The sequence below is a fragment of the Lampris incognitus genome, chromosome 5 (genome assembly GCF_029633865.1).
Source record: "Lampris incognitus isolate fLamInc1 chromosome 5, fLamInc1.hap2, whole genome shotgun sequence".
Taxonomy (NCBI): domain Eukaryota; kingdom Metazoa; phylum Chordata; class Actinopteri; order Lampriformes; family Lampridae; genus Lampris; species Lampris incognitus.
The window spans coordinates 32,729,299-32,801,054 of NC_079215.1; the positions used below are offsets into that span (position 1 = coordinate 32,729,299).

The 71,756-nt window shown below is 49.3% G+C and overlaps 2 protein-coding genes across 3 annotated transcripts in view; both read right to left on the bottom strand.

The window, feature by feature from the left end:
- LOC130113159 (N-acyl-aromatic-L-amino acid amidohydrolase (carboxylate-forming) B-like) overlaps nt 1–6,733 on the bottom strand; it is a 16,141-nt gene extending 9,408 nt beyond the window's left edge. Inside the window, exons 1-2 of one of the 2 annotated variants that reach the window (XM_056280699.1) lie at nt 6,639–6,733; nt 6,419–6,515 (exon numbers count right to left, since the gene is read on the bottom strand). In XM_056280699.1, coding sequence (XP_056136674.1) covers nt 6,419–6,451 — 33 coding nt within the window. In that variant the 5' untranslated portion in view covers nt 6,452–6,515; nt 6,639–6,733. Of the gene's footprint in view, nt 1–524; nt 779–6,418; nt 6,516–6,638 lie in introns of those variants that run through there. The other variant, XM_056280697.1, reaches the window with a different exon arrangement.
- A 17,302-nt stretch (nt 6,734–24,035) lies between these two features.
- On the bottom strand, nt 24,036–27,872 carry si:ch211-145b13.6 (T-cell ecto-ADP-ribosyltransferase 1). The gene is made up of 4 exons (XM_056280030.1): nt 27,736–27,872; nt 27,345–27,441; nt 26,487–27,190; nt 24,036–25,941 (listed from the first exon to the last, which is right to left on the bottom strand). Exons 2-4 carry the CDS (start codon nt 27,402–27,404, stop codon nt 25,854–25,856), a joined length of 852 nt encoding a protein of 283 aa, XP_056136005.1. The 5' UTR covers nt 27,405–27,441; nt 27,736–27,872; the 3' UTR covers nt 24,036–25,853.
- Nucleotides 27,873–71,756: the final 43,884 nt, after the last annotated feature.

Below are 71,756 nucleotides of genomic sequence, written 5' to 3' on the forward strand. Positions count from 1 at the left end.
CAAAATTGTTTGGGTGATCCCAAACTTTTGAACGGTAGTGTACATGTACAGCATAGCATCAACCACGTCCCGTGTTACTGCTGTAAACCGACTGCCGTAAACCGGCTGTAGTAAAACTTAAAGCTGCAGTGTCCTAGACTACAGTCACACTGTTGTGACTTATACACAACATTTTCTCCCCCCCTCTACAGAAATCACCAGAACAGTGAACATGAATGAACTGTATCACAACTAGGTAAACTGGTTGGACTACCAGTTACCAGCGTAGCCATGTGGATTATTCTGCCACGTGACAGGCCACGCTCTAACTAACCTAAACGTCAGAAGTCCGTAACATAGTCTTTCAGATAGCCTGGTGGAGCCCGAGCTCGAGCTGGCCGGGCCTCATGATCAGCTGCGGGGCCCCCACCCTCAGCTGGGTGTCCCTCTGCGGGTTCTGGCTGTGCTATGGGAAAGTCACAGTCTGCCGCCATGGAACCCCAGTTCTCCGAGGCATTGGGGTGTGTGGTGTTAGGTGGAGTTACCTTGTGAAGTCGGCTGGCATGCCACCGTGACCCATGAGAGAGGCGGAATGTCGCTGCACCTAGCTGACTGGTGACCTGCAGTGGTGCCGACCAGAAGGAGCGCAATTTGTGACCCCAGTGCGGCCGACGGACCCGGACCAAGTCCAGAACTGTGAACTGTGGCGCACGCACTTTACGCCTCCTGTCAAACCGCTGTTTCATCTGACATTGACGGCCAGCGACCCTGCTGCTGTGCTGGACCGGCGTTACCGATGCAGGTGCGGTAGCCAACTGTGCTCGCAGGCGATCCAGAGGAAGTTGGAGCTCCCGGCCTATCATGAGGTGGGCTGGTGAGCTGCCTGTGGTTGAGTGTGGTGTCGCCCGGTAGTGCAGCATGGTGTGAAGTAAAGCAGCTGAGAAAGGTAGACCATCAGCCAGATGTGCCCTGATGCCGTTTTTTAGTGTTTGGTTGAACCTTTCCACACCCCCATTGGCTTCTGGGTGGTAAAAGGCAGTGCGAATGTGGTTGATCCCTTTGTCTGCCAGGAAAGCTGGAAACTCAGCTGAGATAAACTGCGGGCTGTTATACGTAGTGATTCTGTTAGGGATCCCCCATCTGGCGAACAGAGAGGCGAGGAAGGCAGTGACCACCTGGGTCGTGACCGAACCCGCAGCGATCACTTCCGGCCACTTAGAGTGGAGGTCGTATGCCACCACAAGGAAGCGCTGACTATGTGGGACACTGTGGAGCTCCCCACAGATATCCACCTGGATGTGCTCCCAGGCAGTGGCAGGCCAGTGTACTGGTTGTAGTGGGGGTGGGGCCGGCGGGCCGGTCTTCCCACTGACGAGGCAGGCTGTGCAGTCTTTTACCATGGCCTCAATGTCCCTGTCAATGCCCGGCCACCACACAAGGCTCCTGCAACGCTGCTTCACCTTCACAATGCCCAAATGACCTTCGTGGGCCATGGCCAGGAGCCGACAGGGACCACTGTGCAGAGCCTCCGAGCCACGCAGACATCACGCCAACAGGACAGCTCCTCCCTGACCCTCCTGTACGGTACCAGCTCCTCAGGGACCATCAGGGGCCAGCCCTCCCGGATGAAGGTACGCAGTTGGGAGAGGAGGGGGTCCGCCTCCGAGGCAAGCTGGAGGTCCTGGAGAGAAACTGCAGCTTGGAGTGGGGCGTGCAACATCTGAATGAGGTCTGGCTCCGTTAGGTCTGGGCCTGAGTCTCTCGCGGGGCCAGGGCTAGCTCTGGAAAGAAGGTCCGCCACTACGTTATCCCGACCTGGGGTGAACTGAGGGGAGAAGTCGTACTGCTGGAGCCTCTCAGACCAGCGGTGGACCCGCAGCGGTTTGTGTCCTGACCCCGACGAAGCTAGTAGGGACGTAAGGGCCTGGTGGTCAGTCCGCAGCGTGAAGTGCCTCCCATACAGGTACATGTGCCAATGCTCACACGCCCACACACATGCCAATGCCTCCCGCTCCCCCACGGAGTATTTCTGTTCAGCCGCAGTGAGTGAGCGAGAGGCGAATGCAACAGGGCGCTCGGTGTCATGCTGGGACAGCACAGCGTCTACTGCTGTGTTGGAGGCGTCACAGGTCACTATAGTGGGGCTGTTAATGTCAAAATGTACCAGCACTGGGGGAGATGTAAGCTGTTCCTTAAGCTGGCGCACAGCTGCAGAGCAGGCCGGGGTCCATGTCCAGGCCGCATCCTTTTTTAGGAGTTCCCGTAGTGGGGTTGTGGTTGAAGAATACTGAGGCAAGAAGCGCAAGTAATAGGCCGTCATACCCAGGAAGGAAGCAAGCTGGGTCGAGCATGTGGGTTCAGGGAGGCGTTGTATTGCCTCCACATTAGAAAGCAGCGGGCTGACGCCATCAGCAGTCAGGCGGAAACCCACAAACTCGATGGCGGTACTGAGAAGGTGCACTTCTCGCCATTCAGCGTGAGATTGTGGCTGGCGAGGACATTGAGCACCCTAGTGAGGCGCTCATCATGGACGGCTGCAGTCGGGCCGTGCACCACAATGTCATCCAGGTAGATGACTACCCCAGGAATGCCGGCAAATATGATGGACATAATTTTCTGAAAGCAACTGGGGGCAGAGCTGAGGCCGAATGGCATACGCGTGTAGCGGTAAACCCCAGTGTGTGTCACAAAGGCAGTGAGGTCATGGCTGTCTGGGTGTAGTGGGACCTGCAGGTAGCCCTGGCAGAGGTAGAGTTTTGAGAACACGGAGGAGCCGTGAAATTTGGCCGTCAACTCCTCTACTGTCAGTAGTGGGTACTTATCCGGAACCACCGCCTTGTTCACTGACCTGAGATCGATGCATGGACGCAGCCCTCCTGACTTTTTCTTTGCCACCACCAGGTTGGAGATCCAGGGCGATGCGTCCACGCGCTCGATTATGCCTGCGTCTAGCAGCTTCCCGAGTTCAGCAGTTACGTCGTCACGCAGGGCAAGAGGTAGGCGGCGCAGAGGCTGGATGACTGCGCGCACCTCAGGATTCAGGAGGGGCTGGTGGTTAAAAGCAGTTAGGCAGCCCAGGCCGCTGAACAGAGAAGGCCAGCGCTGCTGCCATGACAGGCCCACAGCCAGGATGGTACAGCCAGCATTGTCCATGAGAGAGAACCCTAAGTCACAGAACAAATCCAGACCCATAAGGTTAGCTCCATGATGGGACACCTGGAAAGTGAATGAGGTGAGGGCTTTGGTCCCCTACCGAATTGAAAAGTCTACGGTACCCACCATACCAATCTTGGAACTGGCATAGCCGTACAGGTCCTCCGCATCAGTCCTGATGTGCCGCAGGGGAAAAAACCGTCGGACTGTGGACACGTTCAGTAACGACTTTGAAGCCCCTGTGTCTAGCAGGAGCGGCAAACACACCCCATCCAATTCCACAGTGCACCACTTGAAGGGCCGGGCCTGGGAGCCTACTGAATGGATGGTCGTTGGCGCCGGTGGGCGGGAAACACTTTGCGTTTGAGGGGAAGCAGCAGGGTTGGAACGACAAACCCTCGCAAAGTGGTTTAACTTGCTGCAACGTGAACATGTCTGTCCTTTGGCCGGGAAGGTAGGGCTACGGGTGGGGTGATTTGAAGAGCCGCAATTACTACATGCCGTGCGTGTTGGCGCTCTCTGGCGCCCAGCAAAATTCACCGCTGCGTTGCTCAGCTCGGGTTCGGGTGGAGTCGAGGCGGGCTGTACAGTCTGTGTTGCCAGCATGGATAGTGGGGAACATGCTAATTGAGATGCTAATCCAGCTGCAGACTCCACCTGGAATGCTATTTCCACTGCCTTCGACAGAGTCAAATCATCAGGGGACATGACCAGTTTCTCTGACTTTATGGTTATTGGTGTGTTCTGCCAGCGGGTCCCTTATTAGTTCATCTTCCAGAGCCCCGAATTTACAGAGGCTAGCCAGACCCCTCAAGTCAGCTATGTAGTGATGTACTGATTCACCCGCGCGCTGCTGGCGCTGACGGAAAACAATCCGCCGGAGTATGACGCTCTGTGGAGCGGCAAAATGTCCAGCGAGCTTAGCAACACAAGCCGCGTATGTAGGCGTGGATCCGAGCGTCCTAAAGATCCGCTGACCCTCGTTGCCCAAGCTGTGTATCAGCAGGGCTCTCTGCCGTGAGTCTTCCGCGTCCACCAAACCCGCAGCCGCGATGAATGTCTCGAACGATTCATGCCAGCGAGTCCAAGGAACCGGTGGTTCGCCGGGTAGAGCCAGGAAGGGAGAGAGAGGCGTGAGTGAAAATCCCATCCTCGTCGCCAATGTTGTGTCCAGCAAAACTCGGACCACGACTTTGAATCAAACTGTGTTTATTGCTGCCACAGTAAACGTTATATACACGTACAGCATAGCATCAACCACGTCCCGTGTTATGCCGTAAACCGGCTGTAGTAAAACGTAAAGCTGCAGTGTCTTAGACTACAGTCACACTGTTGTGACTTATACACAACACCTCATGCACACTACAACAATGGCAAACGTTCCTCTGAATCTCACGGCACCGACGAAGCACTGACTTCCACGTCCTCAGTCCATGACCATTTCAAAAACACTCCACTGCTAGTCGTGGGAATTCATGCTAGCTGGTGGTCACTCGCAGCCTCCAAGCAGGATACCTTCTCCGACGCACCCCAGGAAACACGAATTCGTCCCAAAGGATTCTTGTAGACGGTAACACATTCACTCCACGTACAGTACGTGTCTGTCTTTCTCTCTAGATTTCATATTTTTTTCTATTGGACATTTTTTTTGTTCCGCGACCCACACACAGCCGCAAAGCTCCCGCACACCGCTTCTCTGCTTCTTTTTTCCTTTTTTCCCCTTCCCCCTGTGTGTTATAGAGCGTCACTCTGATTGGCTACAATGGAGGAGGCTCGCCTGATACTAGCCCAATCATATACGACTGTACTCAGTTGCATACTCTACATTAGTAACGTAGTAACAGAGTTCTGTATCTTTTTCTACATTACATTGGTTAAACCTTAGCTTTGGATGGTGACCAGGCTGACCTTCCATGCTTGTCTGCTGCAGTTGAACATAAACTAAGGTCCAAATGCATAAACAATTCAAGCACCATTGTATGGGTTTTATTTTTATTCATTTCTATAATCTTTTATATTTAATTTGATTTTATAATATTTTGTAATATTTTTAAATTATTCTTTTTTTTTTTATTGTGTAAGCAACCACAAAGGCAACCTATTTTCTGAAGTCTACATAAACATATGCCGTAAGTTTGTTTTCCAGGGCATAGTCTGAGGTCCTAAAGTGGGGCCATCTCCAGGTCTGGACTATGGGCGTTGGAGTTTCCACCATCAAATCGGTGTTGTCTTTAAAATATCTCCTCCAAACACAGTTGTGCAAGTTTTACCTAGCAGGTTTCCTTTCAACCAAATTCATTACCCCTGTATTTTTGGTTTTTTTTCTTTGTTTTTTGGACAGCATTAATAATTTTTTGGTTCATGACTTATATTTTTTTATACTATTTTTGGTGTGTCGTGGCAGTTATTTAATTCGATTCTGCCGTTAAATGAGGAACGACACAAGAATTTCTTACAGTATTTTCACACTGTAGTGTTCATGAACAGATGCATCCAAGCCTAGATGCTTGAATGCACACCGATCAGTACAGTACAGTCTCTCTTATAGGGCAGTTGTCTGTTCTTGTTGTCTGTCTGTTGTTGTCAGTTGTCTGTTCCTGACATGATGTGTAAACAGTTCAAACACAGTTTTATTATATCGCTCTTTAGTGATGCAGACCAGCTAGCTATCTGTGCTACCAGTCCACTCAATTGTCAACATTACATCTCCCCATACAGTACACACGAGCTAAAGCTAAAGGTTAGCTGTAATCCATCTAGATCCCCACTGGTTTCAGTGAGACGAAAAAGAACAAAAGGGTGGGAAGATTAGCTGTGATGAAAAACAGTGAAGAAATCTTCTTAAATAGGGACATTTTGGAATAAAGGAAAGGAATAGGATTTTTCCAGAATTTTGTTCGGCTTCAACTTGGATTTGATACTGTTCTTAGGAGAAGATTGTCTGATCACTTGACAAATTGGTTCATACATCTACAATAAAAAAAAACCTCTATAACAAAAAAATATGATAGATTTTTTTTTAGCAAAGATAAAAAGTTATGTGTGTGTGTGTGTGTGTGTGGGGGGGGGGGGGTCCCTGCTACAGGGAACGTATAGTTTGCATATAGTTGCATACAATTGAACTTGCAGTGTACAATCTTCCAGTATGCAATTTTCATGCAGTCTACAGTTCTAAAACCGTTTATTTACTAATAAACATTTAAACCAACAACTCTTCAATGAAAGACAGCTGAAATATGAGCTCTAGTCATTTTGAAGGAAGTATATTGAGGGCTAGCTGACTTACCTTCGTTGAGGTAAAAAGTGTCCTGTTCAACATTCACTCAAGATGTTTTATACCAAACTGTCAGCAACCTTTGAACTTTGACCTTCCCAGTCACGGTCTGAAATGTAAAACTTCACTGAGCAATTCAAACATTCACAGATACACATGGTGAAGCTTGTGTGCACTCATATACAAGCATGCATATACAGGTAGATACACACAAATACAAAAGAGAACACACCCACTCGCTGTTCCTGTATGAAAACTGGAATTGTGGCTTCCTTGTGTACTTTTACCCCGTGCTTTCTGTTCTTTAACTTTTGCGGTGCCTCTCCATGTTTTCTTCAGGTCAAATTTCAACGACGGGGCGCATTCACTTCCAAGTTAAGTTCTCACCATTCCCTTTCCCCAGTTTAAGGGAAAGAAAGCCCAAGTCCAATCGTTCCCTTGTTTTCCCTCCCTTCAGCCAAAGGTTAGAAAATATTACTTTTCAAATGAAGTGTATCCCACAATCCTTCACATGTTTGCCACCTGGAGTGATGTCACACAAGCAACAGCCATACAAATGTGAGTGCTTCACATTCATGAGAAGTAGATTAAAGTTTTAAAAAAGCACTGCTGTTTTGTACTGAATTTTATGAAATATATCAGAATGTTGCAGACTTCGCTGGCTGGGGCATGGGTGGTTAAAAAAAGTTTGTTAGCATTTCATTGACTACCTAATTAATTGATAATGGGCATTGGTGGCTTTAAGTGTAAAAGCTCAACAACTTTGGAACAGACACAGGATGAATTTGGTGATTAACTACAACTTTGGACACTGCCAGAACCGCTCTAACACAAACATTTTCCATGCTGCTTCTGCTGTAAACTTCTGCCCTATATCTGTGAAGACTATGGGAGGAAGAGACAGATGGAGCAGTTCCGCTTCCAACAATAACATTCCTCGCTCCCTTCCGCTGACACTCATCCCAGTAAGGCACTTACTTTTATGACAACAAACATCACCAGAGAGTTTACTCAAGGGAGGACAAAAAGGTGAAGGAGAAGTGTTGAACTAGATCTTAACATGGCCATGGTCTGCTGCTTTCCGTCAAAGCAAACAGTGAGGTGGCACATCGGGTCAGTCCACTGACAGAGTAGAGAAAGAAAGACTTTTGTTAGACCGCTGATTTACGTTACAAAGGTCAGAAGTGCCAAAATAAGATAAGCTAGAGCACTATTCCAGTGAAAAAGTAACTGTTTTTAAAGGAATAAGTAACAATTTTTATGTGAAAAAATTACAGCACTACTAGCTCCAAACCTCTCTAAACATGACCTTTTTTCCCTCTTGTTTTTTCCCATGTTCACAAACTAAAACCTCAAATGGCCTCTTTTCTTTCCTGCTGGCATCTCTGTTCATTGCAACCCCTCCTCCCTCCCCCCCCCGCTCTCTCTCTCTCTCTCTCTCTCTCTCTCTCGCTCTCTCACAAACACACACACATGCACATTCCTTTCTTTCATGCAGTGCAATAAAACATCTAATCATATGGGATCAATTCACTGGCTCATATTTCTCCCCCTCTCTCACTTTCTCTCACTCTCTCCCTCTCTCTTGCTCTCTTGCTCTATGCTCTATCTCTATCACTCTCTGTCTCTCTCACATGTACTTTCCTTTCTTTCATGCAGTAAAATAAAACATCTAATCATGTCGGATTAATTCACTGGCTCATATAGTTCTGTCTGTCCATCTGTCCGTCCGTCTGTCTGTGCAGAACATTTCAACACTTCACCCGGACATATACAAAAGACACTCTCTTACTCACATCCCAGAATAAGTCAACCTGACTAATGCCTTACAAAATAACATTTCCCACACGATCCAGAGGCCAATATAAACCGGCACCTTCCCACGGGAGAAGTTCCAGCATTCCAATGATTTTACGTAAGAGCGGGTAGGGAAATAGTTTCACATGACATGAAACCCTACATTTTTGGTGAGACATTCTTGTGTAAGAAGTGGGGTTGTTGTGAAGCATCTAGTGTGTTGGTGCAGTGTTCTGTGCCTGTCACGTCTCACTCTCAGCCTTCACCGCTGGCTAGCAGAAATGCGAACAGGAGAGCCGAGCGCGTGAGTCTCTCCCTGCCAGTATAGTCTATGCACAGGCAGTCTATGTAGTGCCTCCTCTTGGCGACACACGATAACTGGGTACACCTTAGACCCTGGCTGAACTACAAGGGACTCGGAGGAGGTCTCGCCCCTAGACGTGCGGTACGCAGGCCCACCAGTGTGTGGATATTCCCTGATGCCCACGAACCAGCCCCCAGCTATGGGTTAAATAGTGCTACTCCCTGGTGGACACCTCGGGAGAGGAATAGGCTACAGGAGTAAACTCCCACAGAAAATCTACGTCCACAGTGCTGTTGTTTTTTTTTGTTTTTTTTCTTGCCCTTTTGTATCTGTTAAGTGGGAGAGTACTGCTGGCGTCGTGTGTGGCTGCTGCTTCTCCCTCTCGTAGCCCTCCTTCCCGTCCACTCCTGTATGTTTGTGCTATGTTTATCTGTTGTCTTGTTTCACCACCGTTTATTGTAAAGCGACTTTGAGTGTTAGAAAAGCGCTATATGAGTTTATTTTATTATTATTACATTTTCACTGTAAGAAAATTAGGTGCACTCATCAACATAGGCAATGCGCTCAATGGGCTTCAGTACTGAACACATATCATGCCTGTGCAAAATGCAATTGACATGATGTTATGCCGATGACACCCAGCTGATCTTCTCCTTCCCCCCCTTGACACTCAAGTAGAGACACGCATTGCTGCGTGCTTGACTGGCATCTCGGAGTGGATGGCGACACACCACCTGAAGCTCAATCTGGACAAGACAGAGCTGATGTTCCTCCCAGGGAAAGGTTGCCCGCACCGAGACCTGGCCATCACCATTGACAACACCGTGGTGACGCCAACTCGGACTGTGAGGAATCTGGGTGTGATCCTGGACGACCAACTGTCATTTGATTCAAACGTTGCATCGGTTGCTCGCTCCTGCAGATTTTTCCTCTATAACATCAGGAGGATTCACCCATTCCTCACCGATGAGACGGCACAGGTGCTCATCCAGGCTCTGATCATCTCCCGGCTGGACTACAGTAACTCCCTCCTTGCTGGCTCCCCGGTGTCGGCCATCAGACCTCTGGAGCTTGTTCAGAAAGCTGTAGCTCATCTGGTGTTCAACCGCCCTAAGTTCTCTCATACACCTCCCCTTCTCATGTCCCTACACTGGCTCCCAGTAGCTGCTCGCATCCAGTTTAAGACTCTGGTGCTAGCCTACAGGGCAGTGAAAGGAACAGCTCCTTCCTATCTCCAGGCCATGGTCAAGCCCTACACCCCCGCCCGACCACTTCGCTCTGCTGCCTCAGGACGCCTGGTTGCCCCGTCGCTCAGAGGCCCCAGCTGCCGATCGACCCGGTCACGGCTCTTTTCTGTCCTGGCCCCACAGTGGTGGAACGAACTCCCCACTAATGTCAGGAGAGCGGAGTCGCTGCCCATCCTTCGGCACAGGTTGAAAACTCACCTCTTCAAGAACTACTACCCTGTTACTTGTTCTTAGCACTTATTGTATTCACTCATTAAAAAAACAAAAATCTCTTTCTTGTGCTTTTAATTTAGCATTGGTTTTACTCTTAGATGCTTGTTTAGAGAGAAGATGCACTTATGACCTCTGATGACTAGTAGTTCTCCCGATTTCCTACGTTAAATGCACTTATTGTAAGTCGCTTTGGATAAAGCGTCAGCTAAATGACTGTAATGTAATGTAATGTAATGTAATGATTTAGACATGCTGAAATCCAATGCACATAGACACCCACACATCCAAAGGCAAGGAAAATATTCAGGAATTGGCAGCATACTTTTTTTCCTGGCTGATTTTGATTGAAAGTTAAGGACTGCTTGGCATCCTGCTCATCATATTCTTCATAAATTTTATAATTCCATTACAATTCTGTTATCCTCTTTCAGTGTTGTACTCTGCAAATTGTGTAAACATAACATCCATTGCACGTTGTCCGTCTTGAAGAGAGAGCCATCCTCTGTTGCTCTCCCTGGGGTTTCTTCCTATTTTCTCTCCCTGTTAAAATTTTTTGTTTATGGAGCTGTTCCATATCCGATGGAGGGTCTAAGGACAGGATGTTGTGTTGCTGTAAAGCCCCTTGGGGCAAATTTATGATATTGGGCAATACAAATAAAATTGCCTTGACTTGAGTTGACTATGGGTGAGTAAAGCGTTATTTCCTCAAGTCAGTCAATTTGATTTTTATTTTCTGTTGTCAGTTCTAATTTTATCCTCTGAGATGCCTGACAAGGGAGAGAGATGGAATCTAATTTGCCCCCCTGTTACTTGCAGTGCACCCCCCCCTTTGTGAAATGATGCTCAAATCATTCATAAAGATAAAAGTGGGAAAGACAATTTTGATGTAGCTAATGATATTATCACCTCTTACCTAATGGTTTGTGACCGTTTTAGTAAGGGCTATCTGTTCGGAGGAGGCTTCTGTGACATTGACACAGGGAGTCACCCGACAAAAGGTGGCTTGTGGATGACGAGGTGATGCTGAGAGGAAACAGACATTTTGACTTTCTGAAGGTCTTCACTGATGTGAGCACACATAACCTATTAAGGTGTTATTAAAGGGCCATACATGTGTTTTTGCATGTTTTATCCAGTCTATTATAAGTCGTGTATACTTAACATTTCTGCTGACCATTTTCCAAATAATATAGTTTTTAAAAAAAAAAGTTTTTTAATGTGTTTCTTCAACCCTCAAGGTAGCTATTAGTTTCCATTCCTTTTGGTACAATATTAAAATCAGTTTTCAGAGATTTAAAACTTGCTTGAGATAGGTAGTCCATCACAGTGAATCTTTTTTCACCTTTATTCGTTTGTCCGAGGTGTTATTTCCTTTCAAAGATACATTATTGTTGTGGAATAATACAGCTGAAAGCACGGCTTGATAGCAGAAGTTGTCTGGTGTGGTGCATCTATGAAAGCCAAACAAAAGCTACAGCCAGTGGATGAAACAGACAAAGTTACAACAGAATGTATGTTTCCACCAGAAATTAGCCCCTGGAAATAATTAAAGTGTTACCATGTTGTTTTTCATACGTCAATGACAGGGACATACCACAGGTCTTATTGTGCAGCTCAATAAAGTTGCCGCCCCAAGTGCAATCCAATTGGCAGTGGTATCAAAGGAACTGTGCAGATTTCTTCTATGTCTATCTGTACTTTATACTCAACGCTCATGTCATAAATAGGTAGGTCGCCCATACTGGACACACAGATTTGTCTTGCTATCTGGTTCATCGTATTGAAAACTTTACAACCGTTTATTAACAGTAGTTTCAAAATCAACACTCGAATTTGCTATGATAAGACTGCTGTAGCATCATGTTAGCTTTGGCTGAACCTGGGGAGTGTTTTTTGTTGTTGCACTGAATGACAATCATGGATTTGTCCCCCAGTTACTGCATTGAACTGTAGGTGGCAAGCTGCATGCCTAGTATGAAGATAAAGATGGACGACTCTGACAAATGAAACCTATGTACTACATGAACAGTGAGTATAAGATAGGGGTAGACTCCCCCCAAAATCAGAACAGTGCCTTTAAGAGCAGACACTTGTTGGGGATCCCCCATGAAAAATTGTTACTGAGGGCTACATCGTTAGATTCAAGAGCTTTATTGTTAATGTGGAGGACAACGAAACTGCAGCTGCTATGCCACCAGTGCCAGTAAAAATAATATAAAGCAAATAAAACTTAAAAGGAAATTGGCATACTGTTGAAAAGATAACATGAACCACAAATAGATTAAGGCTTTATGGGAGTAATAATTAAAAAAATAACATTGAAAAAAAGAAGTGCAGGACATATATTAAGAAAGGTGTTTAAGTGCTGAAGTGCAAATAAAGTATTGAAAAAATGCATTGCGTAATGAACTCATTGATATATTGCATACATGTGCTATTGTTGCACATACTTTAGTCCTTGGATTACTCATAGGGGGAGGGCATCTGGGGGCGTGGGGGGGGGGTCATGATTGAGAAAGAAACTGTCCCTAAATCTAGATGTATGTGTGAGAATGTTTCCGTATCTCCTGCCCGATGGTAGGCGACTGAAGAGGCGGTTGCCTCCATGCCCTCTGGTCTGCCTTGTCGCAGCTTGCAAACCACACAATAGGTGATGATGCTTTTGGCTGTGCTCCATTAGAAGTTGACTAGCAGCTTTTGGGGCAGATTCATTCTCATAAGTCTTCTGAGATAGTAGACGGGCTGTTGCGCTGTCCCTACTGCGCTGTCCCTAATGAGAACATTCACAGAGTGTCTGTGAATGTTCCCATTCATCCAGGTCATGGTTATCCAAAGGAATTGAATCAAGTGCAACTGGACTTGGTATATATCCGCGAAGACGTTTCGCCTCTCATCCAAGAGGCTTCATTAGCTCGTGCCTTTCTGACTAGACCAAGCTAGTCTGACTGGCGAGTGATGAAACTCAGATATTTATCCTCTTTGGAGTCGTTATCAGAGCTATTGATGTGCATGGCTCTTTGTGATCCGATGTTAAGCAGCGACGGTCATTGCGGGTGTTAGTTTCGACTTCGTTGGTGCTCCATTCAGTGGTGATGAGTCTTTGGAGCCGTTAGTGACCAACTGTTGTTCTTGGAGGCTAAGCTTTTTGAGTCTCCTGGGTAGAGATGAAAGGATGGCATTGTAAGTGGGAGATAGGTGGTGTCGCAGACCTCCTCCTCTGTTGAGGGATGGTTTTTCCAGTTTCGCATAGATGGCTTCCTTCACCCCTCTTTCAAACCATCTATCTTCCCTTTCCAAAATGTGTACGTTGTTGTCCTCGAAGCAGTGTGTCTTCTCCTTTAGGTGTAGATAAACTGCTGAGTCTTGTCCTGAGGAGTTTGGCCTTCTGTGTCGGGCCATCCGTTTGTGTAGTGGTTGTTTGGTTTCTCCTATGTATAGGAGAAAAGCACGAACTGAGGAAGCCTCTTGGATGAGAGGCGAAACGTCTTCACGGATATATACCAAGTCCAGTTGCACTTGATTCAATTCCTTTGGATAATACTATCATAGAGGCATTTGTTGTTGGTCGTCCACCTCCCCTTTGATGAGGAGTGGAGCATGTCCCTGGCTGCTGGACTCCTGAAAGTCCTCAATGTGTCGGTAGGCTCACTTTCGCCAGCAGTCATACCAACATGTACCTTGGCTCTGCCAAACAAAGGAAGCTAAGCAGTTATTGGCTTGGCTAGTACTTGGATGGAAGACCTCCTGGGAAAAGAGTTGCTACCAGAAGTGGTGTTGGTGAGCCAGTAGAAGGCAGTCTTCCCTCTGGTCTTAATAAAAATAACAAATGCAATCAAAATCCCAACGTCCCAGTGCAGTGACGGTGACACTGTGCTGTAGGAGATGCTATCCTTCGGATGAATTGTTAAACCAAGGTCCTGACTCACTGTAGTCATTAAAGATCCCACGGCACTTATTGCAAAGAGTAGGGGGATCCCTGGTGTCCTGGCAAAATTCCCAAGCTGGCTGTCTCCATCTGGCCACCTAATCACCCCCCCCATGTAATTGGCTCAGTGATTCCTCCCTCTCCACCTCAAGCTTATGTGTGGTGAGCATTCTGGCGCAAAATGGCTGCCGTGCATCACGCAGGTGGGTGCTACACATTGGTGGTGGTTGAAGTAAGTTACCCCCTTCAATGTGAAGCACTTTAGGTGTCTAGAAAAGAGCTGTATAAATGTAATGATGATTATTATTATTATTATTGTTACGACTAGTTTGACTTACGGAGTAGAAGAGGGCCTTCTGCACCTGCATAGTGATGAGAGCCATAAGGGGGTTTATTTGGGAGCAATTAAAGTATTTGAAAAGTGTTTAACAGAGAATCTGATGGAAAAGACTACTCGGTCAGAGGGCAAACAACATTTTAAGGTTGGCTTTAGGAGGTATTGTAGAGGAGCTCAAGCAGGAGTCGTGACAACTTTCTCTTTTGGCAACACAACGTGCACCCTTTATTCCTTCACCCATAACAACAACAACACAAAAACCCGCGTAGCTGTAAACCAACGTTCCTACTAGCTCAATAAGGGGAATTATGTATCCCAATAACCACTACACACGTCCCCCCAGAATTCGCCTTAATACGAAAAGTCAGTGTGGTGAGGGGGGCGGATCTCTCTGCCCCAACGGCTCCGCTGAACAGGAGCTGGGGGCTGGTTAACCGCAGGCAAAGCAGCAGAGTCCTCACAGCTGGACCGGGGAAAGGGAGGGGCTGGGGAAGCAGGGGGCGGCTCGCTGGGGGAGGAGGGCAGGGCCAGACCAACAGGGCGGTCTAAGTCCAGGTGAGTAGGCTTGAGGCGGTCCACAGAAACCCGCTCCAGCCTGCTGCCAACCTCCACTACAAAGTGCTTATCTCCAGTGTCCCGTACCCGAAATGGGCCATCGTAGGGTGGCTGCAGGGGACCACGGTGCACATCGTGACAGATGAAAACATACTCCGCCGACCGCAGCTCCGTGGGGACATAGGACTGAGAGCCGCCATGCTGAGAAGTGGGGACCGGTGCAAAAGCCCTGGCTTCCACCTGCAGCGCAGTCCGTTGGCAGCTGGCGGACCAGGGAGCTGTGGCGATGGGAAGGAAATCCCCCGGGACCCGAAGTGGTTGTCCGTAGACCAGTTCGGCGGATGAGGACTGGAGGTCCTCCTTGGGGGCCATCCTGAGCCCAAGCATGACCCAAGGCAGTTTGTCGACCCAGCGGTCATCCTTGAGGGTAGCCCGCAATGCGGCCTTCATCGAGCGATGGAACCTCTTGACCAATCCATTAGCTTGAGGGTGATACGCTGTGGTGTGATTGAGCCTCACCCCTAAACCCACGGCGATCTCCTCCCAGAGCGCTGATGTGAATTGCGGCCCTCTGTCCGAGGAGAGGTCAGATGGGGTGCCAAAGCGGGCGACCCAGGTTCCGATGAACGCTCGGGCAACCTCAGGCGCTGTCGTGGACGAAAGCGGGACGGCCTCTGGGTCGGCGGCCTGGTCAGCCGCCATCTGGCTGTAGTCGAGTCCCAAATGGGCGGCACCAGCGATGGCCTGGGAGAGACAGTTGGCGACCGGGTTGGACTTCCCAGAGACATGCCTCACGTCGGTGGTAAACTCTGAGATGTAGGCCAACTGTCGCTGCTGGCGGGCTGACCACGGCTCTGCCACCTTGGCCATCGCGAACACCAGCAGTTTGTGATCGACGAAAGCCGTGAACTGACGGCCCTCCAGTAGGAAACTAAAGTGCCTAACAGCGAGGAAAAGGCCAAGCAGCTCACGATCAAAGGTGCTGTATTTGCGCTCTCTCAGGTTCAACTGCCGGCTGAAGAAGCCAAGCGGCTGCCATGCGCCGCTCACCCACTGCTCGTAAACCACGCCGACAACATAGTCCGAAGCATCCGTCGTGATGGCGATGGGCGCTCCAGACACAGGGTGTGCCAGCATCGCTGCATCAGCCAGGGCGGCCTTCACATCCTTAAAAGCCTTGTCCCTCTCTGCAGACCAGTCCACGGCGTGTTTGGGGGCTGTGCCCTTCAGAGCCTCATATAGGGGGCAGAGGAGATCGGCAGCCCGGGGGATGAACTGGTGGTAGAAGGACACCATGCCAATGAACTCCCGGAGGGACTGGGCCGAGTGTGGGCATGGAAAGTCTGCGACGGCCTCCACCTTAGATGGAAGGGGGGCCGCCTCGTCCTTGGTGACCCGGTGGCCCAGGAAGTCGATGGTGCTCAGACCAAACTGGTATTTGGCCGGGTTAACTATCAACCCGTGCAGGCTGAGCCTCTCGAAAAGGGCTCTGAGGTGGGACAAATGCTCGGACACGGAGGTGCTAGCGACGAGGATGTCATCCAGGTACACAAAGAGGAAAGGCAGGTCCCGCAACACTGAGTCCATGAGGCGTTGGAAGGACTGCGCGGCGTTTTTAAGCCCAAACGGCATGCGCAGGAACTCGAACAGTCCGAACGGAGTTGTCACAGCCGTTTTGGGGACATCAGCGGGATGGACGGGCACCTGGTGGTATCCACGGACGAGGTCCACCTTGGAAATATCACTTTCCCAGCCAGGTGGGCGGAGAAATCTTGGATGTGAGGGACCGGGTAGCGGTCTGGTGTTGTTGCGTCATTGAGCCGACGGTAGTCACCACATGGACGCCACCCACCGCCAGGCTTAGGCACTATGTGGAGGGGTGAAGCCCACGGGCTGCTGGAGCGACGGATGATGCCGAGGCGCTCCATGTTCTCAAACTCCGCCTTGGCGACAGAGAGCTTGGTCGGGTCGAGGCACCGAGCTCGGGCGTGCACCGGCGGGCTAGTGGTGACAATGTGGTGCTCAACCCCATGTTTGGTCGTAGATGACGAGAATGTGGGCTGAGTGAGGTCAGGGAACTCGGGAGAGAAGATGGAGAAACATGTCCTCATTGGAAAGCATGCTGGACAGCCTGACGGAGCCTGTATCGCTGAGTGCACACGCGTGTGAACCGAAGGTGATGGCGTCAATCAGGAGTCGATTCCTGACGTCCACCAGCAGCCCATGAGCACAAAGGAAATCTGCACCGAGGAGGGGAAATGCCACGTCGGCGGTGACAAAATCCCAGCTGAACCGCTGTCCGTTAAAACACATGTCAATGTGCCTTGTGCCGTATGTACAGATAGAGCTGCCGTTAGCAGCTTCCATGGGAGGGCCGTGAGCGCCCGACAGGGCGTCCACCCTTGATGCAGGTACGACACTCCTCTGCGCCCCAGTGTCGCATAGGAAACGCCGCCCCGAGATGGAGTCTTGCAGGAAAAGTAGCCTGTTGTCCTCCACGCCGACGCCCATGGCCACTAGTGAGCGCCGGCCTTGGCGTTTCCCGACGAGCTGAAATTGCACGGGGAGGTGCACTTTTTCGCCTTGGCCCCGAACTTTGCATGGTAAAAGCACAGGCCGGGCTCCTGTCGCCGACCGGGGGTTGCCGCGGCGACCACCATTGAGTCACCAGGTGGTGGCGTGTGGGGGTGGGCAGGGGTGAGCGCGGACGCGCAGTGCTGCTGTTGGCTGGCCAGGAAGAACTTGTCAGCTTCTTCAGCTAGCTTGCGGCAATCGGTAATGCTGGTGTTAGCCAAAGCGGCCCGCACCTGAGCAGGCAGTTGTCGCAGAAACAGTTGGACAAAGAGGAAATCAGGTGTGTGCGCCGGTCCCAGCAGATTCAGCATTTTGTCCATGAGCTCGGATGGCTTGCTGTCACCCAAGCCTTGCAGAGAAAAGAGACGGTGGGCCCTCTCGGCGTCGGAAACTTCAAAAATCTTCAAGAGGTGATCTTTGAGCCCCTTGTATTTGTCTGCCGCCGAGGGATTTGTAAGGAGACTCACCACTCTAGTTGCCGCGAACACCCGAGCGCCAATACCACGTAGTAGTATTTAGTAGCATCGTCTCTTATTTTGCGGATAGCAAACTGCGCTTCCGCCTGGGCGAACCATGTCGTTGCCGATGACTCCCAGAACTCTGGCAATCTGAGAGAAACCGCGTTGATTTCGTCAGCCATGTTCGTCTGAAAGATTGTCTCTGATAACTACCAAGAGACAAACGTCGGCGTCACCAGTGTAGAGGAGCTCAAGCAGGAGTCGTGACAACTTTCTCTTTCGGCTACACAACGTGCACCATTTATTCCTTCACCCATAACAACAACAACACAAAAACCCGCGCAGCGGAAGTGTATCGCAGTAAACCCGAACCGAGAAAACAGCAGCTGTAAAGCAACGTTCCTACTAGCTCAATAAGGGGTATTATGTATCCCAATAACCACTACAGTATAATATTTTGTCAGTTACACCTACTTAGTGCTGTTGAACAACTTTGAAGCCTTTTCGAGAGGCTTTGTATAATGTGCCCAATGCGGTTTTAAGTGATAGAAATATTGTACAGTATAAAATAACTCAGGTTTTTATTTTGCTGCCACAGGCATTGCTGGGGAAAAACAGATCAAATGATAGATAGTTCCTGTCTCTCTGTCAGTCGGAGCATGAGAGGACTCAATAGCAGACTCCAGGACAAAGTTCACCTTGCAAATTCTTTAGTAAAAACTAAAGATTAAATCCATGACAAAGGGGAGAGCAAAGAACATAAGCTGAAGCCAATGCAAAAACTCAACTAAAGACACAATGCAGGTGGGCTATGTTCAAATCATACAAGCACTATATTTAAGGCAGAGGGCCTTGCTGTGAACACTTTTCAAGATAATCTGGCAATAAACTGAACCCATGCTGGGCCTTAAATACATCCATCCATCCATTATCTGAACCGCTTATCCTGCTCTCAGGGATGCTGGAGCCTATTCCAGCAGTCATTGGGCAGGCGGGGAGACACCCTGGACAGGCCACCAGGCCATCACAGGGCCCCCCCACCACACACACACACACACACACACACACACACACACACACACACATTCATACCTAGGGACAATTTAGTATGGCCAATTCACCTAACTTACATGTCTTTGGACTATGGAAGGAAACCGGAGCACCCCGACCCCACGAAGACACGGGGAGAACATGCAAACTCCACACAGAGGATGACCCGGGATGACCCACCAAGGTTGGACAACCGCGGGGCTCAAACCCAGGACCTTCTTGCTGTGAGGCGACCACGCTAACCACTGCGCCACCATGCCGCCCCCTTAAATACACGGCTATGATATTAATTGGGGACAGGTGTGGGCTGAAATGACGTGAGTGCAGCCTAGGCTGGAATCTGGGTCTCGACTACCTTACACACACACACACACACACACACACACACACACACACACACACACACACACACACACACACGCTTGCTTGCTTGCTGGTAGTCTATCGAATCCACTGATGACATCCTTCCTCGTTAACAGTGTGTTCTTTGATGACTGTAGAGGCCAATTCTTGATCCACAAGTTTTATTGCACGTTGGGCTATAAGAAGTCTCAATTAGTGGGGGCAGGCATGATTGTGTCTCCTTAGTCTTTTCTCTTTTTTTCCACATTCCTCTCAATTTCCAGCTGTTCTATACCTCTGTGGCAGATCTCCCACCAGTTGGAACGGTTGATGGCAATTTGCGCCAGTCTCAAGGGGTCAATACAGCACTTCTTCAGTGATATTTTTAACTGGTCTTTGTATCACTTCTTCTGACCACCAGCAAACCGGTGGCCAAGATGAAGCTGTCCATACAGGACTTGACGTGGCAGGTGTTCTTGAGGCATCCTGATAACATGCCCAAGCCAGTGCAGTTGGTGTTCAGCGACCGTGGCTTCTATGCTCTTGCAGTATGTCGTAGCAAGAATCTCAGCATGAGGAACATGGTCATGCCACATGATCCCCATTATTCGCTGCAGACACCTTATGTGAAATCGCTCCAGCAACCTTAGGTGGCGGCTGCATGTGACCCAGGCTTCACAGCTGTATAGGAGAGTTGTGATGCAGACGGCTTTGTAAATGACAATTTTGGTGTGCAGGTGGATGTGTTTGTTTTGGAAGACCTTACATCAGAGTTTGCTGAAGGCTACAGAGGCTCGTTCAATTCTATTGTGAGTGTCGTGATCAGGGTTGCAGCCCTCAGAATGATGTTGTCCAGGTATTTGAAGGATGGAGCAACTGAGATTAGTTGGCGTTCTATAGCAAAGACAGGCATAACGGGTGGGGGGCTGGACCTCCATTGGAATAACACCTCAGTCTTGGTGGTGTTAATTGATAGACCCAGCCTGCTGTAGGCATTCACAACTGCGGCAAAGATGGTTTGCAGGTCTTCTGGTGTGTGAGCTACAAGAGCGCAATCATCAGCGTACTGCAGCCCAAGGACCTGCACTGCAGACAACTTGGTGGTTGCCTGGAACCTTTGTATGTTGAAGAGGTTTCCATCTAGCCTCAAGTCTATTGTGATCCCACTACTATCTTCTAGATCTTTATGAAAAAGTTTTGTGAAACATAGGAGGTAAATGTTGAAGAGTAACGGTGCCAGCACACACCCCTGCCTCACTCCAGTGCATACATTAAAAGGCGCCGATTCCTGCTCTCCTATGGCCACCCGTCCCACCATCCCATCATGGAACTGTGATAGAATGTTCACAAATTTGCTTGGAAAGCCAAACTTTCCCAGGATTTTCCAAAGTAGCTCTCAATTCACACAGTGGCAAAAGCTTTGGCGAGGTCGACAAAAATCATGAGAAGGTCAAGTCATGTCAATTTTATTTGTATAGTCCAATTGTTTGTGGTACTTTTCTTGTAGCTGTCTTACTGTGAAAATCATATCCACAGTACTCCTGTTCTTCCTGTAACTTCACTGTGACTCTGGCAACAGATGTTCTGTCAAGTGCATCACCATCCTGCATAGCATGACCTTTGCTAGGACCTTGCCTGCAACGGCTTGTAGGACTATGCCATGACTGTTGCTACAGACAGACTTGTCACCCTGTTTTTGTACAGGGTGACAATTTTAGCACCCTTCCATTGTTGAGGGACACTCTTCTGGTCTCAGACCTGCAGGATGTACTGATAGAGCATTCTGGTGCACAAGTATCCTACTTGTTTTATGAGTTCTGCTGAGACACAAGTTGATAGCTGCAGGAGTTGATAGCTGCAAGTACTTCTTGAAAAGTTGGTGAGTGGTCAAGGTCTGGGATGGGCAGATGAATTCGCAGCTCTTCCAGGATGGATTGGTCAGTTGGTGAGTGCTCGTTAAGTAGGGCTTCAAAATGTTCAGCCCACCTTGCCAGGATCCGCTTTTGGTCTTTCAGGGTTGTCAGTCCGTCCACTGATTTTAAGGGTGTGACAGAGCAGTTCCGAGGGCCATATATAGGCTTTGTAGAATTGTAGAAGTCATGCATATAATTTCGGTCAGCATATGATTGCATCTCGTGAGCTTTGTTTATCCACCATGTATTTTGCAGAGTGTGCAAGGTTGTTTGTACCTCCTTATGTGCTGTTTGCCACTGCTGTCGAAAGGTGGTGGTGACAATACTGAACCACAGGCTTGGACCCAAAACACAGACTCAGTCTCAGTTCACAAAAATCAGTCCTTTTAATAAAAATGAGGTCGGTACACAGGTGATCAGATAACAAGGCAACAGTGTCCAAATCGGCAGGCGAAAGGCGAGGTCAAAAAAGGCAAAAACAGGTCAGGAAACTATAGGACTCAAGAAACTCACACAAGGGGAAAAATGCTGGAGCGCTGTCACAAGGAACAAGACGAACTGGCACAGAAGGAAGGGAACACTAAGACTATATACTCTGGAGGAGGGGAGACAATGAGACAAAAGTGCAACACATTAGGGCAGGGCAGGTAATCACACAGGAGGGAGACACATGAGGGCAGGAAGTAAAGGACCTGAAATGAGACAAGAGGTGAGTGTCAAAATAAAACAGGAAGTACAAGACAAAGAACACTGGGAGAAACAAAAGATAACGTAACTATCCGGACGGGTAGTGACAGTACCCCCCCCCCCAATCTACAGCCGGCTCCAGAAGCCCAGGGTCGCCAGGGTGGGCCCGATGGAAGTCCCGGATGAGGGAGGGGTCCAGGATGTTGCTAGCCGAGATCCAGGAACGTTCCTCCGGGCCGTATCCCTCCCAGTCGACCAGGTATTGGGAGCCCTGGCCCGCCAGGATCTTGCGGACAGTGTAAACAGGGCCACCATCAACGAACTGGGGGGGAGGATGGGGCCTGGAGGCAGGGACCAGAGGGCTAAATGGTAATGGAATTTCTCGTGGTTACACCTCAGATCGAAAGTCAGTCCAGACCAGTTCTTCATTTGCATTTGGATATCGGTCGTGGCCCAAAGTGGTTTCTAATAACAGAAGTTCAACAAGAATGCAAGTGCAGAACAAACACATGGTCCCACAATGAAAATATAATTTAGTCAGAAGTTAAAGAGACTTCACTACAAAGCAAAGGATAATGAAGTTAACGAGTAGATAGGAAACCCCATTAGAAATATCCAACCTTCCACCATTAAGGTGCAGCACATACAATTTCCCACTGGCAATATCAAACTTTTCTCTGGGGAAAATGTGGTTGAATCAAAGAATAAACTCTGCATATTGGCAACAAAATGAGAATATACAGATAAGAGTGGTCTATAGATGTCAAGGGAAAAGCCAAAAGACAGTGTCCAGCTTCATTAAAAGGCTTTCATAGATAAGCTTTCATTTTTTTGTGGTAAATATGAGGAGAGTGGGTGTCGCAGTGGTTAGTGCGGTTGCCTTACAGCAAGTAGGTCCTGGGTTCAAACCCCAGGGTAGTCCAACCCTGGTGGGTCTTCCTGGTTGTCCTCTGTGTGGAGTTTGCATGTTCTCCCCGTGTCTGCGTGGGTTTCCTGTGGCGTTTACAGTGTGGGTTATCTTGTATTTCCTCAGCGTTGTAACTAAACTATCGCAAACATTAGACAAATTCAGCCAGCTTCCTCAACATGACTCACAGGAAATGATGACTAACACTTGTGAAAATAAAAGTCTTGTCAAAATAAAAGTCCACCCATCATTATGCCTTAAAGGCAACCCCCCCCCCCAGTCTGGCCTCTGTGAGGTCACCACTCGGCCTGTGAACTAATTGGGTTTCTGAACATCAGTCTTTAGTTAGAAGTAAGACGACTTCTGAGATTGGTCTGAGGAATTTATTTCAACGTCCTTAATCCGAGGTCTTTAATTCCACCTTTCTCACTCTCCCATCTTCTCCAGGGAAGGTCTTTGTAATTATATGTAGCCATTGGTTGGTTCTTGCGGGCAGCTTGATCGTCTTTGAGAAGGACAATGTCTCCTTCTTGCAGGTTTTGGGGAAACTTGGTCCATTTCTTCCAGTTCTGTGGACAAGTACTCTCGACTTCAACAGTTCCAGAATTTGTTGGCCAGAGCCTGTACTTGTCTCTACTGTTTGATGAGGTCTTTCTCTGTAAAGTCTCCTGTTTAGTCTTCGTTGAAGTGATGCAAAGCGTTTGACCGCTTGTTCTCGGTTGTTAAGCAAGCATCATCGCGGCTGTCTGAATGGGAGTGGGGCTACCCAACTATGTGACTCATTTCTGTAGACTTCATCTATCTGATTCAAGAAAATCTAATTTTCAACTGAAGATGCCAGCTTGTTGTCATGTTTGGTGTGATTAAATATGGTTTGTCCGAACATCTCTTCTGCAGCCTTACTGGACTCTGAGATCCTGTCTTGCACCTCCTTGCCATAATGAAGACCTCTGCCTTAAAGTCAACACACCTGCCTTAGACCATGTCACCAGAGCATGTGCACTCCCTCTCGCGTCGACACCAGTGTTCACAGCAACAGTCGTTACCTCAGCACAAAGAGGAGCGCTCATTCATGTGACAACGGTGGGGTCAGCGGAGACAGCAGATGTCTCCATGGTAACTAGCGGACAGCCTGATCCAGACTTCAAAATGACCCCAACAATATTGCTGAATAATTGTCTTGCACGGGGCAGCCCTTATTTGTACTACTCCTCCCTGATGATTTTAACAGTGTGACATCTGTTACACCCAATAGAAGTTTTCTAAATAAACTGCTTGTTCTGTGGTTTTAGTTCCAAAGCAAGAACAACAAAATGTAAGTGATTTAACAGCAAATACCCACACACTGACATATACACACCCTTAGCCCCCCCCCTCGTTAACCTGAGAGGAAAGTGAGAATGGTGACAGTGATGGCGTAGTTTTTATTTGAGTCTATATTATTTTGTGATGCGAAGCCACAACAATGGCAGTCAGTCATAGATTAATGTATCGATAGATCAACCTCAGCCTGATTTAATGGCACAAAACCTGATACTACCGTGTGGTCTTCAGTTGATCTGTTGACATATCCAACAAAGTTTAGGAACTCAATTGAAGCACACAGCTAAGTGAATTTTTTTCCCCACACTGTGGCCACTTTATTGAACAAAGAAAGAAAGCTGTCACTCGTATAAATTGCCATTTTGCGGAGCAACCTGCAGTATTTAAACAATACCCTTCAAAAGACTGAAATAACAAAAATATTACCAGATTACATTTGCGCATTGTCTAAACTGACGTAACATTACCATACATTCCCATAACGCTACACTCCCTTTGCCTTATAACACACACACACACACACACGCAGATACTTTTTTTGCAAACTGATTGTGATTAATCATTTTAACTACTGCCTTTTTCATAAATTGTTTTTCCAATAGCGTACAATATTAGATACAGTAATATGAACTATATGATAACAATTACATTAATTATTGTCCTTTATTATTCATGCTAGCTGTCTGTACTGTCATGTAGTATTATCAGGAAAAGTCAATTGTTTAAATCTTACAGCACCTTAAAACAAACCGCAGGTACCTATTCCAGGTATTGAATGTGAATCAAATTCATTGAAATGGATGTGTATGTATTTCCTGTAGGATAGAAATGAAGGAGGCTGAATTTACAAGTTCTTGCTGTTGTAACAATTGTCATATGGAATAGGCTAGTGCTCTTTAAAAGAGTAAAAACTCTTACATGTTTCCTGCCAATGATACCTGCAATTGTGTCTTGTGCAATTGTAATTGTGCAGTTGTGTTTCATGTTTATAATGTAAACGTGTTTGTACGGGAAAGATGTTGTAAGATATTTGTACAGTCATACACATATGCACACACATTCATACTTTTGTGCAGGCACTGGTTCTGTATACTATTGTTACAGTGAAAATGTGTTTTACCAAAGTATGCCAGTCTGAAAATTGAACAAATGCTTATGATTTGTGTGTGAAAATCTGCTTTTGCTGCTTTCTCTTTTGACTCCATTCTGTCCTAATCCTAATCCATTTAATCACAAAGACTGATGTCAACAATGATGTGCTGCATAGGAAACCCATTTGTAAAATGACTATGAAGTTAATATGAAATATCGTTATAGTGTTTTTTTTTTAGTTTTTTTTTAACTATTGTCTTAAAGATACACTTTGCTGTAAAAAGCTTTGGCCTTAGATGGTCCCGATCCAACCTAACATACTGTATGAAGTCACACAATCAGGATAAAAACAACCTGGCTCTGTACTCCCATTCTTCTATCATACTGTTTTGTTTACAGTGCGGTCATCTACCTGCACTCCATTCATGTACGCTACTATTTACACAGTAATGTGTAGCATGCTGAGGCGTGGTATCAGTATTTGCCTTAGTCCATCAGCAGTGGTTTCCCCAGACCGGGGAAAGAGCAGAGGGGTCGAGGCTTTAGTTACATTTGGTGGTACCATGGCAAGTGCTATTCACATCACAATACAAAGCAAGTCTCGCACACAGTATTTCCATTCCGGGCACATTCTTAATAACTCTTCACTTTTACACGACTGCTCTTTTCATTGTTTTTTTTTATGAGTTGGAGCGAACAGGTAGAGATTCTGATTAATGATGATTAGCTTGTGAACACAGAAAAAGATACCACTATCGTCACCAGGACATTGCTGGCCAGGTTAAGGGTACAAGAGCCAGTTGTTGTTGACCTAGAGAAAAAAATGGAAAGAGAGAGAGAGAGAGAGAGAGAGAGAGAGAGAGAGAGAGAGAGAGAGAGAGAGAAATATATTACTGCAAAGATATTATTGCAATACTGTGATATCCTACAACAGACTTTTTTTGTTCATTATCAAGTAATTACATTGAATTTTAGAGTTGAAACATTTATTGATCAATCAATTAGTTGATCAACAGTAAATTAATTGGTAATCAGTTATTGTTTTAGTCAACTTTCAAGTAAAAATAGCAAATATTTATTGGTTAGCACTTCACAAATACCAAGATTTACTTGCCGTTGTCCTCTTGCCTTTCTACTCATAGCATTATATGATGAATGCTTTAGGATCTTTTTTTTTTTTTTTACTGCTGAGCAAACTAAGTAAACAGTTTTAAGACATATTTGGTTCTCTGGGAATTTCTGACAGGCATTTGTCATTATTTTTGACATTTTTTAGACTAAATGATAAAAAAAAAAATGATAATGAAAGTAATTGTTAGAAGCATCCCTGCTGAATTTAGAAAAACCAAGTCTTACCAAGAAGATAGGTAACAGTTGTGATAGCTGAACATTTTCTTATGTTTTAGGACAATCTCAGTGTAACGGTAACCGTCATTATTGTGGGCCTTTACTTCCTCCACCGTGAACACTTCAGCTGGCGATAACAGCATTCCAATTTGCCCTTGATTGCATATGTTTTCCTTTACACTGAGCACAGAGCAAGAGGTGATATTAAACAAGGTTCCATCTTCTATATCAGGATCTTCCAGTAAATCCATGTTGTCCTGCTGTGCTTCAGTGAACCTGCCGAATCGTATCTCTGCGCCCAGCTTAGCATTGTACTTTGTTGCTGAGAGATGGTACAAAGTCTGACACTTCCCTTTATTCAGCAAATTCATAGAATCCATTAGCAGGAAGTGGAAAGACTTGAAGTGGAAGTTGGAGGCATAGATGGTAGCATTCTCACCCATGGTTTCCACATCATTGTTGAAGGACTTTCTGAAGTATGGGCTACTGTGTGTGTATGCCAGCAGTGCAGTGGTGTGTTCTTCTACTCCTCCGCGAATCAGACTTTGACACAGTCTTTTGGTCACCCATGTAGTTTTAAATGCTTCACTGTTGCTCAGTTCCTTGTTTAGCAAGTTTTGTGTGACATCTTTAAGGACTTTATCCCGGCATCCGATGTATTGGTCATCTACAGCATTTGGGACCATGCCCAGTTCTTTAGAAGCCACTACAGCCTATAATTAAATAACTGAGATTAACAACATGCAAAATATAGTTGACATAGTAGATATAGTCCTTGACATGTTATGCAACAATACTGGATTGTTGGTGTTCAAGAACATAAATAGGGAAATTAGAAAAAAAATCTCTCTGGAACATTTGACTTACTTTGCAATAAAGAACTGTGGCAAAAAAAACGGCAAGGATCCTCTCTCCCTTGTGATGCATTTTGCCAGGGCTGTTCACTCCTCTGATCTAGAGACAGCTAGAGGGAATAAAAGACAAACTTCACAAGAACTCATATGAAGCTCAATCATGGCAAAGGAAAAAAAAAAAAAAAAAAACGTTTCATGACACAAATCCATTAACAGTGTTGTAAACACAACCTGGATCGCTTTTCTAGTTAGTTTATATGCCCCAGTCTGGTTGAAACCAGTCTGCTGAAATCAGTTTTCCTCCCTGGATTCCGCAGTGCACACACCAAAACCTCTTTCCCTTAAAATAAATAAATACCAGATAAGCCTGATACGGAAAAGGAGTTTGAGATATAAGCACATACCTCTCAAAGTGTTTCATCCGTTTGTGCTCTTGGATATCAACAAGGAAGGATATGGATACAGATGGGAGGCTAACAGCAGACTGCAGGGGCGTTTCTGCATGATCAAGACCACTAAGTGTGGGACGGCAAACTATTTTTTTCCCCCAACCAGGCAACTCCCTTTCCTTGCCATGAAAGGAAATAACATGAGGAGTGGCAAATGAGTCTAGTTTTCCCCCCTTTTTTTTTCTTCATAATGGTTAAGCTCAGAACTGAAGAGCCGCATGAAGTAGCGATTTTTTTATTTTAATTTCTTTGGGTGTGTGTGCAAGTTTTGGGGTTCACGCTCAATCCACAAGTCAGTCTTTGTCAAATGCAGTTTATACCACTAAAATAGAGCTGACTTAATATTCAGAAAAAGTGCATTACTTGTACAGAAACAGAAGCTATGTAGAGATAAGACCCTATGAGGCTTCATTCAGGGTCAACCATATGACGTAAACAGGAGTTTATACCTACATGTAATGCTTAAGCCAATTCATACTACGCCAGTAATGAGAGACGACATCAATGAATCACACAACGCAGATGGAAACGTAGTGAGGGCCCCATTCCCTGCCAATGCAGCAAAACCAGGATCCTGATCACAGCAAAGGGGCCGTCGAGAGGGCACAGACCCACACATAAGCGGGTTATAGCGTCCCTGAGAGTGTCTCGGCGCTCATCGTCAATGAGACTCCGTCTGAGGTCAGAGCACTCTGCCTGTATGGCAAGCCAGGCCGACCTGTTGGTGAAGGGCAGAGGTAGGACAGGTCCCATGTTCACCCTGGCCTGGAACGGACCCACAGCGCCGTTATATCCTTCAAAGTGGGGATCAAACACTACATCAAACTCTATAATGTTTTTCTTTATAAAACAAATATTTGCTCTTCAAAAAGTATTTTTCCAAAAATTAGTCTTGAAAAAGGGGGGGTCGTCTTATAATCAGGGTCATCTTATATTCGGAACAATACTGTATTTAGCAAAACACTCACTATATATATTATATATGTCTATGGTTCCAGTAATAGACATATAAAGAGTAGACGCCGCATTGGCTGTTGGGGCGCGAGAAATACGGCCGCCATCTTGGACCGGTCATCCTACGAGTTGCCTAGCAGCAGAACACACGACTGAGAAAGATGCCAGAACACTGTTCAGCATATTCCTACTCCAATCGACAGACCGTCGAAAACAGGGCTCGGGGGATTGCTTGTCACAAGTAAGATTGAACATCACTATTGGTTGTATTTTGTGAATATAATATTACTGTACTGTATTTATGTCCAACTGCGAAATCGTAGCCAGCTAGCTAGGCTATGCTCAGTGCCGGTGTTCACCCGGCTATGAACTGAGACTTTATAAGTCATATTCCATAACACTGACTTTACAACTGACAAAAGAATGCTATTGTACAAATAAAACAATATTAAAGTTACTGGTATTATATTGACCAGCGAATTTTACACAGGTGGCACAGACTGTATTATTCACATGTAATTCATCCTAACAACAGTAAGATAGGGGAGAACCGGGCTGAAAGTAACACGCCGCGAAATTAGCAGAGCTTTTTTCGAAGGAAACAAAACATGATGTGATGCAATTAAGTCAGTGTGTGTGTTTATAAGACCTCTCCCTTCTCCCAAAAAATTTGCGCGATACGCAGTTATTTAAAAAAGTTATAGTGCGAAAGCTGTCCTGTGATGTGTGCCGTGCGAGCCTTGTCAGAGATGCTGTCCCATCATCATTTGACGAGAGCTACCCGCCACCTTCTAGCCCTGAAACACAACGGCGGCCTAGTGATTCCATCACAAGGCACAGTGAAGGTTTGATTTCATTATCTTGTTTTAAAAAATATTTTAATCTTTGTATATTAAAGTTGCTTTGTTCTTTGTTCTTATTTTCTCTGTTCTGTAAAGTGTCTTTGAGCACTGTGTAAAGCGCTATATAAATATAATGTTGTGGAGTTAGAAAACAACGAGACAGGAGACGTGAGAGTAGACGTAGTCGAGGTAGTTTACTAGCTCCAACTTAGCATGTCATACATTTGACAACGACACTGAACTGTGAACCGGAAGCGGAAGTGCATTATCTGACCCCTCGCCTCTTCCCTTAAAGGTACACCGTCCTCTTAGGTGAATGTCTTTCGTTATATAGATGTGGGTCACCACACAGGCCCCCCCAGAATTCACCTACACAAAACAATGCAACACAGCAAAAGTGCAAGTCATGAACATAAAAATAGACTCTACAACAGAACAGTCAATGACATAGTGCAAAGTCACGGGGAAAACAGGTGACGAGTCGGGGGGCGGACCCTGCGGCCATAACGGCTGCGCTTCACAGGAGTGGAAACAGATGGGGCCGAAACCCAGGCAATAGGCGGGGCCGAAGCAGGAACAGAGGCAGGTGCCAGGGCCGACCTAGGAGGGCGCCCCCGCCGCGGGGGTAGGGCCAATTGCATTGGCTCCCAAATGTCCAAGTGTGCGGGCTTGAGACGGTCTATAGCGACCCGCTCCGGCCTGCCCCCCATGTCCACCACAAAGTTCTTATCCCCCGCCTCCAGGACGCGGAAGGGCCCGTCGTATGGGGGCTGCAGCGGGGACCGATGGCTGTCGTGCCTAATGAAGACGTACCTCGTCGATGGCAGATCCTTGGGGACGTAGGACCGGGGGAGGCAGTGTTGAGACATTGGAACGGGAGCGAAGGCACCGGCAGCGCTCCGGGACGCACTGAGGTGAGAGGCGGCCGACCAGGGAGCCGTAGCATCCGGAAGAAACTCCCCCGGAACCCGCAGGGGCTGGCCATACACCAGCTCAGCGGAGGAGGTCTGGAGGTCTTCCTTCGGGGCCGAACGCAGGCCGAGCATGACCCACGGGAGCCGGTCCGTCCAGTCGCAGCCAGTGAGGCTTGCCTGCAGAGCGGCTTTCATGTCCCGATGGACCCGCTCACAAAGTCCGTTGCTCTGCGGGTTGTACGCCGTAGTGCAGTGGATCTTCACCCCCAGGTGCTCAGCGACCGCTGTCCAGAGCTCCGAGGTAAACTGGGAGCCCCGGTCGCTCGTGATGTCACCAGGCGTGCCGAAACGGGCCACCCAGCAGCCGATGAACGCCCGTGCTACCTCTGCTGCCGTTGTGGAGGACAAGGGAATAGCCTCTGGCCACCTGGTGGCCCTGTCCACAATAGTGAGGAGGAACGTATAACCACGGGAGGGGGGCAGGGGACCCACCAGGTCAACATTGACGTGGTCAAACCGCCTCTCTGGAACCACAAACGGCGCCAAAGGGGCCTTGGTATGGCGGTGCACCTTGGCGCGTTGGTACGCCACACATGAGCCGGCCCAGGCTCTAACATCCTTACGGAGCCCAGGCCAAACGAACTTGAAGCTCACCAGCTTGGTCGAGGCCTTCACTCCCGGGTGGGAAAGGCCGTGGACGGTGTCGAAAACTCGGCGCCGCCAGGAAGTAGGCACCAGGGGGCGCGGTTGACCGGTGGAGATGTCACAGAGGAGGGTGGTGTTGGCTGCGTCGAACGTCACGTCCTCCAGCCGTAGCGCCGTAGGGGTCGACCGGTAGTCTTGAACGGTCGTGTCCTTGGCTTGGTCCGCTGCCATAGCGGCGTAGTCGAGTCCCAAGTGAACGGCGTTAACAACCGCCCGTGAAAGGCAGTCGGCGACGAAGTTATCCTTGCCCGACACGTGTTGTATGTCCGTGGTAAACTCGGAAACCGCCGCGAGATGGCGCTGCTGACGCCCAGACCACGGTTCTGAGGTTTTGGCCATACAGAACGTCAGCGGTTTGTGGTCCACGAAAGCGGTGAACTGTCGGCCCTCCAATAGGAACCTAAAGTGTCTGGTTGCGAGGAAGAGACCCAGTAGTTCCCTATCAAAGGTGCTGTATTTGCGCTCACTCTCACGGAGTTGTTTACTGAAGAACGCCAACGGCTGCCAGCCCCCCCCCCCCACCCACTGCTCACACACGGCCCCCATGACGTAGTCGGAGGCATCCGTTGTAAGGGCTATGGGGGCGGCAGGCGATGGGTGAGCTAGCAGCGCAGCGTTGGCCAGCACGGTCTTGGCGGCCACAAAAGCCTCGTCCATCCCCGAAGACCAGTCCAGCTCGTCCTTAGACTTCTTACCCCGCAGGGCCTCATACAGGGGACGCATGATGTGGGCGGCACGGGGCAGGAAACGGTTATAAAAGTTCACCATGCCCAGGAATTCCTGCAGCGACTGTACAGTGCGGGGGCGGGGGAACATGGTGACAGCCTCAACCCTGTGGAGTGATGTGGTGCCCGAGGAAGGTGATGGACGACTCCCCGAACTGACACTTAGCTGGGTTGATGATGAGGCCGTGTTCGCTGAGCCTGTCGAACAGCTGTCTGAGGTGCGTCATGTGTTCCTCCGCCGACGCGCTGGCCACGAGGATGTCGTCTAAGTACACAAACAAAAATGGCATGTTGCGGAGCACAGAATCCATAAGGCGCTGAAACGTCTGCGCCGCCCCTTAAGGCCGAAAGGCATACGTAAGAACTCAAAGAGCCCAAAGGGTGTGATGACAGCCGTTTTTGGGACATCCAGTGGGTGGACCGGCACTTGGTGATACCCCCGCACTAAGTCGATTTTGGAATAGATGGCAGCGCCCGCCAGGTGGGTAGAGAAATCTTGTATGTGCGGTATGGGGTACCGGTCGGGGGTCGTGGCATTGTTTAAGCGACGGTAGTCCCCGCACGGGCGCCAACCCCCGTCGGCCTTAGTAACCATGTGAAGAGGGGAAGCCCACGGGCTGTCAGAACGGCGGACAATGCCGAGGCGCTCCATAGTCGAAAACTCCTCCCTGGCTATTGCGAGCTTGGCCGAGTCGAGGCGTCGGGCCCGGGCGTAAACTGGGGGGCCCACTGTGGTGATATGATGTTCCACGCCGTGCTTGGCCACCGCCGAGGAGAAGGTGGGTGTGGTGAGCGCGGGGAAATTTGCGAGCAGGCGTTGGTATGGATCCCCGGTGGAGAGTGTGTTAGCGAGGCACAGCGCTCCAGCCCCCCCAAGCGTGCAGGGGTATGACGCAAAAGAGACGGCATCAACCACGCGACAGTTTTTAACATCCACCAGCAGGTTGAAAGCACAGAGGAAATCCGCACCTAGGAGCGGGGTGGATACAGCAGCCATCACAAAGTCCCAGCCGAAACGTCGGCCGCCAAAACACACGTCCACATGTCTGACACCATACGTCCGAATGGACGTGCCATTGGCGGCGTCCATCTGGGGGCCGTGACTGTCGGTCATCGTGTCCACAGCTTGTGCTGGTAGTATGCTGCGTTGAGCGCCAGAGTCAACCAGCAGCCGCCGGCCCGACAAGGAGTCTCTGATGAACAACAGCTTGCAGTCACGGCCGGCGCCCATAGCCGTTAACGAGCGCCGGCCTTGGCGTTTCCCTGAACCCTGTAACTGCAGGGTTTGCAACACTGTTTTGCTTTTGCCCCAAACCTGGCATGGTAATAACAGAGCCCGTCGTCAGGTTGGCGGCGGGCTGTCACCGCAGCCGCGGTGTCCATATAGTCGTACACAGGTGGTGGTGGGGCGGTCTTGTAGGATAGCAGGGCATGCACAAACTGGAAAACCAGGAAAACCCTGTCTGCTTCAGCAGCCAGAGAACGGTAGTCCTTGGAGGCGGCGAGAGGAGAACTGGCCAGTGCTGTGCGTACAGGTGCGGGGAGCTGCCTCAGAAAAATGTGTGTGAAAAGAAAGGCCGGATCAGCCGATCCCAGCACAGACAGCATTTTTTCCATTAACTCAGACGGTTTGCCGTCGCCGAGGCCATTCAGGGACAGTAAACGGTCTGCCTTCTCCAGCTCTGACAGTTCAAATAGCTTCAGGAGTAATGTCTTTATAGCATCGTACTTGCCAGCAGCTGGCGGAGCTTCCAACAGTGTCATTGCTCGCGCCGTTGTCGATGCGTCTAACGCCGCCACTACGTGGAAGTACTGCGTTGCATCCTGCGTTATCCCTCTCAGCTGGAACTGGGCTTCTACATGTTGAAACCACGGCCGTGGATTATGCTGCCAAAAGTCGGGTAGCTTCACAGTAGCGGCATAAATGCTAGCGTTAGCAATAGCCATGTTGTTAGCACCGGCGTCTTCATTGTCAGACATACTCGTATTAGTAGTTCGATCACGCCGGGGTCACCAATGTGGAGTTAGAAAACAACGAGACAGGAGACGTGTAGTAGACGTAGTCGAGGTAGTTTACTAGCTCCAACTTAGCATGTCATACATTCGATAACGACACTGAACTGTGAACCGGAAGCGGAAGTGCACTATCTGACCCCTCGCCTCTTCCCTTAAAGGTACACCGTCCTCTTAGGGGAATGTCTTTCGTTATATAGATGTGGGTCACCACAATGTATTATTATTATTATAAGGTGCTGAGAGCTGCAGAGAGAGTGATTCGCCAAGCTGCAACAAAGAAAACTCCAAAGCTGTCTACAGTCACCCACATCGTCCGAGAGGAGATTGGCACGGAGGATGTTTTTCTGCTTGGGAAACACATTGAGGAGACACAGTTTGGCATCGACAACCACCACTACAACTTGTCTTTTGTTGTGTCTGTGTTTCTCAAGATAAGGTTGCACTGTTATGTATGCACACATCGACAGTACTGCATTTGATTTGGTGCTGTTCTATTGTGCTGGGATCGATTGGTGATGCCTGCGGGCTCTGGGTTGTTTGATCGGGTCTGCCTTTGATGCTGTGTCAGTCTAAATAAAGAATGCCACGGAGAGGTTGTGTCGAGCGACAGCGCTGTGTCCTGACGTGATTTAAAAATACAATATTGGCGACGAGGATGGCTGATATCTCCCTCCCACCACCTGCCCCCTTCCTGGCATTACCTGGCGAGCCTCCGGTACCATGGACTCGCTGGCTACATAGTTTTGAAAATTACATCATCGCCTCAGGGCTCGACGACGTGAGCCAGGCTAGGAAGACGGCTCTGTTGCTACACTGCTTGGGAGCAGAGGGTCATCGTGTGCTCGGGTCTCTGGGGAACGTCACAAGCTTTGCCGAAGCTGTGGGACTTATGAGCACCCATTTCGCTGCTCCACAGAGTGCCCTCCTTCGGCGATTTATATTCCGTCAGCGACACCAACTGCCTGGTGAGTCTGTGCGAAAGTACGTAGCTAATTTGCGAGGGCTAGCTAGCTCATGCAAGTTTGGGGCGCTTCAGGACGAGATGGTTCGCGACCAGCTAATCGAACACACCAACAACGCAAAGGTGCGTGAGACTCTCCTGCTGGAAAAAGACGATCTGCTGCTGTCCAGAGCAATTACCATCGCACTACAGGTTGAGGGAGCAGCTGAGTGTGCTGCTATGCTAAATACACAGCAAGTGGCCACCTCCAGTCAAGTTGCCAACGACTCCTCCCTCTACTCACGGCTGCCCCTCGGGACGCAACCCAACCAGAGCGAGGCGGGCGCCGACTCCACTGGGGACGTCTTGCAACTGCAACGACGGCGTTCTCGGCCCCGCCCTCAACAGTCCTGTGGTAACTGTGGGTCTTGGTCTCATGTTTCAAGGGCTCAGAACTGCCCTGCCCGTGGCCAGACATGCCGTAGCTGCGGTAAGCACAATCACTTTGCCAACGTCTGTCGATCTTCCCCGGCTGGGTCAGAGGGCCACACCCCCCAGTCTTCAACCGCCGTCATTCACAAGGTGAGCTCTGGGCCAGTGTCATTCAAATCATGCACAGTCAACATTAATGATGTGTGCATCCCCCTGCTGTTGGACACCGGTGCAAGTGTGTCTCTCCTGAATGTTGATACCTACAGTCAATTTTTCAGTTCACTGCCACTGTCCGCACCCTCAGCTGTCCTCTGTGGGTATGGTGACTCCAAAATCGATCTGGTTGGCTCTCTCCAAATGACTGTCCGCTATGGAACCAAGCTGGTGCCCAATGCAGTTTTTCATGTGGCACGCCGTGGGGCCAACCTGATGGGCCTGGACCTGTTCTCCGCTCTGGGGTTCTCCCTCTTAGACACAAGGGGGGCAGCAATCCTGACTGTCGCCACACCTTGGCAGCAGAAGTGGCCATCGCTGTTTATGGGGCTGGGCTGCCTCTCCGCCTTCACCCATCAACCTCTCCTCAACCCTGCTGTGAAATCTGTCATCCAACCACTGCGCCGCATCCCGTTAGCTCTCCGTGATGGGGTCTCCGCCGAGCTGCAACAACTGCTGGAAGCTGGCATCATTGAACCGGTGGACGCGTCACCTTGGGTCTCAAACCTCGTGGTGGCTAAGAAGAAGTCGGGGGGCCTGCGTGTCTACGTCGATCTACGTGCAGTAAATAAGGCAGTGGTCCCTGATACGTATCCACTGCCCACCTCAGAAGAACTCACTGCTCAGTTCTATGGCTCTGAGGTGTTCTCCAAGCTCGACCTCAGACAGGGGTACTTACAGGTGCCCCTCCACCCCAGCAGCCGAAACCTCACAGCCTTTGTGACACATGCAGGAGTGTTTCGCTACACCAGGATGCCTTTCAGTCTCAGCTCCGCCCCTAGCTGCTTCCAGAAAATCATGGTCTCCGTGCTGGCTGGCATACTGGGCGTGGCCATTTATCTGGACGATATAGTGGTACACGGGCCCACCAGTGAAATCCACGACAAGCGCCTTAACATGGTCTTCACAGCCCTGTCCAAGCACAAGCTAACTCTCAATGCTGAGAAATGTGTCCTCTCTGTGCCAGCCATCGACTTCGTGGGGTTCCGGCTGTCAGCGAGCGGTGTAACTCCACTACAATCCAACGTGGACGCCATTCAGGCCATCCCTGAGCCCAGCTCGGCCGCCCAGGTCGCCTCCTTCCTGGGTATGACAAGTTACTACCTGAGGTTTCTTCCCCAGTACTCTGCGACCACAGCCCCCCTGCGCCAGCTGCTGCGTAAGGACGAGCCATGGGTGTGGTCAAAGGCATGCAGTGACGCTGTGCGTGATCTCAAGACTCAACTGACTTCACCACCAGTGTTGGCTCACTTCGACATCTCCAGCTCCACCTTTGTGACCTGTGACGCATCAGCCACAGCGATAGGGGCCGTGCTGTCTCAAACCCAGAACGGTGTGGGGATGCCCATTGCCTTCGCCTCCCGTGCCCTCAACCTGACCGAGCAGCGGTACTCCGTGGGTGAGCGTGAGGCGTTAGCCTGTATCTGGGCTTGTGAAAGGTGGCACCTCTACCTCTATGGCCGCTCCTTCACCCTCAGGACAGATCACCAGGCCCTGACAGCGCTGCTGTCCACATCTGGGACAGGCCACAAACCCCTGAGGTTGCACCGCTGGTCTGACCGCCTCCGCCAGTACAACTTCAGCCTGCAGTTCACCCCAGGCAGAGACAATGTTGTCGCCGACCTGCTCTCTCGCTCTGTCTCCACCCCAGCTCCACAGACGGACACTGACTGTGTGGAAAAGGACATTGTCCAAATGCTACACACACCCCTCCAGTCCACTGTCTCTCTGCAGGAGCTGAGGGCAGCCTCCGAACAGGACCCTGTCCTCTCCCAGCTCCGCACCTACATCCAGAACGGCTGGCCTCACAAGGTCCCAGAGGAGCTGGCTGCGTTCGCCCGAGTCAGACAGGAGCTCTCCTGCTGGAACGACACCTGCGTGGCACGTGGGGTTTTGCACAGTGGTCCCAGCTGCTCTCCGTGCACGTGTTTTGAATACGGCGCATGAAGGCCACCTGGGCATTGTGAAACTGAAACAGCGCTGCCGAGACCTGGTGTGGTGGCCGGGGATAGACAGAGATATTGAGGCTCTGGTGAAGGACTGTTCTGCCTGCCTTGTGAGTGGCAAGACTGGCCACCAGGCTCCCCCACCCCTGCAACCTCTCGCCTGGCCCTCTCAGCCCTGGGAACACCTGCAGTTGGACATTTGTGGTGAGATCCATGGAGTTCCCCACCACCAACGCTTCATGGTGGTCGCCTACGATCTACACTCAAAATGGCCTGAACTCACCACTTCCGGCACTGTGACCTCACAGATCATCATCGACTTCCTGGACTCTCTTTTCTCTCGCTGGGGCCTCCCAAAGGCCATCACCACTGACAACGGCCCTCAGCTGCTCTCTGCTGAGTTCACTGCTTATCTCGAAAGCAAGGGCATCCGTCATATACGCACTGCGTACTACCACCCCCAGGCCAATGGCGGCGTTGAACGTTTTCACCAGTAACTGAAGAACGGCCTCAGAGCACACATGGCCCAAGGGTGCTCTTTCACGCAGGCCATCCGTCACACTCTGCTGCACTATCGGGCCACACAGCACTCGACCACAGGCGTCTCCCCAGCCTCTCTCATGCTAGGCCGGGAACTGTGCATGCCCCTTGACAAGCTCCGCCCCTCCACACCTCAGGCACCTCCCTCTGGGGTCAGAGCCTCAGTCACTCGTCAGCAGACGCGGATGAAGCAACGGTTTGACCAGTCAAAACGAACCAGGGAGCCAGACATCAATGTGTCAGACTGGGTCAGGGTCCGCAGGCCCCACAGGGACAATAAAATGGCTTCATACTGGTCCTCTCCTCTCCAAGTCACCCGTCAGCTGGGCCCAGCCACTTACCTCCTCAGCGATGGCACTCGGTGGCACTCCAGTTGTCTACGGAAGGTGTCAGCTCCGCCACACACAGCTGGTGACACAACCATAGCCATTCCCTCAGCATGGCGAGACGCCCCGGGGCTTCATGCAGCTCCTACACGGGCCCCAGACATTTCTGGGCCTCAGCTTCCCCTGCCATCTCCCTCCCCACCTCGGCCTGCCCAGCCTCAGGCCGCCCCGCGACCTGTTCGCACACGTTTACGCCCTGGCCACCTAGAGGACTTTGTGTCAACCTTTCATGTTTGAAATCCTGCCGGGGGGGGGGGGGGAAATGTTATGTATGCACACATCGACAGTACTGCATTTGATTTGGGGCTGTTCTATTGTGCTGGGATCGATTGGTGATGCCTGTGGGCTCTGGGTTGTTTGATCGGGTCTGCCTTTGATGCTGTGTCAGTCTAAATAAAGAATGCCACGGAGAGGTTGTGTCGAGCGACAGCGCTGTGTCCTGACGTGATTTAAAAATACAATATGCACCACATTGCAAAACTCACCTCTCTTCACCTGCAGAAAGGGAGCACGAGAAAGAAACTCTGCAAAACAGTTCTCTGTCAATGGTTTTAGGGGTTTCATGTTAAACTTTAATTAGCAACTTTTATTTTTTCCCCTACATTGTTATGCTACATTGTTTATATATTTATTTCTCTTTAAAATATATATGTATATCTGTATTTATTTTTTATTATTACATCATACTATTGGATATAATTACGATATTATTACAGTATTATACCACTTTATTATACACACACACTGTATACTTCCTACCCTCACATGTAAATATTTTGTGTTGTTGTCAGTGTTTACGTTTGTCCATTGTGTGTAATGTACTGGTCACCTATGTAAGCAACTTTGTACATGTGTAAATATGGTTTGGGGCGGGGATTTATAGATATTTTCATTTTCTCTAATATATAACATATATTGTTGTTATATATACTGTAGATATATAATATGTTCATATATTGTTTATATATTTATATAGCCTAATCATATATTGTTTCTTCAACTTATTAAAATAGCTGACTTTACTGCCACTATCTGCTTCTGCCTCTCTATCATATTTTAGCGTGTGTGTGTGTGTGTGTGTATATATATATATATATATATATATATATATATATATATATATATATATACACATATATACATACATATATACATATATATATTTATAGTGAGTGTTTTGCTAAATACCGTATTGTTCCGAATATAAGACGACCCTGATTATAAGACGACCCCCCCCCCCTTTTCAAGACTCAGTTTTGGAAAAATACTTTTTGAAGAGCAAATATTGGTTTTATAAAGAAAAACATTGTATTTGAAAATAATGATAATAAAACACATTGAATAAAACAAGGTAGTCTGTTTAACAGCTTTTAAATAAAATTATGTTTTCAATATATTTTAGATGAAATTGTCACATTTAAATAAAAAAATGTAAATACATTTGTAAATGAATGACTTATTGTATTTAAATAGCATACAAATGAAAATAAACTGTAGTCTATTGAGACTATCCATCTCATAGTGAAAAAATAACCATTTCAACATTTCAATAACTGCATTAACCATCGAAGTGGTCTAATTTTAGAGCGGTCTTGAAACAAATCTGACTGAGTGAGAATGTATTCTTCTTCTCCTTTCGGCTTGTTCCCTGTTTCCCAGGGGTCACCACAGCGGAAACGACAGTTTCCATCGGTACCCTGTGAGGGCACAACACCGATGGCGGTCTTGTCAATCCGCATAATGATCTGGCAAAATTTTACGTCGGATGCCCTTCCTGACACAACCACTAACCCTATGGACGGGGGCACAGGTAAAACACTGGATGCCATCCCAGTATTCATGGACCTCCGCTTAGTAATATGCTTAAATTCAGCGGGTTGTCTCGTATATTGACATTCAAAAGTCTAGACCTCGAATGTAAGACGACCCCCACTTTTTCATACGTATTTCCAGGGTAAAAACCCCGTCTTATATTCAGAACAATACGGTAGCTACCTATCATACATCACATATATCATATATCAGAATATTCTATTACTGTTAAGCCAACTATGAATATTAAAATACGTCAAACCATGTGTCCTGTATCATAGCTACATGTATGACGTTTTCAACAACAAAAAAGGCGTGGAAATCAGTTTGGTATTCAGCGAGTTATGATTGATTAACTGCGCTGACAGTTCATTGCGCCTGCCAAACACATTACACTGAGTGGAGCGGGTGACCGGTCCAAGATGGCGGCCCCACGGCTCGTCAGCGCCAATAGGCAGTAGCGGTCGATGCGGCGTCTACTCTTTATATGTCTATGGCAGGAATGCCCTGCACGCAACAGGCGTTGCAGGAAATGCGACAAACTGGGACATTTTGCTGCCGTATGCAAAACCAGAGACGTGAGGGAGGTTGTTTACCAGGATGATGCGTATGAGGGCGAAGCGGAAAGGGAAAGCCGCCCCTACTTTCTCGGTTGCATTGAGGGGATGGATTTTGAGAAAAAGTGGCAAGTGGAGTCACCGATCTGCGGCAAGTTGGTTAATTTTAAAATCGATACAGGGGCGGACATCACTACAATGTCACAGACTGCATATAGGTCACTGCCTGAACGGCCACAGCTGTTTAAAACACCAATCGACCTGAGAAGCCCAGGGGGAGCAATGCAGTGTGCGGGGAAATTTGTGGCGTGCACGGAGAGACGGGGGAAGATGCACAAAATTGGGATTTTTGTGATAAAAGGGCCAAATGCCAACAAGCTATTGAGTCGCAGAGCTGCATGTGAAATGGGCCTAGTTTTTAGAACAGATCAGGTTAGCGAAGATGTTTTCGGGGACATTGGATTGCTTAATTGTGAACCTGTCATGATTGAGCTTAAGCCCAATATACAGCCTTATGCCCTCAGCACGCCACGCAGGGTCCCTTTCCCTCTCATGCCAAAGGTGGGCGACGAGCTGCAACGCATGCAGTCCTTGGGGATCATCACAGAAGTGACTGAGCCCACAGAGTGGTGTGCACCCATGGTGCCCGTAGTCAAAAAGAACGACAAGATACGGATCTGTGTGGACCTTAAGCAGTTAAACCAGGCTGTTAAGCGCGAGCGGTTTATGCTTCCCATGCTGGGGGACATTATGCCCAAGTTAGCAGGGGCAGGGGTTTTCACAACGCTAGACGCATCGTCTGGCTTCTGGCAAATTCCGCTAGATCCCAGATGTGTAAAACTAACCACTTTCATTACTCCCAGAGGCCGGTTCTGTTTCCAGCGGCTCCCGTTCGGCATCACATCGGCACCGGAGATCTTCCAGAGGAAAATGTGCATTCTGCTGAGAGACCACAAGGGCACGGTCGTCATCATGGATGACAAACTCGTGTACGGCAAGGACCAGGACGAGCACGATAGAAACTCAGAGGCGGTACTGCAGACAATCAAAACATCGGGGCTGAAGCTCAACCAGGAGAAATGCCACTTCAGCAGGAGTGAGTTGCAATATTTCGGGCACATCATCAGCAAAGACGGCATCGAACCAGATCCAGGCAAGGTGAAGGCCATCTCAGACATGCAGAGCCCCGAGAATGTCCCGCAGGTGAGACAGTGGCTGGGTATGGTAAATTATCTGGGGAGATTTCTACCCGAACAGTCATCTGTGCTACATCCGGTGAGTGAGCTGCTGAAGAAAGACGCAGAGTGGCAGTGGGGGGAGCCCCAACAGCAAGCCTTCACCAAGGTAAAAGCAATGTTGTCTTCTACTCCTGCCTTGGCATACTATGATGTAGCAAGGCCCACCATCGTGAGCGTGGACGCTAGTAGTTACGGGCTGGGAGCAGCACTGTTGCAGGTTCAGGAAGACAAAGTTCAGCCTGTTGCCTTCTGCTCCAGAACTCTCACAGATGCAGAGAAGAGATACTCTCAGTTAGAGAAGGAATGCCTTGCAGGGGTGTGGGCCTGTGAGTGGTTTTCCCGTTATCTGTTAGGTTTAGCTGAGTTTAGCTTACAGACAGACCACAAGCCCCTGGCCCCCCTCATTAATGCTTATGATCTGGACAAAGTGCCGCCGAGATGCCAGCGGCTTCTAATGCGTCTAACGCGTTTTAACTCCAGAGCAGTGTATGTTCCAGGTTCACAGCTGGTGGTGACCGACGCCCTTTCCAGGAACCCACTCCAGGACGGCAGCGGGGCAGACACAGACGGGGATGTGCGTGCGTATGTCGAAGCTGTGATTGAAACCAAACCGGTGTCGAGCACGAAGCTGGCCATGTTAAAGCAGGCCACGCGTCAGGATGACACAATGCAGAGGGTGATCGGGTACACCAGAGAGGGATTGCCGAGGCACGTGCCCTTTTATCTGCATGGCTACCACGCTGCGAGGGCATCGCTGTCCGAGGCAGACGGGCTGCTCCTGTACCAAGACAGGATTGCAATTCCCCCCGCGTATCAGGAAGACATCCTACACAGGATTCACGAAGGGCACCAAGGCCTTACAAAGTGTCGTGAAAGAGCCAAGATGTCTGTCTGGTGGCCCAGCATCGGATCGGACATTTACCGGAAAGTTACACAGTGCACATTCTGCCAAATCAATAAGCCCTCACAGTACAAAGAGCCCCTATGACCGAGCCATAACAGTACCCCCCCCTCCACGGGAGCCACCAGGCGACTTGCCCGGCTTGTCGGGATGGGAATGATGGAACTCAGTGAGCAGCCCAGGGTCCAGGATTAGCTGGCGGGGGACCCAGCTACGTTCTTCCGGACCGTAGCCCTCCCAATCCACCAAATACTGGAACCCCCGTCCTCGGCGCCGGACGTCCAGCAGCCGCGGACCACGCCAACCACCCTGACCTCAGGAAGGATGGGAGTCGGCTCCTCTGTAGCTGGCTCCCTCCTCGGGTGTTGTCGGGACAGGGAGTCTGCCTTCGTGTTGCGGGACCCGGGGCGATAAGTCAGCGTGAAGTCAAACCGACGGAGGGAGCTGGCCCACTGTGCCTGCCGACCATTGAGGCGCTTGGTTGCCCGGATGAACGTCAAGTTCTTATGATCCGTCCAGATGGTGAACGGCTGTTCCGCCCCCTCCAGCCAATGGCGCCACTCCTCCAGAGCAGCCACCACTGCCAGCAGCTCCCGGTTCCCGACATCGTAGTTCTCCTCGGCGGGGAGGAACCGGCGAGAGAAGAAGGCACATGGGTGGACCTTCTGGTCAGACGCTGACCGCTGGGAGAGGACAGCCCCCAACCCGGTGTCCGAAGTGTCCACCTCTACGATGAACTGCCTCTTGGGGTCGGGGTGGAGCAGGACCAGGGCGCTGGTGAACCTCTCCTTGAGGGACTGGAACGCAGAGCAGGCAGCCGGGGACCAGATAAAGGGCTGGGAGGGGGAGGTCAGCCTGGTGAGAGGTTCTGCCACGCGGCTGTAGTTCCAGATGAACCTCCGATAGAAGTTTGCAAACCCGAGGAAGCTCTGTAATTCCTTCCGTGATGTGGGATCGGGCCAGTCCACCACAGCTTGGATCTTGCGGGGGTCGGCCCGGGTCTGTCCCCTCTCAACGACGAAGCCCAGGTAGTCAACGGAAGGGGAATGGAACCGGCACTTCTCTGCCTTGATGAAGAGCCGGTTACGGAGGAGACGTTCGAGTACCCGGCGGACATGCTGGACATGTTCCTCGAGGGTCCTGGAGAAGATGAGGATGTCATCGAGGTACACCACCACAAACTCGTCGAGCATGTCGCGGAGAATGTCATTCATGAGAGCCTGGAATACCGCCGGGGCGTTGGTGAGGCCGAACGGCATGACCAGGTACTCATAATGACCCCGGGGCATCTTAAAGGCTGTCTTCCACTCGTCCCTCTTCCGGATCCGGACCAGATGATATGCACACCGGAGGTCCAGCTTAGTGAAGACTGTAGCCTGGGTGAGGGGCTCAAGGGTGGAACTCATTAGAGGAAGGGGGTACTTGTTTTTGACGGTTATCTCATTGAGTTGGCGATAGTCAATGCAGGGTCCGAGGCCCCCGTCCTTCTTCTTCACGAAAAAGAATCCAGCTGCCACCTGGGAGGATGAGGGCCGAATGAGCCCCACTGCCAAGGACTCGGCGATGTACTCGTCCATCGCAGCTTTCTCGGGGATGGTCAGACTGTACAGACGACTGCTGGGAAGGGGTGCCCCAGAGTGGAGGTCGATAGCACAGTCATAAGGCCGATGAGGAGGAAGAGATTGGGCCCGGGTCTTGCTGAAAACCTCACCTAACTCGTGGTACTCAGGGGGAACAGAGGAGAGGTCGGGAGGCGGGGTACTAGGGGCACATCGGGGGGATGGGGCAGGAGCAGCCTGGAGACATTGGGCATGACAGGAGGAGCCCCACTCCATGATGGTACCGGAGGCCCAGGCGATGTGTGGCTCATGCTGCATGAACCAGGGGTGCCCTAGGATCACAGGGACTAACGGGGACTAGATGATGTAGAACCGAAGTCTCTCCACATGGTTACCTGCTATGGTGAGAGAGACAGGGTGGTTGCGTTGGGTGACGCTGGCCAGGCAGCGCTCGTCCAGCGCGAAGGCCTCCATGGGCTTCTCCAGCGTCTCTAGAGGGATGTTAGCCTGGGCAGCAAACTCCGAGTCCAGGAAACACTCATTAGCCCCCGAGTCGAGGAGTGCACCCACCGTGAGCCGCTGGTCAGCCCAGGCCAGGGTAACGCTAACTAGATGGTTCTGTGGGGCAGGATGGCGGGAACAGGAACGTTGGCTCACTAGGATCCCCCGGGGCCCCAGTGAGCCTAGTCTTTTGGCCGAGTGGGGCAGCCGCTGATCAGATGTCCCTTCTGGCCACAGTAGAGACATTGACTTGCCTTGAACCGGGCCTCCCGTTCGGCCGGACTAAGGCGCGTGCGCCCCAGCTGCATAGGTTCCTCCCCCGTCGTGATCTGGGGCGCGGGGGGAGAAACGGCCACAGGGAAAGTGGGCAAACAGGAGTAGGGATCCTGTTAGAAGTGCTGGATGACTGGGGAATGGACGGGGATCCACACAGGGGTCGCTCGCGCCTCCTCTCCTGGAGGCGTCCGTCAATGCGGATGGCGAGCTTGATCAGGTCCTCGAGGGAGGTGGGCTCCTCCCGGGTGGCTAGCTGGTCCTTGACAGCCTCGCTGAGACCTCTCCGGAAGGTGACCCGAAGTGACTGGTCATTCCAGCCGCTCTCAGCTACGGCCAGCCTGAACTCCACCGAGTAGTCTGTGACACTGCCACTGCCCTGCTGGATACTGCTCAGCCAAGCACCAGGGTCCTGGCCACCGACTGGATGGTGGAAAACCTTCCGTAGTTCCGCCTCAAAGGCCTAGGTGAGGCAGAAACTGGCCTTCATGGACCATGAAGCAGTGGCCCACTGAGCTGCTCGGCCTGTGAGCAGGTTGGTCACGTAAGCGACCCGGGCAGCATCAGACGTGAACATGCTGGGTTGGTGCAGGAAGACCAACTCACACTGCATGATAAACGTGGCACAGGTCTCAAAGTCGCCATCAAACGGTCGTGGGCTGGAGAGGCAGGGCTCCCAGGGAACTGGGTTGAGCCCCACAGGGTTAACCGGGGCAGCGGGACCAGGGGTCGGGTTACCCACGACTCCAGGGGCAGGCTGGTCTGGCGGCTGGATGTTGAGAGCCGCCGTGATGGTTTGCAACTGCCGCAGGATCTCTGCTTGTTGGCTCGCCAACGCCGCCTGCTGGCTCGTTAGGTTACCCACACAGGCCTGGAGGGGCGGGACCCAAGTCTGAAGATCTCTCACCACAGCGGAGGCCGCCTCTAGCTGCTGGGTGTGGGAGTTAGTCAGGTGGATCTGTTCGATGAGAGCCGCTCGAAGCGGGCTGGCCGGTACGCTCTCTGTGTCGGCTGGGGTCGTCATGGTCAGTTCGTACTGTTAGGGTTTGTGGAAGACCCCAAGCGCACGACACTAGACAGAGATGGGGTTAGCCGAAAACTGGCGTACTTTATTCCTTACGCGTACAAATAGTCAAACATAGGAAGGCAATGAGCGACGAGGAAAAAACGGGAAGTCCAAGGGGAAAAACTCGCGGGTAATCCAAACGGGAACACGGCAGGATACTTCCACAGGGAAACTTTGCAAGGGAAAAACATGAACCAAGGGCTGGGATGAGTTCGTAGAGAAAAAGACCGTGGGAGGAGAGTAGCCGCTACTGCGGGGAGGTTACAACACGAACTGACAATGGGCACGTGGGAGGCCACCAAACTTAAGCCCAGCCCTGATGACTAAGCCCGGCCCTGACGAGCCGATTGGCTGCCGGCGTGGGGTGGGCAGGCCACGGCGCGGGGTGAGCGAGCCATAACACACAATTGACCACAAGATTTCTTAAAAGACCTACAAGACCAGATACAATTACAAATTTGTATTGGTTCATCCCCCCCCCCCTACATTTAGTTTGAGGAGTGAAGGCCACTGCACACTATCGATTGCTGGCATTCTCAATATTCTTTAATCAATTTTACAATGTTTCGATCATGTGACCTTCTTCAGTTATGAATTTGTGTGAACAGAGATTTATTCTTATACACACTACTGGTGAGTTCAGTAACCAGTCATAACAGTTCAAAAACCAAGTGCACTGCTGACACTGCATGGAAGTCAGAGGAATAAAAGTAGTCAACAATACAGTAAATAAAAATACAAGAATAACGAATGAGGTTATAGTTATTTAGTTTATAAAGTCATGTTAAATATTCACTTTGCAGAGGAATAATTGATAATAGGTCCTCTTAAGCACCTTCTTGAAGTTTTGTTTCAATTTTTTGCCAATGCTGAGTGACAAATTAAATAATGAGCTGTTCAAAAACAATCTCCCTTTTTCAAAGAAAAGTATTTTTCATGCAAGTCTTTAAGGAATTGGGCAGGACAGAATCAAGATTATAACTCAAAATGTTGCAACAAATAACAAAACAAACCAACATGTTTCGAGTTCTGCATTTAACCTTTCATAAAACATGGGCTACTTTTTAAAATCTAATGCACTGGACCCATCCAGAAATCACATACTTGATCAAAACACTGCTTTGTGACATGCCCATCGGAATACTTGGGTCCACTTATAGCATACCGTAAATGCTTTGCAATTCAATATTGCCCTGCACACTAATACAATTTCTTTTTAATACACTAAAGTTACGTAGACCTAGGTTATATCACCCAAGTTCCAGGTGCTTGAATTATCTTATTACAGGTCTTGATATAGTCATTTTTGTAAAAGATAATCTCTCTCATTTCAGTTATAGTTTTTCAGAATAAATTCAAAGATAATTTGCCTTGTAAGCTGTTCCACAAGAAATGTTGAAGTCCTCTGCTGAAGTAGCTGTACCACTACAGGTAAACAGATAATAAGACAGGTCTGGTTTATTTTTTAAGGCAACAGCAGTGTTAGTAGCAGGGGTGTTTGTGGTTGTCATGGCAGCCACTGTGGTTCCAGTCTGGTTTCAGAGCACTTCATAGACCGAGATAGCTCTAGTTAGAAGAGCAAAGAAAGAAAAAAAAGCCACTTTATTTTGTCATTGTACAGGCTACAAAGAAATTTGTTCTCTGCATATAACCCATTATATTGTATAGGAACAATGGGTAGCTGCAGAACCTGGGGACCAACTCCAGTTCGTTTTCCTATTGTCTTTGTCAAGGGCACACACAAGAGTATTAACTCTAACTTGCATGTCTTTTTGATAGTAAACCGGAGAACCCGGAGGAAACCCATGCAGACACGGAGAGAACATGCAAACTCCACACAGAAAGGACCAGGAAGGCCTGGGGTTCGAACCCAAGAACTTCTTGACGTGAGACAACAGGGCTAACCACTGGGCCACTGTGCCGCCTTGAGTTAAGGTTACTAATGACCTACTGCTGACTGTAGACAGAGGTGAGTGCTTGAATTTAGTTCTTATAAACTTAAGTGGTGCCTTTGACACAGTCGATCCCAGCATCCTCTCACATCACTCAGAGACTTGGGTTGGCATCAAGTGTAGTATACTGATCCTAATTGCTTAGCTAAATGATAATCATTAGTAGACCAACAGCGCTACCTAGTGGTGGTTAAGCTAGGCTCTCATATACCCCGGATGTTGACTGCTGCGGCAGTCGGAGAGTTACAATAAAGAGGACCAGATGTTGGGAATTGGTCTCCGGTTCAAATCACTGTTATGGATATATTAGCAGTATAAGATACATCCAGATAATATAGAGAATATGTTACAGTGGCGACGAGGATGGGATACCTTTAATGTGAGAAGGTAATCCCAGTAGTTAATAAAAGCGGACGAAGCAACGTGACGCTACAAGCTAGCTTACAGCCAACTAGCAAGAAAAGACTAGCTAGCCAAGCCAAGCACAAGCATGGCGCATTTCATCGGCAATATTGCTGAATAAAAGGAAGGTAATGAGGACTTTGAGTCGTACCTCGAAAGATTGGAGCAATGGATGATCGTTAATGAAGTGGAGGATGGTAAAAAGGCCAATGTTTTCCTGTCTGTGATAGGCGCAGAAGCCTATGGCCTACTAAAGAACCTCTGCATACCAGAAAAACTGAGTAGCCTCACGTATGCAGTACTGAGCGGGAAACTAGCATCCCATTATAAACCCAAGCCACTAATCACAGCTGAACGTTTTAGATTTCAGAAAAGAAACCAACTAGAAAATGAGTCAGTGTCTGATTATGTGGTTGCTTTAAAGCACCTGTCCACACATTGTGAATTCGGTCAGCATTTAAATGAAGCACTGAGAGACTGATTTGTTAGTGGTTTAAAGGTGGAGGCTATTCAGAGAAAGTTGCTCGCAGAACACATTCTGACTTTTGCAAAAGCATGTGAGCTTGCCTTATCTATGGAAATGGCGTCAAAGAATACGCTGGAGTTTGCCAGCAAACCAAGTGGAGCTGCAACTGTGAATAAGATAGACAAGAAGAGAACAAGCAAGGGTGCGTGGAGAAGCAAGTCGTCCACCGAGTGGAAAAGCAAGCAACCTACCAGTGATAACTCTAGACCACAGAGAACAGAAACGCACCAACCATGTTACCGATGTGGAGGTAACAACCATGCAGCTCAGGTATGTAGGTATAAAACCGAGACATGCCACAAGTGTTCCAAGGTAGGGCACATAGCAAGAATGTGTAAAACTGAAAATAGACAGGGACATACACAGTACGTGGCTGAAGACCACAGTCCAAGTGAGAGAGGAGATGGAAATGAGGATGAACTGTTTGGTGCGTATCCGATGAATACAGTGTACTCCACGAATACAGTTGGTAATGGAAAAAAGGACATTAAGGTCAATATTAAGTTAGAAGGAAACCCTGTAGACATGCAGCTTGACACAGGAGCTGCCGTAACCCTGGTATCTGAGATAGTGTACAAGGAACATCTCTCACACCTGCCACTGAAAGAAAGTAAAGTGCGTCTGTCAACCTTTTCCGGTAAGAACATTCCGTTGATGGGCCAAGTGACTGTCAATGCGAAATATGACAACCAGAGTGGAGATTTACCTCTTGTGATTGTGAAAGGTGACAGACCAGACCTCCTTACACCAGCAGGGGGCAGTGATAACACAGATGTAGAGGCAGTGTTACAGAGACACAAAGCAGTATTTGCTGAGGAGCCTGGCACTATTCGTGAATTTAAGGCAAATATCAAAGTGAAGCCAGATACAAAACCTGTCTTCAGAAAGGCAAGACCAGTGCCATACGCACTACAAGACGCAGTTGAAAAAGAGCCAGATAGGCTGGAAAAAGCTGGTATTATCTCAAAGATAGACCATAGTCAGTGGGCTGCCCCGATAATAGTTGTACCCAAATCAGACAAGTCTATTCGTATCTGTGGAGACTGTAAAGTCACGGTTAATCAGAGTGTGGAAGAGGAGACCTATCCACTACCGAACGCCGAGGATCTCTTCGCCACACTGGCCGGGGGCACTCTCTTTAGCAAATTAGATCTCTCACATGCCTACCAACAGCTTGAGTTAGAGAAGGACTCAGAGAAGTATTTAACAATAAATACCCACAAAGGACTGTATGTTTATCACAGACTTTCATATGGAGTGTCGAGTGCACCTTCTATGTTCCAGAATGTGATGGACCAGATACTACAAGGCTTAGAGCATGTGACCTGCTTCCTCGATGACATACTAGTCACAGGCAGAACAAGAGAGGAGCACCTGAGGAACCTAGATGAGGTTTTGAGCCGACTGGAGAGCTACGGGGTAAGAGTGAAAAGAGCAAAATGTGACTTCATGCAGGAGAAAGTAGAGTACCTGGGGCATCTGATAGATAAAGAGGGACTTCACCCCACTGAGACAAAGGTTGCCGCCATCGTAAATGCACCCCAGCCCACAAACGTCACAGAGCTACGGTCATTCCTAGGACTGTTAAACTATTATGGCCGTTTCATGAAAGATCTGTCGACCGTATTGCAGCCACTACACCAACTCCTGAAGAAGGAAGTCGAATGGAAATGGACACCAGAGAGTGCAGCAGCATTCAAGGCTGCCAAAGAACAGTTAGTGAAAAGCTCAGCAGTAGTACACTACGACTCGCAGAAACCACTGAGATTAGCTTGTGACGCATCCCCTTATGGGATAGGTGCGGTAATGTCGCACATAATGGAAAATGGGGACGAGAAACCAATCGCCTTTGCGTCACGTACGTTGACAGAGGCAGAGAGTAAATATAGCCAAATAGAGAAGGAGGCGTTGGCCATAATATTTGGCGTGACCAAATTTAATAAATATCTCTATGGCCGCAAATTCAGTTTAATAACTGACCACAAACCCCTCCTTGCCATCTTAGGACCCAAGTCAGAAATCCCTACACTAGCCGCTTTGCGTATGCAGAGATGGGCACTGAGGCTTATGGCTTATGACTACAATATAGAGTACAGAACGTCAGCGGACAATGCAAATGCGGATGCGTTATCTAGACTGCCGGGGAAAGAAAAGGACAACACAGCGGAGGAGAACAGCATCTTTTATTTCTCATTAGTAGATGAGCTACCCGTGCAGGCTACAGAGATTGCACAGAGCACTCTCAAGTGCAAGGTACTGGAACTGACCCGGTCTGGATGGCCGAGTTACATCAACGATGACACACTGAAACCGTACTTCAACCGAAGGAATGAACTGTCTGTGGAACAAGGATGCATTCTGTGGGGAATTCGAATTATCATCCCGCCAGCACACAGAGAACGACTACTGTCCGACCTACACCAAGGACACCCCGGAGGGTGCAGGATGAAAAGTTTGGCGAGGGGCTATTTATGGTGGCCTCAGTTGGACAGTGATATCGAACGTGCAGTGCAGCAATGTGATGCTTGTCATAGTGTGAGGAAACTACCAGCAGTAGCACCCCTACACTGCTGGCAGTGGCCTACGAGAGTGTGGCAGAGGCTACATATTGACTTTGCAGAGAAGGATCAGCAACACTTCCTAGTGTTGGTAGACAGCCATTTAAAATGGCTCGAGGTGATCCCCGTGGCAACAACTACCGCCGCCAAAACGATCGAAGTGCTGCGGAGCATCTTTTCGTCCTACGGTCTTCCTGAGGAGATCGTCTCGGACAACGGTCCACAATTCACCTCGCTGGAGTACAAAACATTCCTGAAAAGCAACGGCATTAAGCAGACCTTGGTGCCAGCTTACCATCCTGCTTCTAATGGTGCCGCAGAGAGAGCAGTCCAGACGGTGAAAGCTTCACTTCTGAAACAGCTGCTCGATGAGAAGAAACAAAACGTCACTATTACAGTGAAACACAGGCTCGCCAACTTCCTGTTGTCGTACAGGACCACACCACACAGTGTTACAGGTTGCACACCAGCAGAACTGTTCCTCAAACGTCAGCCTAGGACCAGGTTCAGCCTGCTGAAGCCAGACCTCGCTCGAGTGGTGGGGGCCAAACAACAAAAGCAGAAGGACTATCATGACCAACCTGCCTCGAAGCTGAGACATCTGTCAGAGGGGAACTCAGTACTGATCCGAAACTTCCGTGGAGGAAAGGAGAGGTGGATGAAAGGGACGGTGGAAAAGAGACTCGGACCAGTCACCTACCTGGTGTGGAATGGAGTGCACCGACGTTCAGTCCACATTGACCATCTGCTGTCCGACCAACCCTCCAGTCCTCCTGAGGCATTTCAGTTTCAGGATGACCAGATGGGTATCAGCAACACCTACCCTGCAGTTGCGGATTTGGGGGGGAAAGGCACACCGGGAGCCGTAGGTGCTAGCCCGTATTCACCTGAAGATACACCCGTCCCAAGGATGCAGGCTCCGGAGAAGCTTGCAACACCCTTACGAGGTTCGGTGGGCAAGGCCGTGTCGCCTCCTCACCGAGCATCCACTTCCCCTGAGAGGGTTGAGCGCCGGTACCCTCAGAGAGAGAGGGCACCTCCAAAACGAATGTCTCTGTAAGATCAGCCGAGTTCCTGAATAAAAGAGTTCCTGAGAGACTAAATTGTTCAACTCCTGTTCAGAAAAAAATGTGAAAGAGTTCCTGAGACTGATATGTAAATGGGCAAATGTGGGTCGAAGTGGGTTGTGTAACCAGTAATGACCAAGTAAAAGATGTTGAAAGTAATTTGCCATATCAGCATGTTTTAGAGTGATAATATTTTATTAGGGGAACTTCATAGTTTAAGGGGGAGGAGTGTAGTATACTGATCCTAATTGCTTAGCTAAATGATAATCATTAGTAGACCAACAGCGCTACCTAGTGGTGGTTAAGCTAGGCTCTCATATACCCCGGATGTTGACTGCTGCGGCAGTCGGAGAGTTACAATAAAGAGGACCAGACGTTGGGAATTGGTCTCCGGCTCAAATCACTGTTATGGATATATTAGCAGTATAAGATACATCCAGATAATATAGAGAATATTACATCAAGGGCTCAGCTCTTAGTTCATTATGCTCTTACCTCGCCAACAGCTCTTTTTCTGTTGTTGGTTGTTTTTTCCTCATAGGATCATAGTAGTTCAAGTGGCAAGTGCGTTAGACAAGTGTGGGATAAAATAAAACAAGAAACGGTGTTTTTTCAAGGAAAAAAAGTAATTTGTTCGGGAGCGACTCCTCGCACATCTACTCTGTCCTACATCCAGGCCGGAAGTTCCTGGATCTGTGGGTTTTACTGGCATGTATAATTGAGTGTCATCAGCATAAAAATTGTAAAACACATCATGATTTTGAATGACCTCGGGGGGGGGGTATTGTATTTTTAAATCACGTCAGGACACAGCGCTGTCGCTCGACACAACCTCTCCGTGGAATTCTTTATTTAGACTGACACAGCATCAAAGGCAGACCCAATCAAACAACCCAGAGCCCGCAGGCATCACCAATCGATCCCAGCACAATAGAACAGCACCAAATCAAATGCAGCACTGTCGATGTGTGCAGACATAACATTCCCCCCCCCCCCGGCAGGATTTCAAACATGAAAGGTTGACACAAAGTCCTCTAGGTGGCCAGGGCGTAAACGTGTGCGAACAGGTCGCGGGGCGGCCTGAGGCTGGGCAGGCCGAGGTGGGGAGGGAGATGGCAGGGGAAGCTGAGGCCCAGAAATGTCTGGGGCCCGTGTAGGAGCTGCATGAAGCCCCGGGGCGTCTCGTCATGCTGAGGGAATGGCTATGGTTGTGTCACCAGCTGTGTGTGGCGGAGCTGACACCTTCCGTAGACGACTGGAGTGCCACCGAGTGCCATCGCTGAGGAGGTAAGTGGCTGGGCCCAGCTGACGGGTGACTTGGAGAGGAGAGGACCAGTATGAAGCCATTTTAGTGTCCCTGTGGGGCCTGCGGACCCTGACCCAGTCTGACACATTGATGTCTGGCACCCTGGTTCATTTTGACTGGTCAAACCGTTGCTTCATCCATGTCTGCTGACGAGTGACTGAGGCTCTGACCCAAGAGGGAGGTGCCTGAGGTGTGGAGGGGCGGAGCCTGTCAAGGGGCATGCACAGTTCCCGGCCTAGCATGAGAGAGGCTGGGGAGACGCCTGTGGTCGAGTGCTGTGTGGCCCGATAGTGCAGCAGAGTGTGACGGATGGCCTGCGTGAAAGAGCACCCTTGGGCCATGTGTGCTCTGAGGCCGTTCTTCAGTTACTGGTGAAAACGTTCAACGCCGCCATTGGCCTGGGGGTGGTAGTACGCAGTGCGTATATGACGGATGCCCTTGCTTTCGAGATAAGCAGTGAACTCAGCAGAGACCAGCTGAGGGCCGTTGTCAGTGGTGATGGCCTTTGGGAGGCCCCAGCGAGAGAAAAGAGAGTCCAGGAAGTCGGTGATGATCTGTGAGGTCACAGTGCCGGAAGTGGTGAGTTCAGGCCATTTTGAGTGTAGATCGTAGGCGACCACCATGAAGCGTTGGTGGTGGGGAACTCCATGGATCTCACCACAAATGTCCAACTGCAGGTGTTCCCAGGGCTGAGAGGGCCAGGCGAGAGGTTGCAGGGGTGGGGGAGCCTGGTGGCCAGTCTTGCCACTCACAAGGCAGGCAGAACAGTCCTTCACCAGAGCCTCAATATCTCTGTCTATCCCCGGCCACCACACCAGGTCTCGGCAGCGCTGTTTCAGTTTCACAATGCCCAGGTGGCCTTCATGCGCCGTATTCAAAACACGTGCACGGAGAGCAGCTGGGACCACTGTGCAAAACCCACGTGCCACGCAGGTGTCGTTCCAGCAGGAGAGCTCCTGTCTGACTCGGGCGAACGCAGCCAGCTCCTCTGGGACCTTGTGAGGCCAGCCGTTCTGGATGTAGGTGCGGAGCTGGGAGAGGACAGGGTCCTGTTCGGAGGCTGCCCTCAGCTCCTGCAGAGAGACAGTGGCCTGGAGGGGTGTGTGTAGCATTTGGACAATGTCCTTTTCCACACAGTCAGTGTCCGTCTGTGGAGCTGGGGTGGAGACAGAGCGAGAGAGCAGGTCGGTGACAACATTGTCTCTGCCTGGGGTGAACTGCAGGCTGAAGTTGTACTGGCGGAGGCGGTCAGACCAGCGGTGCAGCCTCAGGGGTTTGTGGCCTGTCCCAGATGTGGACAGCAGCGCTGTCCGGGCCTGGTGATCTGTCCTGAGGGTGAAGGAGTGGCCATAGAGGTAGAGGTGCCACCTTTCACAAGCCCAGATACAGGCTAACGCCTCACGCTCACCCACGGAGTACCGCTGCTCGGTCAGGTTGAGGGCACGGGAGGCGAAGGCAATGGGCTTCTCCACACCGTTCTGGGTTTGAGACAGCACAGCCCCTATCGCTGTGGCTGATGCGTCACAGGTCACAAAGGTGGAGCTGGAGATGTCGAAGTGAGCCAACACTGGTGGTGAAGTCAGTTGAGTCTTGAGATCACGCACAGCGTCACTGCATGCCTTTGACCACACCCATGGCTCGTCCTTACGCAGCAGCTGGCGCAGGGGGGCTGTGGTCGCAGAGTACTGGGGAAGAAACCTCAGGTAGTAACTTGTCATACCCAGGAAGGAGGCGACCTGGGCGGCCGAGCTGGGCTCAGGGATGGCCTGAATGGCGTCCATGTTGGATTGTAGTGGAGTTACACCACTCGCTGACAGCCGGAACCCCACGAAGTCGATGGCTGGCACAGAGAGGACACATTTCTCAGCATTGAGAGTTAGCTTGTGCTTGGACAGGGCTGCGAAGACCATGTTAAGGCGCTTGTCATGGATTTCACTGGTGGGCCCGTGTACCACTATATCGTCCAGATAAATGGCCACGCCCAGTATGCCAGCCAGCACGGAGACCATGATTTTCTGGAAGCAGCTAGGGGCGGAGCTGAGACTGAAAGGCATCCTGGTGTAGCGAAACACTCCTGCATGTGTCACAAAGGCTGTGAGGTTTCGGCTGCTGGGGTGGAGGGGCACCTGTAAGTACCCCTGTCTGAGGTCGAGCTTGGAGAACACCTCAGAGCCATAGAACTGAGCAGTGAGTTCTTCTGAGGTGGGCAGTGGATACTTATCAGGGACCACTGCCTTATTTACTGCACGTAGATCGACGCAGACACGCAGGCCCCCCGACATCTTCTTTGCCACCACGAGGTTTGAGACCCAAGGTGACGCATCCACCGGTTCAATGATGCCAGCTTCCAGCAGTTGTTGCAGCTCGGCAGAGACCCCATCACGGAGAGCCAACGGGATGCGGCGCAGTGGTTGGATGACAGATTTCACAGCAGGGTTGAGGAGAGGTTGATGGGTGAAGGCGGAGAGGCAGCCCAGCCCCATAAACAGCGATGGCCACTTCTGCTGCCAAGGTGTGGCGACAGTCGGGATTGCTGCCCCCCTTGTGTCTAAGAGGGAGAACCCCAGAGCGGAGAACAGGTCCAGGCCCATCAGGTTGGCCCCACGGCGTGCCACATGAAAAACTGCATTGGGCACCAGCTTGGTTCCATAGCGGACAGTCACTTTGAGAGAGCCAACCAGATCGATTTTGGAGTCACCATACCCACAGAGGACAGCTGAGGGTGCGGACAGTGGCAGTGAACCGAAAAATTGTCTGTAGGTATCAACGTTCAGGAGAGACACACTTGCACCGGTGTCCAACAGCAGGGGGATGCACACATCATTAATGTTGACTGTGCATGATTTGAATGACACTGGCCCAGAGCTCACCTTATGAATGACGGCGGTTGAAGACTGGGGGGTGTGGCCCTCTGACCCAGCCGGGGAAGATCTACAGACGTTGGCAAAGTGATTGTGCTTACCGCAGCTACGGCATGTCTGGCCACGGGCAGGGCAGTTCTGAGCCCTTGAAACATGAGACCGAGACCCACAGTTACCACAGGACTGTTGAGGGCGGGGCCGAGAACGCCGTCGTTGCAGTTGCAAGACGTCCCCAGTGGAGTCGGCGCCCGCCTCGCTCTGGTTGGGTTGCGTCCCGAGGGGCAGCCGTGAGTAGAGGGAGGAGTCGTTGGCAGCTTGACTGGAGGTGGCCACTTGCTGTGTATTTAGCATAGCAGCACACTCAGCTGCTCCCTCAACCTGTAGTGCGATGGTAATTGCTCTGGACAGCAGCAGATCGTCTTTTTCCAGCAGGAGAGTCTCACGCACCTTTGCGTTGTTGGCGTGTTCGATTAGCTGGTCGCGAACCATCTCGTCCTGAAGCGCGCCAAACTTGCATGAGCTAGCTAGCCCTCGCAAATTAGCTACGTACTTTCGCACAGACTCACCAGGCAGTTGGTGTCGCTGACGGAATATAAATCGCCGAAGGAGGGCACTCTGTGGAGCAGCGGAATGGGTGCTCATAAGTCCCACAGTTTCGGCAAAGCTTGTGACGTTCCCCAGAGTCCCGAGCACACGATGACCCTCTGCTCCCAAGCAGTGTAGCAACAGAGCCGTCTTCCTAGCCTGGCTCACGTCGTCGAGCCCTGAGGCGATGATGTAATTTTCAAAACTATGTAGCCAGCGAGTCCATGGTACCGGAGGCTCGCCAGGTAGTGCCAGGAAGGGGGCAGGTGGTGGGAGAGAGATATCAGCCATCCTCGTCACCAATATTGTATTTTTAAATCATGTCAGGACACAGCGCTGTCGCTCGACACAACCTCTCCGTGGCATTCTTTATTTAGACTGACACAGCATCAAAGGCAGACCCGATCAAACAACCCAGAGCCCGCAGGCATCACCAATCGATCCCAGCACAATAGAACAGCACCAAATCAAATGCAGCACTGTCGATGTGTGCAGACATAACAGGGGGGGGCTGGGGAAATAGCATAATCCTCCCATGCACTACGTTTCCCTGGCGAAACTCCTCTCTGCCAGGTGAAAAGAAGCAGCTGGCGACTCCACATGTATCAGAGGAGGCATGTGGTAGTCTGCAGCCCTCCCGCATGCTCGGCAGAAGGGGTGGAGCAGAAATCGGGACCGCTCAGAAGAGCGGGGTAATTGGTCAGATACAATTGGGGAGAAAAAGGGTGAAAAAAATAGCACAGGATCAAAATACAAGAACTGACTGAATCCATTTTAGACCTGGATTGACAATATTCAGAGACACCTACACGAGAGTTATATAAAAAGAGATTGGGCCTCCAGACAGAATTCAACTTACTATCTACTGCCAAAGCAAAACAACTGTTGTTCCACACACGCGGTGCTTTTTATGAATAGGGAGACAAGGCAAGTCGGCTCCTTGCTCATCAAATAAAATGTAAATCTGCATCACGCATGATTTCCCAAATTGTGGACTCTCAAAATTTAACTTCAGACTCTGCTATCATTAATAATACATTTTCATCTTGCTACTCCAGCCTGTATACATCAGAAGCCCCTAATGACATAAAATCCACAACTTAGAAACTCCTACTGTTAGTACAGAATTAAATCTAGAGTTAGTCAAACCTTTCTTATCAGAGGAAGTGGTACGCTCTGTTCAAAGTATGCAAAATGGCAAATTCCCAGGTCCAGATGGGTACCCTAATGATTTTTTTAAAACGTTTTCAAATAAACTAGCCCTTCTTCCTTTGGAAATGTTTGATAGTGCCATTTCTCTAGACTCTCTGCCTCCAACATTGACCCAAGCATCAATCTCTCTTTTGTTAAAACCCAGCAAGGAACCTACAAACTGAGCCTCCTACCATCCTATTTCACTTTTGAACATGGATGTTAAAATACTGGCAACAATGCTTGCAAGCCAATTGGATACTGTTTTGGTGGATATTATTTCAGAGGACCAGACAGGTTTTTTGAAGGGCCGCCATGTTAGGGTTTGTGGAAGACCCCAAGCGCACGACACCAGACAGAGATAGGGTTAGCCGAAACTGGCGTACTTTATTTCTTGCGCGTACAACAATCGAACACAGGAAGGCAATAAGCGACAAGAAAACGGGAAGTCCAAGGGAAAAAACTCGCGGGTAATCCAAACGGGAACACGGCAGGATACTTCCACGGGGAAACTTTGCAGGGGAAACCATAAACCAAGGGCTGGGGTGAGCTCGGAGAGAAAAGCACCGTAAGGGAAGAGTAGCCACTACTGCGAGGAGATTACGGCACGAACTGACAACGGGGGCTGGGAGACCACCAAACTTAAGCCCAGCCCTGACGGCTAAGCCCGGCCCTGACGAGCTGATTGGCTGCCGGCGCGGGGTGGGCGGGCCACGACGCGGGGTGGGCGAGCTGTAACAGTACCCCCCCCCTCCATGAGAGCCACCAGGCGACTTGCCCGGCTTGTCGGGATGGGAATGATGGAACTCGGTGAGCAGCCCAGGGTCCAGGATGAGCTGGCGGGAGACCCAGCTACATTCCTCCGGACCATAGCCCTCCCAGTCCACCAAATACTGGAACCCCCGTGCTTGGCGCCGGACGTCCAGCAGCCAACGGACCTTCCACTTGGGGTGCCCATCCACGATCTCAGGGGGAGGCGGAGCTGGGGCCGGAGGCATCAGAGGACTGTGGGAGACAGGCTTAACCCGAGACACATGAAAAACGGGATGGATCTTCAAGAAAGCCGGAAGTTTCAGACTCACCGCCGCGGGGCCGAGAACCTTCCTGATCTCAAAGGTCCCGGCAAACCGGGGGTTCCGCTTCTTCGCGTCAGGATCACAGTGTTACCCTGGGAGGGAGGCAGTCCGGAGACAAAATCCAATGCCACATGGGACCAGGGCCAGCTTGGAGTTGGGAGGGGCTGCAGCAGACCCGCGGGTGCCTGGTGAGAGGCCTTGCTGCGAGCACAGACGGAGCAGGCCTTTACGAAGTCCCTGACGTCGTTCCTCATGGTGGGCCACCAGAAACGCCGAGCCAGGAAGGTGAAGGTGCGGTGGACACCCGGGTGGCAAGCAAACTGTCTGGCATGGCCCTACTGAAGAACCTGGGACCGGACTGAGTCCGGGACGAACAGGCGGCGTGGAGGCACGTGGCTCGGGGCGGGATGGGAGCGCAACGCCTGCCTGACCACGGTCTCGATGCCCCAGGTAACCACGCCAACCACCCTGACCTCAGGAAGGATGGGAGTCGGCTCCTCTGTAGCTGGCTCCCTCCTCGGGTGTTGTCGGGACAGGGAGTCTGCCTTCGTGTTGCGGGACCCGGGGCGATAAGTCAGCGTGAAGTCAAACCGACTGAGGAAGCTGGCCCACCGTGCCTGCCGACCATTGAGGCGCTTGGTTGCTCGGATGAACGTCAAGTTCTTATGATCAGTCCAGATGGTGAACGGCTGTTCCGCCCCCTCCAGCCAATGGCGCCACTCCTCCAGAGCAGCCACCACTGCCAGCAGCTCCCGGTTCCCGACATCGTAGTTCTCCTCGGCGGGGAGGAACCAGCGAGAGAAGAAGGCGCATGGATGGACCTTCTGGTCAGACGCTGACCCGGTGTCCGAAGCGTCCACCTCCACAATGAACTGCCTCTTGGGGTCGGGGTGGAGCAGGACCGGGGCGCTGGTGAACCTCTCCTTGAGGGACTGGAACGCAGAGCGGGCAGCCGGGGACTAGATGAATGGCTGGGAGGGGGAGGTCAGCCTGGTGAGAGGTTCTGCCACGCGGCTGTAGTTCCTGATGAACTTCCGATAGAAGTTCGCAAACCCGAGGAAGCTCTGTAATTCCTTCCGTGATGTGGGATCGAGCCAGTCCACCACAGCTTGGATCTTGCGGGGGTCGGCCCGGGTCTGTCCCCTCTCAACGACGAAGCCCAGGTAGTCAACGGAAGGGGAATGGAACCGGCACTTCTCTGCCTTGATGAAGAGCCGGTTCCGCAGGAGATGTTCGAGTACCCGGCAGACATGCTGGACATGTTCCTCGAGGGTCCTGGAGAAGATGAGGATGTCATCGAGGTAGACCACCACAAACTCGTCGAGCATGTCGCGGAGAATGTCATTCATGAGAGCCTGGAATACCGCCGGGGCGTTGGTGAGGCCGAACAGCATGACCAGGTACTCATAATGACCCCGGGGTGTCTTAAATGCTGTCTTCCACTCGTCCCCCTTCCGGATCCGGACCAGATGATATGCACACCGTAGTTCCAGCTTAGTGAAGACTGTAGCCTGGGTGAGGGGCTCAAGGGTGGAACTCATGAGAGGAAGGGGGTACTTGTTCTTGACGGTTATCTCATTGAGTTGGCGATATTCAATGCAGGGTCGGAGGCCCCCGCCCTTCTTCTTCACGAAAAAGAATCCAGCTGCCACCTGGGAGGACGAGGGCCGAATGAGCCCCGCTGCCAAGGACTCGGAGATGTACTCGTCCATCGCAGCTTTCTCGGGGATGGTCAGTTCGTACTGTTAGGGTTTGTGGAAGACCCTAACAGTCAAAGACAGGGAGGCAATAAGCGACAAGAAAACGGGAAGTCCAAGGGAAAAAACTCGCGGGTAATCCAAACGGGAACACGGCAGGCTACTTCCACGGGGAACCATAAACCAAGGGCTGGGGTGAGCTCGGAGAGAAAACCACCGTAAGGGAAGAGCAGCCACTACTGCGAGGAGATTACAGCACGAATTGACAACGGGCGCTGGGAGACCACCAAATTTAAGCCCAGCCCTGACGGCGAAGCCCGGCTGATTGGCTGCCGGCGCGAGGGGGGCGGGCCACGGCGCGGGGTGGGCGAGCCGTAACACGCCACTCTTTTTTCTAATGTACGTCGGCTCCTAAATGTTATTCATTCTGCATTTCCATTGGATGCCACAAAGGTAGTTATCTCATTAGATGCAGAAAAAGAATTCAACAGGGTGGAATGGGGATATATATTTGCCATCTTGAAAAAAGATTGGTTTTGGGGAAAAATTCACCTCAATGGTCCAGCTTCTCTATTCCTCCCCACAGGCTTGCATCTGTACCAATAATCAACTTTCTCCATACTTCCCTTTCTCACGAGGAACTTCTGAGGGTTGCCCCCTATTTCGTCTTTTATTCACTGTAGCCATTGAACCCGCATTCATAGGGCTTAAAGCATCCCCATTGATTAAGGGCATTCGTTGTTGGAGTATTGAACATCGTTTGTCTTTATATGCAGACGACCTATTATATGTCACTGACCCTGTTGCCTGTGTACCAGAAATATTAGATGTATTGAAAAACTTTGGCACTTTCTCTAGATATAAATTAAATTTCACAAAGAGTGAATGTTTTTCAGTTAAAAACTCTGCATTAATGATCAACCAAGGTGAACTTCCTTTTCATTTTTCAAAAACTAGTTTTAAATACCTGGGTATAAAAATCACTCGTTCCATTAAATCTCTACATAAAGAGAATTTCAAAACCCTAGTGAAAAAAGTGAGATTGGATCTTCAGAAATGGCAGGTTATTCCTTTATCTTTATCGGACACAGTTCAATGTGTGAAAATTAATGTTTTGCCCCGACTTCTTGATCTTTTTATGTGTTTGCCTCTTTTTCTACTCAAATCTTTTTTCCTTTCAGTTGATAGCTTGATCTCAACCTTTATATGGAGGAGCCGCGTTATGCATTAAATAAATCTGTTTCGGAGAAATAGGTCAAAAGGGGGCTTGGCTTTTCCAAACTTTGCTTTATTATTGGGCAGCAAACATCCAAAAGATAATTTTTTGGCTACATCATCCAGACGTGGACTGGTGCCATATGGAAGCTGACTCCTGTTCATCTTCCCTTCGAGCTCTTGTTTGTGCTTCCTTACCATCATTCCCCTCCTGACATAGCTCTAGCCCCATTGTCACATCCACGCTTAAAATTTAGACACAATTCCGTCAAAAATTTAAATTTCAAAAATTCTTCCTGCTTGTAATAATTATTTATTCCTCCCTGCAAAGCTGGATGCTATTTTTGGGCAGTGGGACAGAAGGGGACTAAAATATTTTAGTGACCTTTATATTGATGATACGTTTGCTAGCTTTGGACCTATCTGCTAAATTTAAACAAAACCAGTTGTAAACTGATCTGGGGCCAAGATCTCTTAGCTAGCTACATAAGGTAGCTAGCTATGTCCCGCCACAATGTCATAAATGAATTGATTGATTTCATCATCTCAGTCAGAAATCTCCGCTTAGCCGCCATGCTATTTTTTTGCAATGTAAAACCCCATTTATTTATGCTAAAACGTTAGCGAGCTAAACTGATTTACAAAAAAATCAGTCTAAACGGATTTACGTTTGCCACACAGGTAACTAAAAATCATCCCTCCAAAATATGTTCACAGCTAACGTTCATAGCTAGCTAGCTAACGCCAGCATAGCTTAGCTATCCCAACTAGCTAACTAGTTAACAAACTTACCGTTTGGCTTTTTTTCTGAACATCTGCCCAGTGTTTTGAGAAAGTGAGGCTGCAGCTTGCTTTCTCTTTCGAGCATCTTTCTCCTTTCGACCCATTTTGAGAATGATTTCAGGATGGTTTACTTTAGCCATCACCAGCCGGCTAGCTGGCTCCGTTACAGTAACGCTCCGTTTGACTGAGGAAGGAAGTAGGTCTAGTCCACTCGGAAGAAATGCTCTAAAGTGGTGCTTTTAAAAATGTTAGGGCTTCAGTTTTGTTCAGCGTTTTTTTTTTTTAGATTAGTTTAAAATTGCACATCGTCATTTAAAAAGGCGACACACTTTAAAAAACGGACTTAAAAAAACCTGGAAAAAAACCCACCTGAAATTGTGGACTTTTTGCTGTGTGGGGAGGTTCGTTCGAACCATCCGAACCCCCCCTGGCTACGGGCCTGATACTGGTACCGATTTTCAAGAACAAGGATGATGTGCAGAACTGTAGCAACTACAGAAGTATAAAGTTGATCAGCCACAGCATCAATATATGGGAAAGCGAAATAGACGCTAGTTTAAGAGGAGAGGTGACAATTAGCAAGCAGCAGTATGGTTCCATGCCACAAAAGAGCACTGCAGATGTGATGTTTTCTTTGAGAATGTTGATTGAGAAGTATAGAGAAGGCCAGAAGGAGTTGCATTGTGTCTTTGTGGATTTAGAGAAAGCATACGACAGGGTGCCGAGAGAGGAGGTGTGGTATTGTACGAGGAAGTCGGGAGTTGCAGAGAAGTTTGTAGAAGTGGTGCAGGATATGTATGAGGGAAGTGTGACAATGGTGAGGTGTGCGGTTGGAATGATAGATGGGTTCAAGGTGGAGGTGGGATTACATCAAGGATCTGCTCTGAGCGCTTTCTTGTTTGCAATGGTGATGGACAAGATCAGGCAAGAGTCTCCATGGACGATGATGTTCGCGGATGACATTGTGATCTGTAGCAAGAGTAGGGTAAAGGTTGAGGAGAGCCTGGAGAGGTGGAGGTATGCACTGGAGAGAAGAGGAATGAAAGTCAGTAGAAGCAAGATGGAATACCTATGCGTGAATGAGAGCGAGGACAGTGGAATGGTCAAGATGCAAGGAGTGGAGGTGACGAAGGCATATGAGTTTAAATACTTGGGGTCAACTGTCCAAAGTAACAGGGAGTGCAGGACAGAGGTGAAGAAGAGAGTGCAGGCAAGGTGGAGTGGGTGGAGACGAGTGTCAGGAGTGACTTGCGACAGAAGGGCAAGAGTTAAAGGGAAGGTTTACAAGATGGTTGTGAGACCAGCTATATTATAAGGTTTGGAAACAGTGGCACTGATGAAAAGACAGGAGGCGGAGATGAAGGTGGCAGAGTTGAAGATGCTAAGATTTTCACTGGGAGTGACGAAGAAGGACAGGATTAGGAATGATTATATCAGGAATGATTATATCAGCCCAAGTTGGATGGTTTGGAGACAAAGCAAGAGAGGCAAGATTGAGATGGCTTGGACATGTGTGGAGGAGAGATGCTGGGTATATTGGGAGAAGGATGCTGAATATGGAGCTGCCAGGGAAGAGGAAAAGAGGAAGGCCAAAGAGGAGGTTTATTGATGTGCAGGTGGCTGGTGTGACAGAGGTAGATGCAGAAGACAGGAAGAAATGGAAACGGATGATCCGCTGTGGCGACCCCTAACGGGAACAGCCGAAAGTAATAGTAGTAGTAGTAGATATTATATTATATTATCCATTATCCAAACCACTTATCCTGCTCTCAGGGTCATGGGGATGCTTGAGCCTATCCCAGCAGTAATTATATTATCCATCCATCCATTATCCAAGCCGCTTATCCTAATTAGGGTCGCAGGATGCTGGAGCCTATCTCAGCAGTCACTGGGCAGCAGGTGGGGAGACACCCTAGGCAGGCTGCCAGGCCATCACAGGGTCCCCCCCCCCACACACACACACACAGTGACACTTAGGGACACTTAGGGACAATTTAGTATGGTCGATTCACCTGACCTACATGCCTTTGGACTGTGGGGGGAAACCGGAGCACCCAGAGGAAACCCATGTAGACATGGGGAGAACATGCAAACTCCACCCAGAGGACAACTTGGGATCCTCATGAATGATCATTTGTTAAAAAATGATCCTCATGAGTGATCATTTGTTTGGCAGTACTTTGGCACAGTGGTTAGTGCAGTCGCCTCACAGCATGAAGGTCCTGGGTTCGAGCCCCAGGGTAGTCCAACCTTGGTGGGTCCTCCCGGTTGTCCTCTGTGTGGAGTTTGCATGTTCTCCCCGTGTCTGCATGGGTTTCCTCCGCAGGCTCCGGTTTCCTCCCACAGTCCAAAGGCATGTAGGTCAGGTGAATCGGCATTGCTGAATTGTCCCTAGGTATGAATATGTGTGTGTGTGTGTGTGTGTGTGTGCGTCAGCCCTGTGATGAACTGGCAGCCTGTCCAGGGTGTCTCCCCGCCTGCTGCCCAATGACTGCTGGGATAGGCTCCAGCATCCCCGCGACCCTGAGAGCAGGGTAAGCGGTTCAGATAATGAATGGATGGATGCCTGTATTTAATTACAACAGTACATACCATCATATTGTAAAACCTGTTCTACATGTAATTTGATGTCAAAATATGTCGACAATGTTAAGTAGCTGGTTATGGTGAACAATCTCTGAAAGTTGTCTCTGAACAAAAGTTATTCCTGTATTTCATTTATATATGCAAGGAGGCTTCGCTGCTGACAATTTAACTGTTTATACACTTGCCAATAAAAACACCAGCTTATCAGAGTCAGCCATGTTTTGTTTTGTGTTTGCGTTTTTTACATTTAGCAATGTGCACCTGGAATGCTTGGAGGTCGGAAATTGGAAATTCCAACTGGGAAATTCCGACCTCGGACTTTGAATGGAATGCAGCATTAGATAAGAAGATCTGCAGAATGCAATTTAAACTTCAGTGATGGGGGACATTTTCATTGCCCTTTTTGTGACAAAACGATCATTAGAAGAAAATACATGGAAGGACACCTGGAAGCTTGCCAAGATGCCACACAACAGACATCCACCTCAGCTGTTGTCTGGTCTGACCAGACCCTAGTCTATCAGCATCTACTTATGTTGCACTGGATTTGTCCTTTTCCATTTCCTCTCCCTCACTGTAACCAAACTCAACTGCTATGCCACCTCCCCTGCTTCCGACAACCACAGTCTCCCCTCTCCAGAACTGACTGCTCCTCCTCCCCACCAAGATGCCACTTGCATGATCTTTTCTGTTGTCCTTACTGCCCAACTCCAAGATTAATCCTGAATAAGGTAAAATGTCTTCACTGCAAACTTATTTATGATAACAGAAACATGGTTAAACATATCCGGGGGGGGGGGGGGCAAAGGACATAACAGTGAGTGATCATTTAAAGTGTGTCTGTGTGGATGCAACAAATAGGATATCTGCTGTCCAAAAAGCAAGTCACAGCTTTTCTGTGCCCATACATGTGCAAAAAAACCAAAACAAAAAAAAAACCTGGGGTCAAGTGCATAAGGTTCATTGCGAGTTGGAGGAATGCAGGCAGTACCATTTAATGGCAGTTCGAAATTGATTAACGTTTAGCCATTGTAGACACATCCACTCACAGGAGTACTGCAGGGAAACGGCTACAGAAGAATATTTTAAAGAAGTCTTGTCTGAAATGGTAGACTTAAAATTCTTTGGGAAGGCTAAAAAGACAACCTGAGGAAACAAGTGAGGACCTGGACAAACATGAGAGGGAATCAATATTGGAGCTAGTCAAGTTTGTATTTTAGAACATTGAAGACATGTGGAAGTTTGGTGAAGAAGTTATAGATAGCCAAGTGTATTTGGGATGCTGTGGATGAGGAATGGACAACAACTAATGACTTTGAATACAAGTAGTAGTGCATATGAGCTACTACTTGCCACTGTGTTTGCTGAATAAAGGGCAACAAAACATTTGATCATTTTGTCAGTTTGTGTATTTTTTGCTTCTTTTTTTAACTTTTTATTTCTGAGTATTTTCTTCTTTACAGGAACAAGAAAAAAAAACAGACAACAAACAGGAAAAAAAGTACAGCAAAAAAGTGAGGTCATGGGATGATCAAGAAACCACTAAAGTAGAATGTCTCATGTTCAGTATACTTAACTGTGAGCTATCCTTCTCATTGGTCAAATAAATACACAATTTTTTTCCCCACTGTTTTTCTCCCAGTTCTTTTTGGAGCTGGATAGAATAAGTTGTCTGTTCTGAAAGATGTAATTGTTTGACAATATTGATGAAAAGTCCAATAGTACAACTATTTTTCTGAAGCCAGTGTTTTGTAATGGCCTTTTTACTTGCCCCCAGCAAGATCTTCAAAAGATAGACATCAGTTTTATTTAGTCCATCAGGGATATGTCCAAGAAACAAGGATGACAATGTAGTAATAATGCGAAAACCCAGGATTTTTTAGATGATAATACTTCCTTCCAAAAAGTCTGGATAGAGGGACACGACAAAAAAACACGAGCATGATCAACCACGATTTCTCCACATTCAGCTGAGTGCTGGTTTGTTTGGACTTCTGTTTAGGGTTGATAAAAAAGCGAATCAGGTTTTTCCAGCAGAAGTCTCTCCGGGTCCGGGAGTTGGTGGACAACGATTGCATTTTCCAGGCATCCAACCATATGTCCTCAGTTATTTCAGTGTCCAGCTATTTTGCCCATCATTGTTTCACATAGTCTGTAGAGTCCTTATTCAGTGATGCGATGCCATAGTATAACTTACTTATAACATGTTTGTTGCTTTCTGAGTTATATGCATCAATAAATAGATGAATAAGAGCTGGACTCTTTCTTGGATTAGAACCTTTTCTCTTTTTAGAAACGTAATCATGGAGCTGTAAATACCTATAAAAGTCCTGCCTCCCCAACCAATATGTCTGACATAGATTATCAAAACTGTCAAGCTCCCAGTTTTTAACAATCTTGCATACGGAAGTGATACCAAAATAGACCCATTGTTTATATCTACCATCTAAAGATGTCAGTGTAAAGTCAGAATCATATGCTGGCCATCTGAGCAGGTTAGCTTCTCTCTCAAGCTTGAAACGTTTAACCACTTCCCCCCATATTTTCAGTGAAAAAAAAAAATCACCCAATGACTTGCTGTCTGTAATATTTCTTTCTCTTTGCCAACACAGCCAAACAATGACTGTATTGGTGTATCAGTTGAGAATAACTCCATAGTTACATTACATTACATTACATTACAGTCATTTAGCCGACGCTTTTATCCAAAGTGACTTACAATAAGTGCATTTAACGTGGGAAATCAGGAGAACTACTATTCATCAGAGGTCATAAGTGCATCTTCTCTCTAAACAAGTGTCTAAGAGCAAAACCAGTGCTAAAGTAAAAGCACAAGAAAGATTTTTTTTTTTAATGAGTGAATACAATAAGTGCTAAGAGCAAGTAACAGGGTAGTAGTTCTTTAAGAGGTGAGTTTTCAACCTGTGCCAAAAGATGGGCAGCGACTCTGCTGACCTGACATCAGTGGGGAGTTCATTCCACCACTGTGGGGCCAGGACAGAAAAGAGCCATGACTGGGTCGATCGGCAGCAGGGGCCTCTGAGTGATGGGGCAACCAAGTATCCCGAGGCAGCAGAGTGAAGTAGTCGGGCGGGGTTGTAGGGCTTGACCATTGCCTGGAGATAGGAAGGAGTTGTTCCTTTCACTGCCCTGTACACTAGCACCAGAGTCTTAAACTGGATGCGAGCAGCTACTGGGAGCTAGTGTAGGGACATGAGAACAGGAGTTGTGTGGGAGAACTTAGGGCAGTTGAACACCAGATTAGCTGCAGCTTTCTGAACAAGCTCCAGAGGTCTGATGGCCGACAACGGGGCACCAGCAAGGAGGGAGTTGCCATAGTCCAGCCGGGAGATGACCAGAGCCTGGATGAGCACCTGTGCCGTCTCATCAGTGAGGAATGGGCGAATCCTCCTGATGTTAATAGAGGAGAAATCTGCAGGAGCGATCAACTGATGCAACGTTTGTAGCAAACGACAGTTGGTTGTCCAAGATCACACCCAGATTCCTCACAGTCCGAGTTGGCGTCACCATGGTGTTGTCAATGGTGATGGCCAGGTCTCGGTGTGGGCAACCTTTCCCCGGGAGGAACATCAGCTCTGTCTTGTCCCGATTGAGCTTCAGGTGGTGTGTCGCCATCCACTCCAAAATGCCAGTCAAGCACGCAGCAATGCATGTCTCTACTTGTGTGTCAGAGGGAGGGAAGGACAAGATCAGCTGGGTGTCATCAGCATAACAATGGTAAGGGAAGTCATGCGAGCGAATAACAGAACCCAGGGATGTCGTGTACAGGGAGAACAGGAGAGGACCCAGAACCGAACCTTGTGGAACGCCAGTAGTAAGTCTGCGAGGCTCCGACACAGATCCCCTCCATTTCACCTGGTAGGAGCGACCCGTCAGGTAGGATGCAAACATTGAGAAGCAGAGCCTGTGACACCCAGCCCCTTGAGGGTAGAGAGGAGGATCTGGTGGTTCACTGTGTCGAATGCAGCTGACAGGTCCAGGAGTATCAGGACAGAGGAGAGTTTGCTCTCGCAGAGTGTAGCGATTCTGTCACTGCAAGGAGGACTATATCTATCGAGTGACCCACCTTGAACCCCGATTGGTTGGGGTTGTTCTGGTGGAGGTACAAAGAAAGTTGGTTAAAGACAGCACGTTTGAGAGTCTTCCATTTGGCCACCTAAGATGGGTTACATCAATATACAAGGAGTCTCAGCTGAGCAGATGAGTAGTAATCCCTTAAAGATGGGAGGACCATGCCCCCCCACTCCCCTGGCAGCTTGGAGAGTAAATAATTTAACCCTTGGCCTCTTTTTGTCCCAAATGAATCATGAAATGTGTTTATTCCATTCTCTAAGTTGTTTCTAAGGGATTCCTACTGGAAGTGATTGAAAAATATATAGTAATCTGGGAAGAATGTTCATTTTGACTGATCTGATTTTGTTACCAGGGTCAAGAAGGAGCAAGCCCCACCCAGTGAGGTCCTCATACATTTTTTTGTTAATGCCATTGTAGTTGATATCAAATAACTGTGATAGATCTGTCACAGCCTCTCGCCCTTGACATCAAAGCGATCGCCTTTGACACTTGCTACACCAGCTGACACCTGCTACACCAGCTGACACCTGCTACGCCAGCTGACACCTGCTATGCCTGCTGACACCTGCTGACCCCCCCCCTTCACCCCGGCAATCGCCCTCACCCTTAAAAGGCCTCCACTATGGACCAGTCTTCGCTGGAACGTCGCCATTCATGGACTTCTGCCTGCCTGCCTACCTGCCACAGAGCCACCTCCTGCTCTACCCCCGAGATCGGTCACTTCAATAAAGACTGGATTCTTCCCTTACCTGGTTGTCCTGTCTGCTTTTGGGTTCTTTCCCGATACGTGACAGTACTTTCCAGCCATTATGGACCCAGCAGACCATTCCACCACAGACCTGGCCACGGTCTGCCAGGCTGTAGCCAACCAGGAATCGGTCCTCGGCCAGCACAGCCAGGTGCTACAGGGGATGGCTGACGCCCTCCGTGGGCTCAGCTCAAAGATCTCCGGAATCCAGACCCAACTTAGTGCCTCCGCTAGCCGGGGATCCGCCCCTCCAGCTACGCCACCCCCAGCACCATCAACTTCGGCTAAGGAACCATGGGTTGCCCCGCCCGATAAGTATGATGGAGATTTTGGACTTTGTCGCCCTTTTTTGATACAGTATGAGATTGTGTTTAACCAGCAGCCCCAGTCATATTCCACGGATGGAACCAAAGTCGCTTACATCATGGGTCTTCTCCGGGGAAGCGCCCTGGATTGGGCTACAGCAGTGTGGGAGATGCGGGCCTCCACTTCCTCATCCTACGCTGAGTTCACCACTGCTTTTCGCCAGGTTTTTGATCATCCCGTGCGGGGAAAGGATGCGTCAAAAAGACTGATCTCTCTCCGCCAGGGTTCCTGCAGCATCGCTGACTACTCAGTTGAGTTCCGTACGCTATCAGCGGAGAGCGGATGGAACAACGAGTCCCTCCAGGCCGGCTTTTCCAACGGGCTAAGCGAATCCATTAAGGACAAATTGGTTTCCTACCCCGAGCCTGGAGGGTTGGAGAAATTGGTTACCCTGGCCATTCATGTGGACAACCGTCTCCGGGAGCGGAGGCGAGAGAGGACG

What these genes read in the sequence shown, in the direction of transcription:
- si:ch211-145b13.6 (XM_056280030.1), bottom strand. Translation starts at nt 27,404, where the DNA reads ATGCATCACAAGGGAGAGAGGATCCTTGCCGTTTTTTTTGCCACAGTT. An exon ending in CCACAGTTCTTTATTGCAAA is followed by an intron (nt 27,191 to 27,344) that starts GTAAGTCAAATG and finishes ATTTAATTATAG; the next exon opens with GCTGTAGTGGCTTCTAAAGA. An exon ending in AACTGTTACCTATCTTCTTG is followed by an intron (nt 25,942 to 26,486) that starts GTAAGACTTGGT and finishes TTTTTTCTCTAG; the next exon opens with GTCAACAACAACTGGCTCTT.